Below are 71,604 nucleotides of genomic sequence, written 5' to 3'. Positions count from 1 at the left end.
CTGAGCAACTGAGATTCACTGTGTGCTTCTTGGGAGCCCCCTGCCAGAAACACTTCCCATTTTACAGGGCTTTTTCTTCCCTTCCTAGTGTTCTGAACTGTCTTTGTTCAGGAACCTCAGAGGAGCCTGGTGCTAAGAATGCTTTCTGTGCTCCCTGGGAGCAGAGAAGAGCCTGCTCCCAGCAGCTCTGCCTGGCAGGACCTTCCCTGCTGCAGCATAAGGCAGTAGCTGCGGAGCAGCTGCCTTGTGCCCACGTAACACTTCTCTTCTTGGTGTATATTCCTTCTAGGAAGTAAAGTGATCTGCCTTTTATTTCACCCCTCATCCTCCAGAATTTCCCATTGGCTGAAAGGTCTGAAGAGCATCTTGGATAGCATAACCATACTCCCTAATGCAGCTCTGACGGTTCTGGGCCATACAGCATCCCATCATTGGAAGTCTCCTTTTGATTGCTCTAATCCTCATTGGGCAAATGGTGTGCATTTTTGAAGAAACAGCTACAACAAATGAGCAGCTTTGGTAAGATGGGTAAGTCAACACTTACCCACTGTGCTTGTTTTCAGTCTGAGGCAGCTGGTCTCAAAACAGCTTCCTTGATTACCAGGCCATTGCCCACAGCCATAAGTTGCTTGCAGTCATGCCTTAGCAAGGTTACTTTGCACACATGGTTATTGCGACAACTATGTCATTTCTCCAACTTTCTGATGTGATTGGCTTTCATGAAGTGTTCTCAAGCATGATAAAAACCAGAATAAATGGTGCAGGATTTAAGGTTACCCAGGGTCCATTTCCTTCACTTCCCCCATCCACAGGTAATGCTATAATGTGATGGAAAGTACAGTGATAACAGCAGGATGGAAAAGCATTTGGCTCAGCAAACGAGGACAAACCCAACTGAAGCAGCCATGAGAGAAGAGGAGGACCACCCACCCAACCAAAAAAAACCTGCTTACCTTCAGAAGGCCTCAGATAGGCAGAGATCTCCAGCAAGATACCCTCACCTCCACTGCCAAACCTTAAATGAGGTCTGGGAAGGGGTGGATCCTGGCTCCATGTCTTCTGGTCACTCAGGCACATTGCATGCACCTGAGCTCCTCTGGGTTGGCCCTGCCTTCCCACCAGGTGCTCAATCGCTGCTTCAGGACATGACTTAGCATTTCCACTACAACAGCTAACACCAGACCACCCTCTCCCCCCAGACTTCCATCCCCAGGAGCACTGATTCTCTTTTTCAGATCTCAGCTATCTGATCTCCCCTGGTTTTCCTCCATTACTAGTTTTCTCTGCTATTTATGTTGTGAAATTTTTGGATAAAAGCTGTCTCTTGAGAGACATCTTGCTTGTAACATATAGCACAAGCAAGATCCTGATCCTGTCTGGGGCTTCTGGGCATTATTATAGCACAAATGGAAAACAGCAATAATGACTGCTCTCAGACATGTGAAGAGAGAAGTCTCATAAATCATCCTATGGCTGAGAACTGCACGGAGGCACTGGGCTTGACATGTATAGCTTACAGGCCTATGCCAGCTTCTAGTAGACACCTGCACTGGTCCTTATGAAGGGAAGAATAAGCTCATGTTTATTGCTTATTTTGTGTGCTGTGCTTGCTTCTGTTTTCCTACCTCCTGTATGCAGACTGCATTCTGGAAATATTAGTGCCAATCCAGATGGATCTGCAAGCTGATGTTGGCCAAGGCTCCATGTGCCACCATGTGCCAATGAATGTCCACTGGACACAGACAATTTCTGATGTTTCTCCCTCTGCTGCTGTGTGACCAGTGACAGATCTGGCCTTCACGAGAACATTTCACGAGAACACGAGAACATCACTGGCATTAACCAGGAAAGAGTTCAGAGATGTAGCTGCTGCCCAGCAGACGCCTCACTTGGTTGCAAAAGCTTCTCCAGAAGCAGTGAGTTTGTTGTGCCTTCCCACACAGTTTATGCACTAGCTCAGGTCACTCATGGCAGTCTAAAAGTCTTCTCAAATTATTCATGGGTTATGTGGAGAGCAAATGCATTGGGCAATGGACTAGATGTTCCCTCCTAACTCAAATGATTCTATGATTCTCTGAGATTCACATGCCCAGGCCCAGCAATCCAGTAAATCAGTCTTGGCTGATTAGAAATGAGATTACGATCAGAATGTTTTCATGACATCCATAAGGGATGTAGGGGAGCCACCAAGGATTTGTCCCCTCAGGATGTTTCTGGAACTAGGAGTCAGCTTCCAAAGTTTTGACAGTTTTGAAGGAAACTAATTCATTGCAGCAGCAAAAATCCTTCAGGAGACACTCACAGGGCTCTAATGTGCATTTAAGTGAGTAATTAAACAGGAGTTAATGCACACCTACACTTCATCAGTAGCCAGTGGAAGAACAGGTAAGGGATTTCAGATCAGAAATACTGCCCAAAGATTTGGAGGCTCGATGTAAAATCCATTTCAGCAGGCTAACTCACTCACTGCTCCTTCCTTAGTTCATTTCTAGATATATGAGCTCATTTTATAGTCTAATCCTCAGCTTTCAATTTTTGCTTGTCCCAGAAGAACAAAGGTCTGTGGTTTGAGACACAGTGTGCTCAAAAGGACTTGAGCTTCCCTGGAAAGGCAGACACATATGCAAAACTTCAAGGATTCACTTCTAATAAGGCATCCTGCTAAGTCTATCAAAACCAGCAGGAGCTTTTCCACTGACTTTAATGGACTTTGGAAAATGCCCTGCATCACAGCAAGGAGCCTTAATCTACTAACATATACCATCTTAAAGCAAGCACCACGCTCTTTCTCAGAGATGAGATATGTGAGCAATTCAGGTGGCCCACAGTGGTCCTTAGCTCGTGGTGCTCGTGGTGGTACTGTACTGGGAGTGCAGACTGGTGGCATTGGGGTAGGAATGCAGCAGGGACTGTGCTATGGCTATGATAACGGGCTGATGCCACGTGGGTGCAAGACAGCTGGGAAAAGAAGCTGCCTGACATCTTCCTCCTGAGCAATTTATTTTGATGAAATCCATCAGCTATGCAAGGTGAAAGTCAACAAATTTCATGCCAGGCTGATGCGCATTTTGGGAAACAGTGACCTGTAGGCCCAGTGTCAGGGCCATGAACAGAAGCAGGTATCTCTGGGGGTAAGGAGCACTGGCAGAGGGTGCAGAGCCCTGTGTGCACTGCACTGGTCTGTGGAGGCTGGGCTGGTTTGTGTGGCTGCAGCTATGATTCATTCATCCGACATGTTCTAGTGCCAAAGCATCGTTTTCATGAGCATTAAAGAACATGAGGAATGTTATGAAACACCCCTCCTTCCTATTTCCTCAGGAATAAACACAAGTAGTCACATAACTCCTGCTGTTCTTTTGTGCCTTCTCATGTCTGAGCTAATAGAAGAGGTCAAACACAGTAGCTGTATACCCTAGGTGTGGACATCCCTCCAGGAGCCAGACATTCAGGGCTATTTATGGACCCTGCTCAGAGGGAGGGGAGGGCAAAGAGGTTTGCTTTCAATGAAAACAGGCAAGGCAACCAGAAATATTCCCTGCAAATTTGAGTGAATACCATCATGGGGGGTTATCAAAAAGGAGGGCTTCTTTTTAGGAACTTTATTAGGCAGGCATTGCAAAATTCCTTGAAGGTGGGGTTTGGAGGATGGAGCAGGGAGAAATACATCTGAATAATTTGTTTGCAAAGTACCTGAGATTCACAGAAATCTCTCCCTAGAGCCCAGCATTCCCAGAGCTCATACTGCTGCCTGGCTATCAAATAAGTAGGAGATGCAAAGAGGAGAGTTTTGGCTTCTGGCATGAGAACAGATGATATTGTTCCCACTTGATGTGAGAATGAAAGGCCCAATCTGTATGAATGACAGAGTGAAAGCGGGGCTCTTAAAACCCTCCTATTAAGAGAAATGTAACTCTCACTTGAGGAGCCCTCCCTTGCTGCCAGCCAGACGTGAAGTGCTCAGATAGGCTGTGCTGCATGGGAAGGATTTGAAAGAGCAGAGAGGAATGCCTGGCATAGCTCATTGCAAGTAGAGAGAGAGGGCTTGAGAGAGAATATGGTGGTGAGAAGGAGAGAGGGCACATCAGGAAAAGGGTCTGTAAAGAGCAGAGGAAGGAGAATTAAGAGGGAAAATACTGTGTTATCTTGTTCTGCTGTGTTGCTGCTGCAAAAACAACCTGCAAAGCTGGAATCTGTGGAGAGGAGGAAGAGGCAAAGTGGTGCTTCAGAATTTATCAGTGTTTCCTTGGGGAGCAACCCCACTTAGGATGCTGACCTACATGCAGCTTTGTTTCCCACATCACTTTTTGGAAAGCAATGGAGTCACTTAAATGTGAGCATTTAGTGCAGCAACCCCCAAGTGCATTGAGATTCTGGGCTGCAAGCTCCCAGGCTGCTGATCCATTTTGGAAAATGGTACCTTAAAGTCATTCTGCAGTTCCACTGAAGCTTAACGTGGAGATGGATAGTTTGGAGGATAACAGCTGAAAACTGCACTTAGAGAATGCTGCGAGTGAAATGAGGGGCCCAGAGTTGTTTGAATATAGAAAAGAAATCTCCTTCATTTTCATGCTCACAAATGAGAACAATTAAACTGCTGCCATTCTTAGGTTGACGTTATTCCCAGGGGTCTCAGTGGCAGCCTCATGGAAATGTCTGCAGACCTCAACAATTCATTAGTGACAGCATAAATTATTAATTTCCTCCAAATGTGTGCCTGCTGAGCGTGCCTGAGGAATTCCTGCCCGCAAACTTTAAATCAAGCAGCAAGGGAGCAGAGCATGGCTCTCCCAGCCGCTGAAGCCCGTTCTTTTTACACTGGTTGTGCACTCAGCTCTGTGTGCTCAGCAGTGAGTTGAGCTGCAGGGATGTGCCGACACACCAGAGGGTTTTCCAGCCATCAGCCCCAGGGGCAGGACCTGCTGCAATCCAGCTGGTTGATGTGCTGGTATAAACTGCGTGAAAATGACAACTCTGGGTTGGCTTTTCTCACCCCTCTAATAGCAGAGGAGGTGCTAAGCCTCTTGTTGTGTCTGAAATACCATCCCTCATCCCAACAGCCTTACATGGGAATTGCACGCCAGCTATTCTCAATTATTTATTTCTGGGCACTGCTCTCTCCTTGTAAATCAAGAAACGATTGGTCTGAAGACTGCGTGTGTGGTCTTTTAAATAGACACACTCAAAAAGAAAAGGTTAAGCACTGAAATACACTTCAGTATCTCAGCTCCTCAAACAACAGCATGGGATAGCCACGGCCCCATGGAGGGGGCCACCAGGACCTGTGTGTCTGGCCCACTTTGTTCCCCCTCCATCATCTCCATTCTACACCCCTTGAACTGGGGAAGCCCAAAGGGCCCAGCCCATGGCCAGAGCATCACCCCAGAGCATCGGGATGTGCCATGGGATTTGAGGGGGTAGGGGGGGGAAGAACAGCCCTGACTCAGCTCTGCAGGTTGTGGCTGAGCAATGAGCATCGCCAGGAGGTGTTCACACTGCAGTTTCTTTGGGGGAGGGAAGGGGTAGGTGCTGAGAGCAAGTGAGTCAGAGGCATGAGTAAATGTGAAACCAGCCAGTGAGCAGAGCTGCACCAATGGAAGCACTTACTCTTTCTCACACTTCAGATACGATTTTTTTAAAACAAAAACTAAATGAACTGAGTATGATATGAACAACAATCAAGCAATTTGCTTACCCACGTGCTTGCTGCCTGTGTCTCACAACTCTATTTTTCTGCAGCTTTGCCCATGGTACTGGTCTGGGTGGGATGAATACGAATAATATTTTAAATGGAAACATGCTTTTTTTGTGTGATGTGGCTGCACTTACATCCCTTGCAGCAAGCAAAGGAGGAGGGAAGAGCTTTTGGAGGGTTTGCAAGAAAAACAGGTGAACAGTTCCAAAATAATAGTGGCACCACCTTCTTCAGTGTTAAAAGGGTGTGTAGATTTCTGCTTAACTGTTTAAGGTCTCTGTGTGCCCTTCTGACCCGGTTCTTAGCTCTCCTCATGTAGAAGTTGACCTGAGCCGTCCCTGCAGTCAGCTCACAGCACAGCACCTCCTCAGGGGTCTCCTTGGGGTGGGAGCATTTGTTGGCACCCTGGGAAAAGGGTAATACGGCACTGAAGGACATGGTCAATGAGCATGGTGGGATAACGGCTGGACCTGATGATCTTAGTGGCTTTTTTCCCCCAAAAATTATTGATTCTATGAAAATGGGCCAAAGGAAATGGGCCACATCTTTCAGTGGTTCTGGACTTCAGATGCGGAGTACTATGTCAAGAGTAAAACACTGTTTCATTCATGAAACTTCTCAAAAGCAAGGCCATGGGCTCTAGAAGCTTAACTCAACCTTGCAGAAACTGGTCACGGTGGGAGCACATGGCAAAATGCTGCACATCGGTATTTGGGTGTAGCTGGAGTTGGGGATTAGCAAAGTTCAGCTCAGTGGCTGACTGCAGGGCATTGGGAATGACTCAGCTCCTGTTCCATCAGAGGCACTCACACCTCATTTCCCTGCCCATCCTGCTGCTGCTGCAGTTACTGAGGGCACAATCAGCCAACTGATGTCAACTGCAGCTGCACGGCCGACCCCCAGCCACAAGGCCATCCCTGATCTTGCACTGACAGACCATGTGCTCTCGATTTTTATCCTAAGCAGGGCATGCAAATGGTCCTGAGGACATCTGTCCATAGCCATGCTCATGGAGAGCACTGCATGCTGGCAGTGCTCCCTCTGGGTGCTGCTGAGCTGTGTGGGCAGGGGGAGAAGACAGACGGGGCTGAGGGTGCTGAAGCTGTCATTCATCCTGCTGCCCTGAGAAACTTCCGTCACACCTCCTGCAGGGTTGCCCAACAGTCCTGTTCAATGCTTGGCTGTCCAAAGAACCAGCACTAATAGGAGAAATGTGGCTTGGTCTTGTTTTGTTTTGGTTTCAGCTGTGCTATTTAAAGAAAGACTGGAAAGCGAGAAGTCTGTTATCTGAGCTGCGGTGGTGCTTGATGAGATGTTTTACTTCTTCCTGCACCCACGTAGTCTCTCTGTCCCCATTTGTTTGCTCCAGTTTGTGTCGACCTCCTTGAGCTTTGGGTCATTCTCAGCTTGGTTAGAAGTGCATCTCACCTGTCCAGGAGGGGTTTCATTGCCTCAGGCTGTGACTCTCCTCTGTCACTACCCAGAAACAACGGCACTGAGCAGTGCATTGCAGGCAGCATTGGGCCTTGCTCTCCCTGTCAACATTTTAATGCTTTTTTTCCTGGTCATGATCAAATAGATGGAGGTCCTGAGGCCAGTAAGTCATTTGCAGGCTACAACCTGTGAAGTTTAAGGCACCGTTCTCTGTCCTTCCAGGCTGCCTTCCAATAGTAAAGTACTGTGTGTAATGACAAGCAGAAGGTAAACCTTTCAGATCCCTGTGCACAGAGCGCTTTCAGTCAGAGCTATAGGGCTTCCAGCAAACGGACTGAGAGCAGAAGGATTGGCCAGTAGCAAACTATTGGCATCCTTCAATGCAGGCAGAGTGTGGTTGCTGCAGTGCACATCTTCATCACCTCTGTGCAGCAATACTCTGGTTCCAAGGGAACTCACGTCCTAGGAGAGCATTTCTAAGCTTTGGAGCTTTCATCCCTTTAACCTCAGGTACTTCAGGAGAAAATAACATCCCCAGCTTCCTTTGTTGAAAGAGAGATGGCAAAGTCTCTCACTTACTTTACCAGCATGGAGAGCAGCACCCCAAGTGAATGAAAAAACAATGAAAATGATCAGCTGCTGTGAGATGGGGAATGTCCTTAAAATCAGACCAGAAATGTCAGTCCTTCTTGCTCAGCTGTCTTTCGAGGTGCTCTAACTGTTGTGTGCCAGGGAACGTGCCTGCTTTCTCCGGTGAAAAGAAAGTCAGAGGAACACAAGGTATGGAAGGCCTCAAGCTGTTGACATACGATGGAAAATGGAAGCAGCACAGATCAACCAGTGACTAATAGGGCACTGTAACCATCTGCACAAGAAGGGTGTATGCACCAACAAAAAAAGGAAAGCAATTAGGGGTATAGTTACGAGAAATAAAGTGACTATTTGGAGGAAAATATAAGCTGAATGTCAGGAAATAATTCCTAGCTGTGAGCTGCACTGGGCTGTGGAACAGAGTTGAAAGAAGAATGGGAACAGTTTCCTGAGCTGTTCAAAGCTGGATCAAACGTTTGAGGTTCAAACCCCCTATGGACCTGGCAATCCACCAGCTGCTCCTGTCTGAGCCTTCAGACTTGCTGTGATTGTTTTTAAAGCACTGTGATGCCAATGTCTACAAATCCCAGCTAAATTTCCACCCAACCTTCGCCATTTCATTTCTTGAAACTCCCAAACAAACCTTCAGTGCATTGAAACAGTGACTGAAAGGTCAGCCTCAAATCGCCGGCACTGATGGAGCTCCTCTGCCATGAGCTCTTCCTATGTATTGAATCCTTCTCTTGAAGTCAAACAAAAAGCAAAACAACTTCAAGTAATTATTTTGTCTTTATTATCCCTGCTGGAAGTCTTTTTTATTTTCTGATTCATTCGTGCCTGTGATTAATGCCACCTTGAGATCTTAAAGTGCCTCTCTGGAAAGACACAGCCTGGCAAGGGTAGCATGCTTGGTGTTCCCCAGCTCTGACAGCACTTTGGAGCTGACCTCATCTTGTCATCCCTTTCTCAATGTCCCTTGCAGTTCTGGCAGCACCATCTGGGCCCAGCAAGCAAAGTGCCACAGGAGCAGGGAAAGAAATGACCTCTTGCCAAACCTGGCATTGTGAAATTCAAAGCTCCAGGGGAAGATAGTAACATAATTGGTAAAAACAAAGGCAGCTCAGAATACGGAGTTTCTGTTGATCTTGAATTCTCTCCAGCCTGTTGAAATAGGCTGAACTTTAGCAGGAAAGAGAGATATGACTCTCAGAAAAACAGTTTGAAGAGACTGATCATCCCTGCCTGGCTCCATGCAGGGGCACTGCTGGGTGGAGGGACAGTGAGAAGCACTGAGAGCTGGTTGTTGAGGGAGAGCACCCATGGCACAGTTTCTTCTACATATGTGTCCAAAGAGCTCAGATCAGGAAAAAACAGAGGAAATATGATTTGTGTGGTGCCTAGGTGCTTGATGCTGGAGATGAAGATCACATACTAGATCTTCTCTTCCATCTCCTCAGGAGTACAGGACTGGCTGGTTTCTAAACTGGCTCCCACCAGCATCCCTCTGGAAGACTGCTCCTCAGTCAGGCAGACTGACAGAAAACCTCTCTGAGCTCTGCCCATCCTGGCCCTGAGTTTCCTGGCTGTACACATCACACAGTATGCTCTCCTTGTTTACTGCCTGAAGTAAACACCAGATGGCTGTGTTCAGTGACTGGACAGAGGGCTTTGTCTCTTTACCTCCAACGTTCGTGTTTTGAATGGCCACAAGTTGACTTTGTCCTCCATTTGCCTGACCCCACACCTTGTATCACCTCTAGAAAGAGCTGGCAAATGCGGCAGCAGCTTGGGTTGGAGAAGGCAGAAACTGGGCCCAGCTGCTATTGAGACTGGACAGAAGATGGCTGTTCTTGGAGCATCCCGAATCCACATGAGACAGTTCCCAGGAATGACACTTGCTTGGGTTGTTTTCTTTTTTTTTTTTTCCCAAGCAGAAGATGTCAAACCATGACAGCTCCCCTGATCACCTATTAACAAAGAGCCTTCCTGAGACATATGCCCACCAGAGAGCAATTTTGGAAGGATTTCTTAAACTATTTTGAAGTACAGATGTGGGAAGGAGAACACAGACTGTTTCCTTGAATGGGAATTCCATCCCAGGCTGCTGAATACAGCCGCTCTAGGGATGTCTGAATTCCTCTGGTGGCTTTGGAGCAGTCGTAAAGGCTGACATGAATTTCCCAATGTTGCCAAAGTGGAGATACAAATCATCAGTGACAAGAGAGTCTCTTGGGACGGTATGTGTGTGCATAAACGCACACAGGGTGCACTGGCAAGTATCCATGATAATTCCCACCACACTCCAGTGAACTTTGCGCTGTTCACCGCACGTCATAGAAAGAGGCAATTAACGTTACTTAACATTTGGCTGTTTTTCCCAGATTAGATGTTGACTTATTTTGTGGCTGCATATATTCTTTGAAAAGGTTAAAGGTTTCCAATCGGCTGGGACAGAAACAGAAACAGATTGCTAAGCCAACACTGAACACAGACCTTCTTCTGACTTCCCAATGCTGCTGTTGTGGTGTCTCACAGTTCTCCTTTTCTTCTATCAGTTATGTTTTTAATGCAGAGTACCCTGTAACTGCAGAGTTAAAACTGATCGTTTCTGATGTTACTGATTTACAGCATTACAAACTTTAATCAAGTTTTTAATAGAAAATGCATACCTTTGAGGTATAAATGTGTCACAGATTTCATAACAAGTTACGTGTGAGAAATGCTAAACTGATGGGGCAAGCATCCTGATGGATGTGACAATGTTGTCCCATTTATGTATACTACTAATTCAGTCAGACAGGTTGGACAGCTACAAAGACTTCAGGTGAAAGCTATTTGCATTTGTAGAATACAGAGCATCTTAAAAGGGAGGAAAAGCTCTGGAAGTCCTTTAGGACTGCTAAATACAAAATATTTAAGAATGCACTGTGCTAAGAGACCAAACACGGGGATCATGCAGCAGTGTGACCAACACTGCTCAGCACCAGCAACCACGCAGCATTGCCAGCGGACACCTGCTGTGCTGAGAGGGATTTCAGTGTCTTGGATCACTCACTCAGAGCTGAGCCTGTGGCTGTGGTGAATTGCTAGTGACAAGCACACAACAGACAGCTGTTCAACACCTTGCGTGCTGGATGCTAAGAGCATCCCCGGCACTCAACAGCCATGCTCAGCACTTGACCCACCTCTGTGCTTCTGCCCATGTCTCTGTGCTGTGCCGTCACCTGCCTGGGCATTGTTTTCTACTATAGCGGGTGAGAGCTATGCTGAGCTCACCAAAGAGCCGAGCCCTTAAAAATAACAGGTTGTTACGCCTAGGTGGCTGTGAACTCTGTCCTCTTTGTGTCTGTAGTGCATCCCATCTTGACAGACAAGAATAAACCGAAAGCCCTTCACAAACACCCTTGCAGAGCAGAGAAAACAGACCTTCATCAGGAAGCAGGCTATCTGTGCAGCAGATCTTGCAGCAGGGCTTCCCCTGGGAGCTGCACAGTGGTTTGGCTGGGGATGGTCTGCCTCTAGCTCACAACCTCACATAAAGAGCACTTCCAACTAGGGATCTTATGTCATGAGTGCTGGCCTGCTCCTCCCTCTTGTCCTAAATCCAGCTAGCATAGGGGTACAATTGCATCAGTTCATTAGTTAGCATAAGGGAATCTGGAGGCAAGGGCTGTGCTCCTTGCTGTGGTTCTCTGGAGGATCACAGAATCATGGAATTACAGATTGGTTTGGACTGGAAAGGACCTCAAAGGAAAGGACCTCATCTAGCTCCATCTGCACTGTCATGGGCAGAGCTGCTGATGAGAACGATTTCAATTTCCTTCTCCCCTCCTTTCTCCCCTGTCCACAACCTTCCCAGTATTGAGTCTGTAACTGAAGCACAGTTCCTGGAAGGGTCTCTCTGGAGTTGTTGAGGGACTGGTGTTCTGGTCTCATGTGGGCACCAGCACGAGAGAAACAGCTGGCTGGACTATCTGTCCAAGTGCTCTATTGCCATGATGTATATCCATTCAAATCACACAGCCCTTTCTGCTGGTGCTCAGAGACATGCAAAAAAATTGCTAGATTTGCAGTCTACTATTTTTGTCTTCAAGATGTTTTTGCATTTTACTTCAATCACTGTGTATTGTGTCCTCAGCAAGATGACAGTTGTTCACTCTTACCAGCTGAACCTCAGTACAGTTTGTGCATGATCTTCAAGGAAGCAGGGAGAAGTTCCTTTTTAATTAAAGTCACAGTGACAAACCTATTTACCAAGGCTGGGCCTGAACAGAGCTTGCTCCTTAGTTATTTTCAGCCTGGAATCCCCTATCATTTTCTATTGTGGTTTTCCAGCCAAAACACTAAGCTTCAACAGTAAGATAAACACAAGCGCGAGCTGGAAAAGATCTACCTAATCTTGTCATCATCTGTTAGCAGTGCAACATGAATGGCTTGACATACGATATTTGTGCACCACATTTTATCCAAAGTGTGGGTTCCTGCGCTTCCAGATGTTGCTTATCAGCTTCCCCGAGGAGTCCCTTGTGAGCACAGGAACACGCTCTGCTCCGAGCCACACCAGGATATGTCTGAAATACTTCAGTTGTCTGTAGTAGCATAACCGGATTTTTATCAATGTAACTGAGACAAGATTCCGTCCAAGATGTTCTAATAAAACCCAGAGTCTGCCCTGGGAACAAAGAGCATGTGATACATTTTTTCCAGCTCACTCAGCACTGAAAAGCTGAAATCAAGATGGTGCTGCTTACAGACTGGTGGAGGTGCTGACATTCCTCGTGCCTTTCCCATTACAGCTCCAGGGCTGCACCAGCCTCCTCACATCCCCCCGTGGAGGCTTTGCAAGGGGTTGAACCGTGGTCCTGATGGACTTCATAGCTGCTTGATGAAATATGCAGCAGGGGCAGGGGGTCAGTGAATAGCAGGGAAATAGCAGGTTTGTTGTATGTACAGACACTCGTAGCCCTGCAATAAATAATGGCTTGCACAGTTGCACGTTACAGCTTCTATTCTGTTATGGCCTTGGCAAGGCCAGTTGTATTTTTTTTTTTATGACCCTGGAGCAACTTATTCAAAAGCAGCGCATTGGTTTATGGTGCTTTACAGCTGATGGTGAATACATCCCCTATTATTTATGTTCTCAGCGAGTCCTTTGCCATGGCTTCCAGATATTTTGTAATTACCTAAGCGGTAATAACCAGTTCAACAGAAGGGAATCTTCATGAAATCTGCACACACAAAACACGTGTCAGGAGCATGGTCAGATTTTACCTGCCAGCAGCAGACCCAGACAAAATAAAACCAACCTACGTGGAAGTGCAGAGTGAAACACACAATAGCACGTAGCTCAGGCAGACATGTCTCTGCCTTCTCTACAAAGGTCACTGAGCATCTCTCTCATCCACAGCACAGATGAAGGCACTTGATGATGATGATGATGATGATGACTCTCTTTGGTGGGCAGTACAGAGAGGTATTTCTTCTTCCTCTGAAGACATAAGCAGCTAGCTCTTCTCTGTTGTGATCCTACACTGTAAGCAAAGCTTGCAGACTGTATTATTTCTGCTGTGTCACCTCTGCTCGTGTCTGTGGTTTGGATGGAACTGCTGGCTTGGGAATTCCTTCAGCTGCCAGTTGCCAGAACAGGGAGTGCCTCTCAGGAAGGGTTCATGCAAGATTTGTTCTGCTGCTGTTGTTTCCCCCCTCCTCCTCAGTTGGTCACAGCTGGAGGCAGGATACTGCTCAAGCTGGATCTTTGCTCTGAGCAGTTCTGCCTTCCTTGGGGTTTCCAAGGAGATGGTAAATTTCCTGTGAGAGGCAACGTGTCTCAGTGAGATCGCGTGGAAGCTTTTGGATGCAGTTTTCCTTTTGAGCTGGGCAATACTGAGGTGGGAAAGTGGGGGGATTTGAAAATGATCCATTCCTAAAGGGCGTGAGGCACTTCTCAAAGCTCTGACTATTTTCCTGCTATAACTATTTTTCAGCTCAGGTTGGACATTAGGAAGAATTTCTTTTCTTGAAAGAGTGGTAATGCACTGGAATGGCTGCCCAAGGAGGTGGGGGAGTCACCACCCCTGGAGGTGTCAAGAAAAGGGTAGGAGTGGCACTGAGGGATGTGATGTCGAGCAGACAGACATGGGTTGGACCTGATGATCTCAGTGGTCTTTCCAGCCTTAATTTTTCTATTATTCTATGAACTATTGCTGAGCTTAAGGAAAGATTTCCCCACCAGCACTCCTGCTCTGAGAACCGAGTACTTTCATCTCAAGAACGGAGAAGGAAGAAGCTGCACAAGTAGCAGCGTGTTTGCAGAAAGCCCCCAGGGCAGGGAGGACAAAAACCTCTGGGATTTGCCTTCAAGTGTGTCACTAGTCAAGGATTCACTTCTACTGGTGCAAAACGTGCTCAGTGGGAATGACGTCCCCATACAGTGGTGGCTTCCATTACAACAGAAATGCTATGAGATGTCTCTCACTCAGCATGTTGTCTTTAGCCCTTCATTGGCTGTGCTGGTGAGTGCCCAGTTAGGAATGCCCTGGGATGTCCACTGAGAGAACCCTGTACAAACTCTCTGGAAGACCTCCAGATAAAGGGAAGCTCAATGGCTTCATAGGGAAGCAAAACCCAACCCAGGACCACAATTCCTGAGCTCCAGGCATGAGCCTTCTCTTATTCCACTGATCTGCAGGAAGTCGTTGGTCAGCCCTCGGTGTCTTCTGTTGTGGGGTATCTTGTACTGTGGGGACACAGTGAGCGGACATCCCGGGGGTGGGCTGGTGGATGCCTGCACAATGCACTGCCTGCAATGGAACTGCCCGTCCCTGTCCTCCGTCTGACCGCTTTGCCGCAGCACACTGTTCCTCTTCTTCCTGGAAAGCGAGCACTGTGGGAGCAGGGCAGGGGAGATGACGGCTTTATTGCTTGAAGCTCTCCAAAGTGCTACATCCTGCTTCGTGTAGTAAAAACTGGTTTGCCCTTTTCCAAAGCTGCTTCATATGCGTTCGGGTTCACAGCAGTTCAGTCTCATCAGGTCGCTGGTGGCCAAGTGCTTACGTGCAGAATTGTTTCAAAGTCAGAACACATGCAGAAATTCAATGGGATGGACGTGCAATCCATCAGGATCAATGTAAATTGTGCTGGCACAGGGGGCAAAAGCACAGGGAGGGAACTGATGTCAGACAGAAGGGGATGGATGGGGAGATGGGAAGGCTCACAGGCTGGGCGAGTGGAGCTACAGAGCGGGGGTGTGCAGCAGGACTGCTTGAGCTCCAGTTTACAGGTGTGTTGCAATGCTGGTAATGCTGATGTTGTGGATAGAGGGTGATGTGGGAAAACACCCAGAAAATAACCAGAATCTACAGGTTTTGTCTCAGGGTGTGAATATGGACATTGCTTGGGTAGATACCCAGGTGATATGGTCATGATTACGAAGCTGAGTGCAGGAATACTTATTGCTGATGGCATAGCCTGCTGACATGGCATTGGCATCATTCAGTGCCAAGACAAACATGTTACATTCTGATGTCAGTTACTGAATTCTAGTTAAGCTCTAAACAAAAACAAAAATAAAAACTTGCCAACCTTTTGGTTTTTTTAAATGGTTTTTCTGCCTTTTCCCCTTTCAGTGCCAAAACCCACTCAATACTGCCCAACCCATATTAAAAAAAATAAAAAAATAAAAAAATAAATTTCTGTTTCATCATTGCAGTATTGAATCTCCAGTATCTACACTCATCTCCACATGTAAAACGTGAAGGAATGTCTGACTGACCCTTCCAGAGTACATTATTCACTGTTACCTCAGACACACAAGTGGCAAAGGAGTGTTCTAGCCCTAATCCCACAGTGACAATCCTCCTAAGCAATCCACTCCGAACTGTTCTCCTGATCCAGTTCTCCCACCTGGGCTGTGTGGTGATAAGCCAGGGGGCTGTGATGATGAATTGACTCATCTGAGGTTTCTCCACGGATCCAAATCACTGCATGACAGATTCCTGAGGTCGGGAGGCTGCAGCTTCATAAAACACAGCCAACACCTCTGCCAAAAGGCCAAATCCTGCTGTCCTCAGACAACGGCAAAGGAAAATAAATGCAATGGCTAATGCCTGGAAGAGTGCATTACCCTGGGTTCAGAGGAGAGTTGCTGCTCTTTTTCTGCTGGGACTAGAGCAGAGCTGAGCTGACACTGCAGCTTCAGAGGCTGCTGGTATTTCCTTTGAGTCATCCTGGTAAAGGGACTGATAAAGCTGGGCCAAGGCTCTGTGCCACATGTGTGCCTTGCTGTCAGTTTGGGAGTGCAGATGTCCCCACTGCAGTGCTACTGGGAGCCAGCCGGGCACGAGTCAAGGCTGGAGCCTCATCCCTCCTTCCTGTTTTTGCAACTGTGCTTCTGTGTGCATTGGGTCCTCTTGGAAAAACTTCGTACAAGAGGTTATGCCAACAGGAGCTGCCTGAAGGAACAGGTCTCACACAGGGACGGGGGCAAGGATATTCCAAGCCCCCACATCCCAAAGCTTTCCAAACTTTCTCAAGCTTCTTCTCAATGCTCCATGTTTCAAGACCAGGTCTGATGAATGTTTTTGACCTCCTTGAACTGTGGGAGGCTAAGCATACCCTGCACATACTTTGGTCTCATCAAAACAGCTCTGAGTGCCACATGTGGATGTTTTCCATCAGCATAGGCATTGCCTCTGCTCCAGGTGCCTGCAGTACGCTAAGCACACAAAGGTCTGCTGCCTGGCAAATTCACCTTTAAGGACTTTTAAAAGACTGTTTAGTGTCCAGTGTCTCAGTTAGCCAGTATGCGCATGCAGAGCACCTTGCTGAAGTTTTCAAGTTTCATTTATGTCCCTAAATCATGCCCCAATTTTGGTGGCATTTCGTCATTTTTATAGTAAGAAACATGCTGCATACTTTGATAAATGCAGTGAGGATGAGTCCATGACATCACTTATTAACAGTGGGTTAACCAGAAGAGACAGAGGGATGCTGGACGAGCAGCAGCTTCCCAGAGGCTCATGGGATGGGGTCATTTCTATCAGTCCCCTCCAACTCACCCTGTGATTCCCCAAAGATCTTCCAAGACAAACAAAATCCTGCTTGCCGAGCCCTTCTCAATCCTCTGACATGAGAACAGTCTTCAGCACAGACAAATTCCTCAAAGCCATTCGTAGAAACTGCTGTCTAATGACACTCTGCTGCCGGCTCCTTACAGATTACTTCAAGATGCTGAGATCCCACATGTCCCTTCCAATCGGTTTTACTTAGGATACTTACTAGAGACAAGCAAAATAAATGTAAACTGATGCAAGCTGATGCACACTGCTGAGGAACATCGCTTATTATATAAAGGTCAGCTGCTGTCAAACTGCTGCTGAACTCCAGGGGTTTCTTTTTTTCTGCACTCCTGGAAATGAGCTGAAAGCACAGGGTGGCATCAGGTGGGAGAGCTGTGGGTGCAGCGTGGGGCTGGAGCTGCACAACAGCCCTGGGCGCTCAGTGTGTGGCTGGGGAAGCTCAGCACCTGCTTGGCAGTAGGATGAAACCTCCTTTATGTTTCTTTAAGGGTGTGCCCAGGATGTTTAGGTATTATGGCTCGAAGGTTCTGTTCTGCTATTGATTTCCTATGTGACCCTGAGCAACTCACTTAACCTTTCCATAGTACAATTTCTCTTGGATCAAAAAGAGAGTAATGATGCTTTTTCGCTGCTTCTGCAGGGATCACTGGGGACAAGGACCTTAAGAGGTGACTTTGGTTCTCAGGGTGTTTCAAGTCATGCCAAACATTTCATTTGGTGCCAAGCAGAGATAGAACTTTATGCTTGCTATGGAGAGGTCACCACAAAACTATGTATCATTTCAAACACTGCCAGAAATTCTCTGTGTATTTATTTCCGCAGCGAGGGGCTCTGTTTACGTCAGCATGTACAAATTTGAAAGAATCTTCAGACATGCTGCACAAGGCTGGGAAGCTTGCAGCAGAGTCCTGGGATGAGGCTGACACTGCCCAGTGTCCTGGCTAAGTGAGCTGTACGAACCCTGAGGTTTTCTGCACGTTCAAACCGTATCCAGACCAGTTTAGAATGTTCAAAACCTAGGAGATATGGTAACAGGCACTGTGCTGATGACGATCTCCTGGCATCAATGGAACATCCATTCAGTACAAGAGTTTGTCATGTATTCCCAGATGTCAGCCTTCAACCAAAGAAAAAGAAAAAAATCACAGAATCACATCTCAGGAGGAAGAATGTCCTCTGAGGACACTTGAGGAAGGATATTAAAGAATGACTATATAGCTGAACAAGCTTCTACATCCATAGATGCTATGAAAACTTATTTTGTGTGCACTGCATGCCTGAAATGGGGAAACAATCTTGTTTCCATTTCCAGTACCTTTAATACGGGCTTTGGACAGAGGAGATCAGTTCTCATACTCTTCATCTACTTGTAAGTCAGACACAATCTTATCACAACCAAGCATCTACAGTGCAGCAGATCTTAATCTTGCTTTGACAAGTAGGACAACAAACCTACTTTTGCCATATAGAGTAGACCTTACCTTAGTGCTCCAGTTTTAGCTTTACTGTGCTTTGTTTCTAAAGCAGGAAGTACCCAATTTTATACATCTATCTTTCATAAAATGAAGCATCGTTCCTGGAAATCAGAATCCATCCAGTTTTGCTTTTACTGCTACAAACAAGAAGTTATATCAGCCCTACTGTAGCTCACTTTTTCTTCTTTAAGTGCTTTCAATTCTCCAGGAGCATTAGGTGAGGATTTGAAAAGTGCTTTCCTTGCATTTTGCAAAACAAAATGCAAGAAGCAATTTCTCAATACAATACAAAGCCACGAGTTCATTTCAGACCTTGCAAATATAAAGTTTTATCACATGCAAAATATAGATTTAATCCTGCTTTCTTAATAAAACAGTTTTGGACTGTGAGCTTTAATACCCTATATGGTCAGAAATGATGATAATTCATTACTAGGAGCACTGCCAGATAATGTCCTAATCGTTCCTGTGTTGTAGCATTCTTTGTCCCTTGAAGATGGAGCTACAGTGCGGAAATCCAAAAGAATGAGTTGATTTTCAGTCCCTCTATCCTGAGGATTTTAGGAGTTTCAAATCCAGATCAGAATTGCACTGTAGGGCCAGGTCGAGCTCTGCTGTGATGTGGAGAGCATAACAGAGGACAACCAGGAGGTCTGTGACAAGAAGCTGTGCTAGGATCCAACACAGAATAACCTTTGCGGAGGCAGAGAGGTCACAACGTTCATACCAAGAATATGAGCCATGAAACAAGCGACCAGAAACCTGAACAGCTCATTATGTTAGGTGTTGACTGGGCATTAATTAATTAACCCAATTATTAGACAACCCCAGCTTGTCAACACTGCAAAAGATTACCTCATGCTACATATTCGTGCTTCATCTCCTGCCGCTGCTTCCGCTGCTGACATCTGCCTTGGCTTAAAGCCCTGGAGAAGCAGCAGACCAATGCTGAGACGAGGGACCAGTGCAGGTGCTGCTCCTTCCTGGCGCAGAGGCGCCGCTGTGAGCACTGCAATGTGATGTACCCAAACACAGCACTGCAGCCTGGCTGCATTGCTTCTGTGCGAGTTCTGCACCTCTTTCAGAGAATTTCATGTCAGTCATGCCCTCAATTTTGGTTTCCCTCTTCAAATCACTGTACAGGAACTCTACATTAACAAGACTAGCGCTCACCCTTGGATGGATCCCTCATTTGCCCTAAATTTGTCTCTTTGGATTCCAGATCCTGACTACTCCAAAACCCATTAGTTCCAATAAAGACCAGTTAGAGCAGCATATCACTCTATTTTGTTCTCCTCTTTCATCCTAAACAACAAAATCAAAAGGGTTTTTAATCAATATCTGACAGCTGTGCTGAATATGGGGTGGAATGATGTGTGGGGAGGAGCAAGCAGACACTGAGGTGTTGCATGTAAATTTAAGTGCAGGCATGTATGTGCTTTGTTACCTACAGGCACTCAGGCATGGAGAATGATGAGATGGAATGACTTTAAGTTGCACCAGAGGAGGTTCAGGTTGCATATTAGGAGGAATTTCTTCTCAGAAAGAGTGGTGATGCATTGGAATGGGCTGCCCGGGGAGCTGGTGCAGCCACTGTCCCTGGAAGTGGTCAAGAACCATGGAGATGAGGGACTGAGGGGCACGGGTAGCAGGCAGCTCCACCAGCAACATCCATCTTCATCTCTTCCTGATCCAGGCAAACCCAGTGCTGAAGAGCCTTCAGCAGAAGAACTGAACAGCCTTCAAATCTGCATATCTGCCCATTATCTGTATCCTTTCCTTGCTGCACCAGACCTTAGTCCCAGCTCATAACCATGCTTTTACAAAGGACACTGACCTACTCAATTCAACCCTTGAAAGATCTACAGTGCCGCCACGCCAAACAAAAAATAAAAACAATATATGAAAAGCAGATTAAAAACAAAAAAAAGAATCCCTCCCTAATCCTTCTTTCTTGGCAGAACTTCAAAACTCACTTTATTGCTTGAAATTAATGTGTAAGCATCTCCAGGCATCCTATTTTGCTCCTAGCCACCAGCATGTTGATTGGGAACCAGTTTGCACTTTGCAGAATGAGAAGCTTTGAGGTTCATGACCCGCAGCCTGAGAGAGGCGTTCAGAGCTGAGGTGGGGTGAGCTGTGGATGATCCAGCCATGCAGTTGCTCCTGGATCCTTTTCTTTACTTGTTTTCCCAGAGCAGAACAAGCAACCACCCTTTGTTGAACTACTGCACAAATGGGAGCTGACAGCAACATCTCAAACCACTGAGGAAGCCCAACTGCCAATAGGCCTTTGGGAAACCCATGACTTATAATTTGCAGCAGTCACTCCATGCTCATTTCTTCTCCCTTAGGTGAAGGATCCAAAGCTAACAATGCTGTGTCCTTATCAACAGAAACATTTGTTGGGGAGAGGTCCAAAAGTGACTGAAGCAAAGCTCAGAATCTTTGAAGTGCTTTGTCCTATTCCCAGATGAAGTATGCTTGTTTCCAGTTAAATCCTTTGAGCTTCAGCAGTGAGTGTATATATGTAGATGTGAGCAAGAAAACAGTAACGGATACAACAATAACAAAAACATAAGGCTCCTTCATTTCTTATTCCAAATCAATAAGCTATGTGGCAGATGGCTAGCCATGCTTGAACTGTGCTTTTAACTCTGATAACACATAAAACACCCCCTGATAGCAGAGACACGACGCTCCAGAGAGGAGCCAACACATTATCAATGAAAAACAGCAGATCTGGATCCACAGGCAACTCAGATAACAAATTCAGGAGTATTCCATTAGTAGGATGGAGGGAACTTGGAAGGATGCATTAAGTACATACAGATTCTTTCAATTGCTAGAGAATGGCATGTGCAATCCAAGGAGGCACCTTCCTCACCTTTGCACAATCTAGAATCAACCTTGAGTTTGCTTTCAGATGCAGAAGATCGGGGTTATTGTAGCTCTGGATGGATTTCTGCTTGAAAAATACAGGCAGAAGCTGAAGGCTGGGATAGCAAGAAGGCTGCGAGAGCTGCCTGCAGGCTGGGGATGGGTGGGAAGATGGTACCACAGGTCCCAGCTGAGATGGACTGACAGAGCTCTTCTTTAAATCTATGATGAAATGACCTCCAAACTGTAGAAATCCCCAAGTGGACCTAATCCCAAAAGAGCTCCAGAACTGTCCTCTGAACTCCCAGTATTGCCTTCAGGTGCAAGAAATCTGGCTCCTGCAGTAGAAGAGAGCTCAGAGTGCTCTGCGCCCAGGAAGAGTCTCCTGACTGAGGAGTTTTCTCCTCTCTGCATGAACACATTTACCACTTAGGAAAGAGACCCACTGCAATTTTTAAAGAGCACTGCAGACCCACAAGTGTTTTACTGGCCCCTGGAGATCAGCAGCAGCTGGAACAGAGCTGAAAGGCAGGAAGCAATTGGCCCTGTTATTGAGGGAAGGGAATTTTCATTTAACAGGGCAGCAGTGCTGGGGGGGGGGGGGTTCTAAGCAAGACCTCGGGCCACAGTCTTTCCACAGCAGTGGCAGTGCCCAGGGCCCCAGGCAGCTCAGTGACACGGGCAGATGGGGCAGAGGTGCAAAGGTGCACAACCACTGCTGCTGTGCTGCCAACCAGCACTGTGCCCCAGGGCTGAGTGCCCCTTTGATGGGTCATCGAGCTTTCAGGGGAAGGTGCTCTCCTCAGGATCATCAGGAAAAGCCAGAACATGTTCCTAGAAGGGAGCTTTCAGGACTGCCAGGATTTTACCTGCAGGATGGATGGCCCTGGTGCCCTCCAGCCTGTGTGCAGTCTGTCGCTGCCCTGGCTGCTGATGCCGGCTCTGAAGTCACCATCCGGAGCAGGAAGCTGGGGATTAGCAGGAACATTTTTCTGTCAAGGGGATAATCACAGGCACATGGCACAGATCAGATAGCCCTCCTGCAAGCCAGAGCTCCTAATGACGGTGTTTCCCCGGTTGCTGTAGAAGGGCTCTTAACGAAGTTCCTGCCCTATTCCATTTCCCAGCACTGAGCATGATGGGCCTCTTCTCCTGAAATCTCCCAAATCTCTGAGCCCTGTGGGGCTCCTCCATCCATGTCCACGCTGACCTGCCCCAGCCCCATATGAAGTGAATGGCCCTGCTCTGCTCCTCTTCGGGTTAGCTCTTTAATTAGTATTTACATAATACTAAGTAATAATAAGCTCGTTCTTCACAAAGAAATAAGGACAACACTAAGCAGCCACCTGCTTTTCATTTTGCTCAGTAAATATATCAGCATAAAGTAGGTGAGTCAAAGATTTTGCAGTAGAGATGCAGAAGACACTGCCTGTAGAAAGAAAACCATCTGAAGGTGGTTGGAGGTCACATGGCAGCATTATATTTGTGAGTCTAATCTATGGAAAGTACAATTTTAAACCTTACTCCAGAATGTGCCTACATTTAAAGGAATCCAGATCTCTGGGGCTCTGCCATAGTCCTGATAATAAACTCAGATGTGTAGGAGAACATCCTGAAGATGGGCATGGGTGAGGTGGTACTTACAGCTCAGTAAGGGCATGGCAGAGCAGTTTCTATGCTCAGTGCACATATGCCTCCCATTTGCCTCTTTGAGGGGTTCAACAAGGCACCTGTTTCTTGACACGGGCTCCCAGGTGAGTGAACTTTGCTTTAGTGGCATCCAAGCATGAAAGAGATAAAGTTTGAATTAAGGAGAAAAAAAAAAAAGGAAAAGATAAAGGCTACAGGAGCTGTTAGAGACAACACAGAATTAAAAGAGAATTGCAAACAGAACACAGGCCTGTAAGGTAACGGAGGTTGTGCTAAGGGACATGGTTTAATGGGGAAATATTGGCGGTAGGTGGATAGTCAGGCATGATGATCTTGGAGGTTTTTGCCAACCCTGGTGATTCTGCAGTTCTATAATTCTATGCCAGAATTCTCCTCTCCCTGGCTGGTGGGAGCTGGGTCTCACAGCACTGGCCCAGACACCTCCATCCCTCTGCCCACAGTGAAGCTCCTGTGAACCAGGGTCTGCTGCTTCTCCCACAAAAGCTGCTGACCTCACTCATAATGATAATAATAAACACAGACTGCAAGGGCTGTTTGGTTAATGAGCTTCAAATTCTTGGGTGAAAAGCAAGGTTTGGTGGCTTGGCTGCAAAGTGAGTGATGGAACCCAGCCCCGCGACCTCCTGGTCCCACACTAGGGCTGGGAGAGAAGGCTGTTTTGCTTGGCACCAGGCATCAGAACTGCTGCCCTGTATGCTCTGGGCTGCATTACCTGCTGCAGTGCTCCATCCTCACCCACCTTAACTGGGAAATGCAGCTGCAGAGGTCACCTGCTAGCAGCTGGATGGATGAGGGTGCTGGGTTGTTTCATGTTAGTTTGGTTTATTTAAAGCCCCCATAATTATTTTTCACACAGCTATATTCATTGTTGTTTATTTTGGACATCAAGCAGGATTTTCCCCTTTCAAAACTGCACCCACTCAAACTAGACAGCTGCCTGAACTAATGCAACAGGAATGAACTGAGGTTTCCAAGGGAAGGGAACATTTCCATCTTATCCACGTCTATCAACAATAGTCACCCTAAAATTCCAAACCTGGAAAGGGACAAAGATTTTTGTGGATGAAAAACAATTATGCTGCTGAGGACAGCTAATGTTGGTACAGCTGATGGATGTGGAAGCACCAGGTCTCCTCTGCACCTCTGCTTCCCCAGAGTTCATAGAACAGCTTGAGTCGGAAGGGGTATTTAAAAGCCATCTGGTCCAACCCCCCTATAACAGAGACACCCACAGCTCCATCAGTGCTCAGGGCCCCTCCAGCCTGACCTCAGGTGTCCGCATGGATGGAGCACTGCCATCTCTCTGGGAAATCTGTACAGTGCCTCACCTCCCTTATCATAAAAACCTATCTAAATCTAAATCTCCCCCATTTAGTTTGGAACCATCTCCCCTCGTCCTATCACAACAGACCTTGCTAAAGAGTCTATCTCTTCCTGAAAGGCTGCTCTCTGGTCTGCCAGAGCCTTCTCTTCTCCAGGCTGAACAGCCCAGGGCTGCTAGAAGCAATGTGGATAGAATCATGGGAGCCTGGAGGAAATCCTCTGCTCACCCCAAGCTCCCTCCGTGGCATTTTTGCCTTCCTTCTCTCTAGTCCTCATACAGGACCTCTACTACCATCCAGCATTCTGGGTCAGCGCGCTCTCTCCATTGCGCCACCTGGGATACCTCCCCTTGTGTTCCACTCCCACCAGAGGCTTACACAAATGATTATGAAACCAAATGACTTTGACCTTTGAAGTAAGGAATCAGCGCCTGGGCAGAGCCCGATTTAAGGCAGAACTATTTACAGACACACCAGGAGCACTGCATTACATTTCTGTTATTCTGGGAGGGGGCAAGGAGCCAGCACACATTACACTCAATTCATACACTGAGATCTTCATCGCGACTCCCAGCTCACCTGCCCCAGCCTTACGCCATGCCCCACAGCATCTCACTGCCATGCATCAGCCAGAGAGGTTTTCTGGAAAAAAACAAATACTTACAGAACTGGATTGGAACTTATCAAACCTCTCTGTGTTGCCGATTGAACTCACACCCCTTTTTATGCTGAGTGTTCTGCTGAGAGCTGGTAGAAGGGGTGAATTTGAGTTTGCCAGGGCTAATTTTAGTAAGAGAAGCTTTGCACCATTTCTCTCAGGGCTGGCTACGTTAAAAAGAGAAGTCAACCACAGATTAAAATAATTCAATTACCATACTACAGCAAATAAAAACACTAGCCAAAGATATAATCTCACATGCTTTTAAAATACACTAACACACAAACACCATTCACAGATAGCATCTCCTAGATGAATGCCACACACAATGGTCTATCTAAAAGCAATTACTTACATTGTTTAAGGAGTGTTTGTTCTGGCATTCCAAAGTGGGCTGGGGTGGGCAAAGAGACTGGGTGGTTGTGGGACATGGTGCCTTTCACTTTCATCTGCTGCTCAGAATTCAGCCTGAGATCATCAGGGAGCAGAAACCACAGTAGGATTAGAAGTGATGGCTTTAAGTTGTGTGAGGGGAAGTTTGGGTTGGATATTAGGGGAAAAAAGAAGTCATCTCTGAAAGACCAGTCAGACATTGGCACAACTGCCCAGGGAGGTGGTGGGGTCACCGTCCCTGGAGGTGCTCAAGAACCGTGGAGATGCAGCACTGAGGGATGCAGTCAGTGAGCACGGGTTGGTGGTTGGGCCTGATGACCTTAGAGGTCTCTTCCAACCTTAATGATTCTGTGATTCTATGGATGCTAGGCAGGATATGAGACGTGGGCTAGGAACGTGCTGCTAACTCCCCCCAGAGCTAAGGGATAGGTTGAACAGGGTTCACATCACATGCTGGGAGCAGGTTGAGGTAAAGAGACAAGAGATGTGACTGTCTTCTTAGTGCTTACTGCCCATCTCATTGCTAGAAAACTGTGTATGTTTGTTGGGGGTTGTAATGTGATGAGAAGCACAGCAACGATAGCAGAGCAGCAAGGTTCCAGGCTACAACAAGTAAGAAATTGCTCAAATGCAACAGCTGTGGGCAAAGAATTAAAGCAGAGAAGCTGCTTACCTTTGGAAGACCTTAAGTGTGTGGAGATCTCCAGCAAGATGCCCTCACCTCCACTGCTAACCCTTAAATGAGGTCTGGGAAGGGGTGGATCCTGGCTCCACCCCTTCTGGTCATTCAGCTGCATTGCATGCACCTGAGCTCCACTGGATTGGCCCTGCCTTCCCACCAGGTGCTCAATCACTGCTTCAGGACATGACTTTGCATTTCCACCACGTTGGTGATCAGCAAAATAAGTATCTTTGTGTGTTCTGGAGATGTTTATGTGCAAGGGTCTGAGTGTGATCATTTCAAGCCAATGCTTTCACTTCCAAGGGATTTCCATGTCCCTGGACCTTGCATAACACAACTACTGCCTTTCTTTCAGGATGTGGATTTTCTTCAATGCTGAGAGCAAAACTCCATGGCAGTTCCCACTGCAATGTCACAGCCTCTATGAAGCAGGAAGACAGAGGCTCTGGTCAGACTGAGGTGTAACAGAGAAATGATACAAGCCTGGGCTTACCCTAAACCACTTCTGCACTGTGATTTTCCTTGTTCCAGCAAGGCACTTGGGGACCATAGAGGTTACAATCCTTAAGAAAAAAAACCTTTTCTGCACCACCTTGTGCAGTCTGCTCTAAAAGAAACGGGCACTAGCGGCCGTGCTGCAGTACACTGACATGCTCAGACTGCAAAGCTCCTGAACAATCCCTCGAAGCTGGGGGAAGCTGCTCTGACCAGCAGCCTCACAAGCTATTTTGGGTTTGATATGCAGCAGATTTGATAAGAAAGCTCTCAGGAAAAAACAAATTTCCTCTTGGACTCAGTAGAACTGGGCACATATTCCGGCACACACAGTTCCCTTTCCTATAAGCTTATGATGTAGCCTTCTAAAATTAGGAATTAGGGGAGAAGCCCTGAGCCCATTGCAAGAAGGGACCATTGCCCCAGGACCAGGACTCACTGGGGGTCTCTGTAGACTCTCATCGATGGGGGATAGATATGAGAAGAAATAGAGTCCTGATAACAGCCTTTTATCTCTATTACTCTGTTTCTGCTGTTGCCCTCACATTATGTTGTTCCACAGCTTGTATTCACCATCAGTGCTGATTTATGGACCAGCAGTTCAGACTTTAGCCCAGAGACAATGAATCTCCAGAGCTTGGCTGTTCCATGTGCCATGCTCCATATTAAGCCCTTGGTTTTCACTGGGATCATTTCTTATATTCAGCCATTTCCTTTCCCTTTGGTCTAGACTTTAAAATCAGGACAAGAACACAAGAACTGTGAATGCCAAGGCCATCAGATGTTACACACGAAGGCAATAGGGAGGCTGCTGTGTATCTGCTGCTGTGCCAGGTGCTTTGTGCCATCCCTGAGCCCCAGCGCTGCAGGCAGTTCCTCTGCTGCTCCTGCCCCTGTGCAGTGCAGGGGTGGGTGTTATCATTCAAGCCCTGATTCCTAATCACGCTTGTTCCTGACTAACAGAAAGGAGATGTTACTGGAGCTGTGACTCAGAGATGGCTCCCCCTCACGGTGTGAGAAGTGGAGAGGAAGAGGAATGGGAGCCAGGAAGCCTCCATGAGGAACCTGCCAAAAGCTCGCTGCCTCTGCCAAGCTGCTGTCTGAGCAGGGGGATTAGGAAGCCAGCAGCCCCTAGAGACCCAGAGTAATGTAAGCAACCCTCACACATGTACACATGGCCACCTGCTTCCATCGGGGGGCTTCCTCCTTCCCAGCCCACTATAAGCACCTGGGGATTGGGCCAAGGGAGCATCCCTTGTCACAGCCCTAAAGAAGATGTGTGTACCTGAAAGCATGGCTGTTCGTTTCCACTTGTGTCACATGGGCTGGTAAAAGTGATTACCTCTTTCTCCCAGCCCTGCCTCTCTCATTGATCCCGCTGGCTGCTCTTCAAATGTCACCCTGCAAGGAAGGAGCACACATCCAATTGTAAAAGGAAAAGATTAACGGGATGACAAAGCAGCAGGGTCAGTGTGGGGTTGTACTACATGAAACAAACAGGGTGCACCTGGCTGTGACACCCTGCAAGCTGAGGTCCCAGAAGGAGGCATTGTGGGGTGGACAGAGCCCCCCAGTGCAATGGGCAGTGCAAGAAATGCAAACCTAACCCTCCTCCCAACCTATACTCTGAGGTTTAGTATTGTTTCTGTTTGAAAAGAAAGCCTGTAGCTACTCAAAAGCACAAGTAAAAGCAGGCACACCACAAAAATAACCCAGACTTTGGGTGATGACATTTATGTGGGGCAAAATCCTGCCTTTAATTTGAAGTTGTGTTCGCTGCTGCAGTGTGAGTCACGGCTGCACAGCGGGGGCTGAAGGCAGCCCGGACTGAGGGCGCACCCCAGCACACTCCATGCAGGTGAGCAGATGGCCAAAGCAAGCAGAGAGCTGCCAAACTGAGGAAGAAAATTCAGCCCTGCTACCTCCACCATTCCCCACAAAGCACGTGAGGCCCAAGCTGCTGTGACTATAACGTAGAAAAAGCCAAAATATTGAGGTAGAAGCTGGGCGTGCTGAGTTCTGCATCCCATGCCATGGTGCTGATACAGAAGGATGGAGGGTCGTTACCAGGACGTGCAGGACAAACAGACAGCTCTGATGTGTTATGCATGTGTTATGAAGCACAGACCTGAGCTCTGACCCTCCCAGACTCTGTATTTTGTCCTAAGCTCCCAAAGCTGCCTCTCCTCCTTTCAAGACAACACTTCTTGCAAGGATGAACATGACATGTCTGTCGTAACAAGGAACCTGATGCTTTTCGAAAGTTGTGATTTAGTGTCACAGCATTTCCTGATGTTAGCCTTACAGGAAGCAGCACAGCAAACTTGCCAGTTACTACCATAAGCTTATCTTGATCATTTCCAGAGTTTTCAGACCAAGTCTTTAAAAAGAGCATTGGACAGCGAGCTGAGCATGACGTGTAGTTCCCACAACCACCACTTCTCCTTCCTGCTCTTCTCTCCCAACACTGCATCTGATCCACCTGCACTTTCCCGGCAGTTTCCTGCTGTGTTTTCCCCACGAGGTGCATGCACTGTGCATGCACAGGAGCCAGGGATGGGTACTGCAGCCTGCAGGTGCTAAGTGAGCCTTCAAGTATGGAACAGATCCCCACCTGGTGTAAAAGTCTGTGAAAGCCAATGGGATGCTGCAGCCTTCCACCAGCCGGTTGCAGTCATATGTTGAATGGATCGTATGGACCTCTTTATTTCAACGACGGGACACTGAAAAGTCGTGGTAATTAACCAAGGTCATTAGTGCTCCCCTGCACTCTTGGCTGCCCCACATGTCCCTCCTTTCCAAAGCCGCTCGTTACAGCAGAGCCCCTGAGCCAGAAGCACGCACCGCTGGAGCTGCCCTTCATCGCGTTTCCCGATCCCAGCTCCTCGCTCAGCCCTTTGTTAACCCACAAATCTCCCCCTGCGTGCAGCCGCTCCTCTATCAACCGCGCGGGCAGAGCGGCTGCGGGCACCCCCAGCTCACGCGCGGTGCCACCTGCGGGACAGCAGCACGAGGCGTCGCGGCCCTTCCATGCACAGCAACGCGCAGACGTGGCGTTCCGGCGACAGCGTTCTCTCTCACGACATTGAAGTTTGTAGGATTTCTCAGCCCTTATTTAGGATATTTGTCTGCTTTGGTGCCAGAGAGCAGCGCAGCAGCCACACAACCCCGTGCCCCGCACTGCCCGGGGGTGTCAGGGGGCGAATGGGGCGTGGGGGGTGGGAACTTTGGGAACCCCGGGGCAGGGCGTAGGGACACCCCGAGAAGGGGAACACACGCGGGGACACCGCGAGGCGGGGAGCACGCGGGGGGCGGGGGTTCGCGGCGCGGGGACAGAGACGGACCGCCGCGTTCCCAGCCGGAGCGCGGAGCGGCGACACGCGTGGGGCGGCTGCCGGGCCGGGGGGGTACGCGGGGGGGTGCGAGGTGCGCGCGAGGCGCGGCGCGGACTGCCATTGGCCGTGCCGGGCTGATGTCACGGCGGGTGTTGCTATAAGCTCGGCGGCGCCGAACGGGCTGGGGACAGTCGGGCGGGTGAGCCGCCGTGGGACGGGTTTGGACGGGTGAGGAGCGAGCGAACTGGAGCGGAGCGCAGCGCACACAGCCCCGCACGGCGGGAGCCCCCGCGCCCAGCCCGCCCGCACCTGCCGTCCCCTATGCGCGGAGCCCGGCGCAGCGCCACGACGCCGGAACGCTGAGCGCAGCCCCCGCTGCCTGCCCGGGGACCTGGCTGGGGGGCCATGGGGGTGGCGGGCACCGAGCTGCCCGGAGGCAACGTCAGCGCCAACCAGAGCGCCGCAGACCCCACGGTGTCGCGGGACGTGTGGGTGGTGGGCATGGGGATCCTCATGTCGCTGATCGTGCTGGTCATCGTCTTCGGCAACGTGTTGGTGATCACCGCCATCGCCCGCTTCCAGCGCCTGCAGACGGTCACCAACTATTTCATCACCTCGCTGGCGTGCGCCGACCTGGTGATGGGCCTGGGCGTGGTGCCCTTTGGTGCCTGCCACATCATCATGGAGATGTGGAAGTTTGGGAACTTCTGGTGCGAGTTCTGGACCTCTCTGGACGTGCTTTGCGTCACGGCCAGCATCGAGACCCTCTGCGTCATCGCTGTGGACCGATACTTTGCCATCACCTCCCCGTTCAAGTACCAGAGCCTGCTGACCAAGAGCAAGGCACGCGTGGTCATCCTGGTGGTGTGGGCGATCTCGGCCCTCACCTCCTTCCTGCCCATCCAGATGCATTGGTACCGGGCAGACCGTGACGAGGCCATCCTCTGCTATGAGAAGGACACGTGCTGTGACTTCTTCACCAACCAAGCCTATGCCATTGCCTCCTCCATCATTTCCTTCTACCTGCCACTTGTGGTCATGGTATTTGTGTACGCCAGGGTCTTCCAGGTGGCCAAGAAGCAGCTGCAGAAGATAGACCGGAGTGAGGGGAGGTTTCACATTCAGAACAAGGAACAGGACCAGAACGGGAAAGCCGGGCACCGCCGTTCCTCCAAGTTCTTCCTGAAGGAACACAAAGCCCTGAAGACCCTGGGCATCATCATGGGCACCTTCACGCTGTGCTGGCTGCCCTTCTTCATCGTCAACATCGTGCACGTCATCCAGGACGACATCATCCCCAAGTACGTGTACATTCTCTTGAACTGGCTGGGCTATGTCAACTCTGCCTTCAACCCCCTGATCTACTGCCGGAGCCCGGACTTCAGGTACGCCTTCCAGGAGCTCCTGTGCCTCCGCAGGTCTGCTCTGAAGATGTATGCCAATGGCTACTCAAACAGCAACGGCAGGAGCGACTACAACGAGGAGGACAACGGCTACCCCCTGGCACCGGATAAAGCCAGTGAGCTGCTCTGCGAGGAGGGCTCCTTCCCTCACCCCGAGGACTTTTTGCACTGCAAAGGTACTGTGCCTAGCGGGTAGCTCTGAGACGCGATGGGCTCTAGCGTGGCACACTGCTCCTAACGATGAGCCTTTCTCTATGGAAATACAAAAGCCTGATAGTTAGAACGATCCTCTCCTAAAGCACACCTAAACCCCAATGGCTGCAAGAAACCTAAAACTCAGCAAACCTCCTGCAAACAGGTGAAAGGCAGCCTCGGGTGGCTCGGGTGGGCTGGCTGCTTGCAGGGGTTAGGAATTTAAGTGCACGACCTTAGGTCCCGTGTGCCGGGGGGAGTGCTGGGGGGGATGGTATTTTAAGGCTGCGCAGAAAGCTCGTCCCAGGAAGAACTTCCTGGCTGTGGCCGGTGTTGAACTACCTCATGAGCTCGGTGCTGGCGGCTGCTGCGGGAGCGCCGTGCTCCTCGGTCTGTGCAGCACCTGCCCCAAAATTCCCCCGAGGGATGCTTAGAGCTCGGTAGGCTGTATCTGATCCTGTTGCTGTCAGTGGGAAAGTTTAAACAACGCCCGAAAAACAAAACAAAACAAACAAACAAAAAATCCAAAAACAAACAGAAAAAAAGACCACAACAGCCACGAATGCGTCTTTTGTCAAGTGCTATAGGACTTTCCGCTGAAATAAGGATAGAAATAAACGGAGTCTTTACCCAGAATGTGACACTGTGACTGTGGGACTCAGGAATGTGGTACTGGGAAGCCGAGCGATACGCTGCTGCAGACGCAGCCCGTCCTTCTGTCGAGACCGCAGCCGAAGCTCTGTGGCCGCCCGGTTTGTTTAAGTTCGGTTCCCAGCTGGCAGCCCGAGGAGGTGGGCAGGGAGGGTTTTATTTTCTGTCGCTGAGGGCTGACAGTCCGGCAGCGCAGCCCTGGCCGCGGGACGGCTCTAGGCTGGTTGGTTGGTTTGTTTGTGAAGGGTTTTTTTCCCTCCCTTGCAGCGGGTTTGCATTGCGTTCCCGCAGCACTTGGCGGCGGGCGCACGGTCTGTCACGGCGGCAGACGCGGGCGGGCAGGTGGGGACGGACGCACGGACGGACGGACGGACGGAGGGGTGGCCGTGCTGCTCGGCGCTGCTCGGAGCCCTCGCTGGAAGAAAGCAGCGATCGCGGGGCGGAAATGGAGCTCCCCCCACGCTTTCTTCCGCAGCTGCAATTTGAAAGAGGGGAGCCGAGGAGGATGTGAAAGTGCGGTGTGTTCAGAAGCACGTGGGAAAGATGGGGGAGGGACGGCCCCGCGCCCCGTGGGAGCTCTTCTCCCTGCCTGCACTCGGGGGGTTTTGTTGGCACCGTTGCTAGGAGGCGGCTCGCACCCACCTGGGCTGCTCTGTGGGGAGGAGGTTCTGCCTGCCCGCAGCTCCCGCAGCCCCTTCACCGCGGCTCCTTTTGCTGCCCTCGCGGTTACGGCCAGGGCGCGCTGGTCGGGATCAGCTCGTAAGGACAGCGCTGGCGCTGCAAGGTTCAGGGCGGCTGCAGACTCATCCTTGAGCTCGCAGCATTCCACGTGATAAAGCCGCACCCGGTTTTGTGGGGAAGGGTTTGGAAATCCTCGTGCTCCCTTCTGCCTTCCCCCAGGTATCCCAATTCAGTCTAGGAGGACAGGCAGCCCTTAGCCCTGTCCTAGCCCTGAGCTGGGTGCTGACTCGGCTCCGTTTGCAGCCTCTGCAGCTTGGTGCGTGCTACAGAGCGGCAGAGAATGTGTCCAGCAGAGCTCTGTGTCACTGCCAGCTTTGCTGCCCGTGCCCATCCGCACCTTCCTTGGTGCTGTCAGCAGTGCCCAAGCACTCCCCAGGTCATTGGGTTCAGCTTTTATATTACAGCGTGAGCAAACGAGAAGGGTGTGATGGCACAGAGCAGTGTGTGGCTGCGGGGAGCAGGAGGCCAGGTTGAAAAAACATTTTCTCCTCAGATAAACATTAACAGGCTGTCCTGGCAGGGGAGACCTGGTGTGGGGTCAGGTGCTTTCAGCTTCCTACTGTAAAGGGCTGAAAGGCAAGGGGCCCTGTGCTGTAGGGCTGGTGTCAGTGCCCCATGTAGGTTAGAGATGCACCGCATTGGAGATGCACTTCAGCTCAGTATGGGTCCTGATTATCACAAAGCAAGAAGTGAAAATTAGCCTCTTGGTTGAAGCGATTGATTTTTACTGTGCCATTAATCCTGCCTAGGCTGGTGCTAGCAGGAGTGCGAGGTGAGGGGGTGTCCCACGGTGATGGCTCTTGGTGGAGGGGCAGGAGAAATCCAGCATCCACATCTCAGTTGCTGTGTGCATTTTTTATTATTATTAACTACTATTTGCATTTCAACAGCATGTGCTGTGGATGAGGATTTTATTGTCCAAATAATCGCTCTGCTTGCTTGGCTGGCTGTACTCATACTTCAGATGTTGGTGCCGTTTGCAGCCAGAGCTGAGCCATGAGCAATGGGTGACTGCAGCACTGCTGCAGTGTGCAGAACACAGAGATGTGGAAGGGACAGGGGATGTCTGTCTGTCTGATGACCTCTGCAGTACAGTGCTAAGGTGCAGTGTTAGGAAACCTCAAGCTTACCCATGTCTGAGTGTTGAAAAGCTGATTTCTTTCCTCTAAGACACCACTAGTAAAACTGGTGAGGCTAACTGCTCAGTTCTGGAAGCAGCTGGAACTAAAAGAGATAAATATCAGAGTAGTAAAAGTTGTGTCACCAATGAAGTCAAACTTGATTAACCCTTCCTGTTTCATGAGGAAAAAAAAAAGCTGAATAAAGGAATCCCTTTGCCTATTGAAATGCATTGTAATGAAAAGAATTTAGAGATGTATGCTAGGGACTCAGAAATGGAGCATTAAGTCAGGACGCAGTAGCTGCTACAGTGATTTTAGGGTCAGGAGAAACCCAGCACGCACATTTCAGGATTAACACTAGCAGAGGGCTGGCTCGGGTTAAGTACATCTGATAAAACACAGCAGTAACTTCATTAGAGGACAAGCACTGTGATGAAATGCTGGGTTCTTATTGCAGGCTGCTTGCTATGCTGCAGCCACGATGTGCATAGAGCAAGGGCAGGATGGTGCGAGCACGAAGGGTGGGTGTGAGCTGGAGCTTGGCATGCCTGTACCTTCATGCTTTCAGTCACTTCAGCCAAGGAGGTTGTTACTGTTTTTGATGCCTTAGTTGAGATGAGAGGCATGATTGCAGCTTTTGTGCTGTCACAAAGTACCGTTCTTACTGCGGGTCCCTTCGTTATTGCTGTAGCTTCATCCCCTAAAACGGGCAGAGTATCACAAGCTGCTGCCTTATGTCAGTCCTTTGCTTCTTGGGATCAATTCTGGAGACGTTCTGCTTTCTGGGAAGCCCAGGCCTTGAAACCCAGCCTCGCTCACTGTGGCTCTGGGGAGCTGTGGAGCAGCAGATCCCCCCTGCAGCGCCAATGTGTTTGTCTGGGTGTCACTGATGCACAGTGTGCCCCTCTGTGTATCTCTGTGGGGGCTGGCCCAGAGCCTGTGGCTATTTCTTTGGAGCCCTGGTTAAAGACAGAGCTGAGCAGTGGGTACAGCAGGGAGGACGGCAGAGACTGAAGTTACCAAACCCTCCTGAATGCCTGACAGCAGGCCAGGGCTCAGCGCAGAGAGGAGAGCCTCGTGTCTCCAAGCAGCACACAGCGTGCTGTGTTTTTCTAAGGGTTTGTTTATGTATTTATTTACTATAAGGAACATGTTTTTGCAGCAGAGGGAGAGCATTTACAGGGCTGGCTGCAAGCACACCACAGGCTGCAAGCTCTCCCAGCATCTCTTGCCCTTCTGATATTACAACACTGCTGCCAGAAACTCCAAACACCACTCTGCCTGAGGGAAAGGCTTCTTCCCCTCTGTTCACCAGCCCTCTGCATCCAAGTGTTTGTGTTCACTGGTACGATGAGCCCATTTCCCAAGAAGATGAGTTTATGCTCATTCCTCTGGCAGGAGGGAGGACATCCTGCCTCGCATGTTCCCTTCTGTGCTGTCTATCAGCAAACACTAAGTGCCATCCCATCACAACAGCAGGGGAACAGAGGTTCTCTGACCAGCCATGGCTGTGTCCCTGAGCAGGGAGGGTGGAAATGGGGAGCTGTCACCTCAGCCACCCATGCAGGAACATCCAGCACCAGGAGCACCCTGTTCCTCAGCTGAGCCGCAGTGTTTGCTGACTTGTAAGAGCCGTGTGCCATGTTTTGAAATCATTAGCCCTAACCTTTCTTCTTGGGTTTGTAGAGAACATCTTGCAATTGACACACAGCCCAGGCTGTGGACACACAGTCATTTGGCAGCTGGGGTAGCTACACCCTTACGCAGACATTCCTCCAGTGACAGCTGCAGGGACACTCAAGGGAACATGTAGGTGCTGCTCGTGATATTATGGAGCAGGGCAGCAACACTGTGCCCGCTGAGAGATGTTCCTTGTGCCCGCACTGCAGCTGGTGGTACCGGCAGAGCTGGGGCACAGCCGCAGAACAAAGTGCAGCAGCTCAACTGGGAATGCAGAGCTCCTGTGGTTGTGGTAGTGCATCCCAGGACCGGGCAGAGCTGTGCACGCTGGAACTGAGTTTACACACAGCTTGGAAGAAAGTTGTCTCGCCTGCTAAGTGTGGTGAAATCTGTCTGTAGGAGCTGGACCTAACCCTGTCCCTGAAATACATTCTTGTGGAAAACAAAGTGGATTTGCTGCTTCTCCATGCATACAGTTTGAGTTTTTCTCCTGTTTTCTCACCCTATCAATGGCAGGAACCTTTTCAGTGCAATATTACCAGTGCCAGCAAGAGTGGGTTGGGAAATATTTTCTTGTTTACTGTCCTTGGTAAGGCCATTTTTGCACAAGTGCATATATATTTAGATATATGTATGTATATGTGTGTATATACCTTGATTATCTATATACAGTGATATATAGATCTGTATATAAATAAGGAAATGTAAAGGTGTTTTGTTGTGCTAGCTAGATGAAGACATGTATGTTCAAAAATTAAAGTATTTATTGCAGGTCCTAATGGTTGACATTGTGTTTAAATAAAGAATATTTATGGTATGCTTGTAGTCAAGTGTCCTTGCTTCAGACTGTCCTGCTGGCTGCGTCTCCCACATACTCTCCAAGTGAGTAAATTCTTGGGCTTGTTGGAAACTAACCCAGCACCGGAGGAGCCCGGAGCATGTAGAGTGGCAGAGCTCCATTCATTTATGCTGCACGTTGAGCTCGCCTCCCCTGGAAGCACTGAGGACGCTGCAGGTGCTCAGCACCCCCTATAAAGGGCTTCTCTGCTTTCCATCTCCAGGGCTTATAGGAACAGGGGTTTTTGGGAACTCACCTGCTGCTCTGCCTGTTTGGACGCCAAACAGCTGCAGTCATGTGTGCCTCCTGCGTGGTGGGGATGGAGAAGGGCCGGGGACAGCTGAGCTTTAATCCTTTGTTGCTGATCTCCAGTGCCAGCGTTCCCTGGGAGCGGGAAGAAACAAATGTCTGTAGGGATGGGAAAGTGAAATGCAGGAAAGTCATGCAAGGGTCTACAGATCCTGATGCTGTGCTGCTGTGTGCCGAGCAAGGTCTCGCTGTGCCTCTATCCTAACGTGGTTGGGCTGGGCTTGAAGCAGCTGTGAGGATTTGAACCACATGGCTGGAGTGGGGGGATAGCAGCACAGTGTGATGGATCTTTTCTGTTTGTCTCAAGTTGCTTTGTCTCCCTTCAGGGCTGGAAAATCTTCTGGGGGGTCTTTGGACAAATATCTCAGCCTCTTCTGTTACCAGGTGTGCATCCCTGTTGTGCTGCTGCTCTTACTGCGTTAGGAGGGGTAAAGGAAGAGCATGGCTCATGTTAAACAAGATCCCAGCCCAGCGTGTGCAGTGACACGCAATTTGCATTCCTTATGCCACTCAAACCACAGTGAAAGCATTGGCAGCAAAGGCCAATGTGTGTTCTGTGTGTTTCAAGGCTTCTCTCCAACACAGAAGCAGGTCTCACTGTGCAGCTTGGATGGGAAGGGACCACACTGAGCTCTTACAAAATACAGTGGATGCACAAATTACAGTAATTTATGATTCTGTAACTTTGTGCTTTCAAGGGCTGGAGGGTTCCAGCTGGGAACAGGTGCCATTGCTGACTGCAGGGATCCTGGAGAGGTGGGAACCCCATCTGCCATCCACTGTTCCTTTCTAACAGGACCTTCAGACCGGAGAACATCTCTCCCTATGTCCCTCCTTGTCCTTGGTACTTAGAGGTGCCCAGAGCCCAGTACCCACTTCAGGGCTGCAATGAGGCTCCCACAGCCCTGCCTGGCTCTGGTCCGTTGCGATGCCAAAGGAATGGCATTAGGAAACCATTGCAGTGGCTACCAGAGCAACCTGTGTTCTTGCCACATGGCTTCCTTGCAGCCTGCACTGCCTGCAGCCCCACTCATGCCCTGCTGGGCAGCTGGGGGGGCTCAGGCTCCACCACTGAGCTCCACAGCATCAACCCCATCCTGAGAAACACATAAACAGCAACAGGGCTTCAGCAAAACCCCTGCCAAGTCCTTTTTCTCTCATGTAAATATTTTTTTCCTCTTAAGTGTATGTGAGTGTGAAAAATCCCTTCTTAATCTTTTCTCTTTCTGGATGAAAGAAATGTTTGTTCATCCTTGGGTGGGGATGGCCCTCTGCTTGAGATTCAGACATTTTGCAACCATCAGCTCAAGCCAAACTGATGCTGCTGAGAGCATTTCTTATCTCTCCCAAATCCATGCTGGTCTTCCTGCCTCAGCCAGGTTGCATCCGAGCAAAAGGTGCCCACCATGATGGATGCGTTGGATGAAGGTCCCATGGACTGCAGTTAGTCTGGGCAGTCTTAAAGAAGCCTTCAAAAAACCTGTACACAATATCCATGGGGCTGCAGCGTCCCCATTGCTGGACCCCGTGTTTTAGTGGGCTTATGGAAATGAATGGCAGGTTTTTTTCCTGAGAAAAGATAATATTCTTGAGGTCTGACCCTAGAATCACACTGCTCAGTGAGGGACACTTCACCTTCTGATAAATGCATGAGAAGGTTGCCACATGCTGCCACATTGCAGCAGAGATCTTGGGTACCTGATATGACTGTGCACCTGGTAATGGGATGGAAGAAATGTGCAGCAGCATATGGGAGTGCGTTGTCACCATCCTTACCCAGGTTGTCCTGCTGGGGTACCAGCTGCCAGCCCTGCCCATGGCACTCCACTGGTGTCCTACCAAGTCTGCAAAGCTCTGCTGCTTCTGGTGCTCCAGCAGGAAACTATCTGCTCAGTGGTTGGTTAGTTGTGTGTGAGAATGATGCTGAGATAAATCCTTATCAGCCTTGCTTGTAGGTCATGGTAACATCGCGTTGTGACCAAGATACCATAGTGATACTGAGCCTCCATGTGAGTCTGGGCTCTTTCTGGGCTCAAGAGTTTGGTACAGAGCTGCTGGGTGGGAAGGATGTACAATGACAGTGATCTGGAGATCTTTTTGTTCTCTGCCTGAGAATTTCAATTTTTCATATTGGGAGATGAAAAATAGTGATAAAATTCTTTGGAAAAGCCAACCTTTCAGCATGGGTTTGAACAACTGCAGCTTACTGATGGCCTCTGTCTGTAAGGAGGTTTTCATCTCCCTGCCAACAGATTCATAAATACTTAGAAGTTAGTGAAGTAAACTAGAAAGATTTTCATGAGGATGGAGGCAGCCAAAGAACAGAGGCAAAATGAAAGGTAGTCCAGAGAGAGTGTAAAATAGTGATGAAGAAACAAATGGAGATGAGAAATGGTCCCTGGGAGGGAAAATGACTCAAACAGCAAACTTGGGCGGAAAACAGGAAGCTGAATTCAATGTGGTAAAGGAGGGAGAAGCTGGAAAGGGAGTGCAGAAGTAGAGATGGAGTTGGGAACTGCTGCGAGAGCAGGACCTGAATGCCAGTGCAGGCAGCCTGACTGCTGCCCCTTTCCTCCTGTGTCAGTGTTTTCTCCTCATCCTTCAGCAGGAAGGAGGTGGCAAGCAGGGAGGGGGGTGCCTATAGTGGTACAGCAGTGCTGGGAGCTGTGCAGGAGAAAGAATGGCCATTAGAGAGGCAGTGCATGCACAGATTGTTCCCAGTGCTGGGGGAGTTATCCAAGGCAAGTGGCCAAAGCCTAATTTATGTTCGTGGAGCAGGGAAGGTGAGTGTTGTTTTATTTTTAAAGCCCTTTTCCTCCACCTTGTGCCGTGCCACCTTCTGCGGTGAGGTTCCAGTTCCAGGAAGAGAAGGGGAAAACAGCCCTGTTCAAACTCATACATTGTGATTTAGCCCATAAATGGCATTTTACCCATAAGTGGACCAAGTTAGCCCAGGCCCTGGGTGTCCGTCCATCACCCTGTCACTCGGCCAGTTTCAGGGTCACAAGGCAGCAGGATCAAGCCAGCCCCATGCCACATCCCAGCCCAGGCTGACACTGGAGAAGGCCCAGGGCACACTACAGTCATGCCATGCTGCTCAGGAAAGCCAGGGATTTTGTCACAGAAGGAAAGTCCTACTGCAAACTTGAGATGCTCCACAAGCAGCTGGTTTGTTCGTTGACAGCACAGAGCCCTTCAGTGTGAGAAAAGGTGGCCCAAACCTGACCCTGGGTTATCTGGCCCCACCAGAGCCCTGGGACAAGCTGTGCAAGTGTTGGTACGGATGTGGGTGCACATGATCGAGAGATAACCAAATAGAAGAGTTGCATTCAGGACCTTGCTCTCATTTTTACTGCAGTGACTTTCGTGTGAGTCACCACAGTGGCATACTATCACAGCTCACAGGCAGCACAAAATCCTCAGGTTTCAGATAAGCACGCATATGGACAAACTTGATGTAAAATTACGCCGGGTAGGCACTGCTCTGCTTTGTGTCTCCTGGGAGCAGCAGGGAGGGCTGAACTCAGGGGCTCTGCCCTGCAGCAGGTGGGGTTTCCCAGCTCCATAGCTCAGCTGTGATGCTGGTGGTGCCCAGCACTGTCACTGTGCTCTGGGCTGCTCCCAGCTTCCTTCTTCTGCTTGTGCTTTCATGCCTGCATCTGCTTCTTATTGCTGGAGCTGCACCTCTGGCAGCCCTGCAGCAGACCCCAAAATGCCTATGTTGGAGCCTGCGTGGCTGATGGGTCACAATGTGTTACCTGTGCTGTGCTAGCAACGAGCTTTGTCTGCTGCATCCAAGCATAAAACCTCTGAACACAGGAACAATCTTTGCTCTCTTTGAAATGCCTCTCCATGCTCTCTCAATGTGCCTGAGAGGTTTTTCTGAGATACAAGCAGGTGGTCAGTCTGTGGGAAGGGAATAGACCCTGTTACAGTCCCACAGCCAGGGCACAGAGCCTTCTCCTGCAGGCTGTTGTGGCTCCTCAGCTCTGCCCAGGCCTGCAGGGACAAAGAAAAGGTAATCAAGGGGAGAAGGATTTCATATTATGGATGTCCCAGCAACTGTCAATGTCCAAGCCTTTATCAGTCCCAGCAGACTCCTGCTGGAGTCAAGTGAAGAAGGTATCAGTCCCACCTCACATTTTTTTAAGAAGGAGATCTTGTGGAAAGGTTGAAATGCTTGTGGGCATCCTCCAAAAGAGCAGAGCTCAAAGGACTGAGGAAGAAGTTCCTGCCAAATACATTGCATTTTGAATAGAGGCAGTGAACAGAACAGAACAGAACAGAACAGAACAGAACAGAACAGAACAGAATAGAATAGAATAGAATAGAATAGAATAGAATAGAATAGAATAGAATAGAATAGAATAGAATAGAATAGAATAGAATAGTTGGGGAGAGCAGCATCTTGGTTTGGAAACAGGGCAGACATGCTTACGTAGTACCTGCTTGTTCTCTGGATGACATCAGCAGTTGGTTTTGTGGGATTTTTTTGTTGTTATTTGTTTTGTTTTGTTTTTAACTTCTGATGTCCATGAGTGCTGAAAGAATGATAAGATGGCATTAAAAAAGCAGTTGAAATGTGTTCTCTCCTGGGATCCTTCATCTGTAGATAGAGGGAAAGAGGTGCCCAGAGAACACCAGTGCTGGGCAACAGATGAGGAAAGCCTGTAATCCATTTCCAGAGTTACAGTGTCTACCTTAACCTTTCAGGTTGGATATTAGGAAAACCTTCTCCAGAAGAGTGATCAAGCACTGGCATGGGCTGCCCAGGGAGGTGATGGTGTCACCATCCCTGGAGGTGTTCAAGACTGTGGAGATGTGGCACTGAGAGTTGTTGTTTAGTGGGCAGTACTGGTGGTAGATGGATGGTTAAGGATCTTTTCCAACCTCTGTGATTCTATGATTCTGTGACTCTTATACGCCTTCTTTATTTCCCTTGTTTTCCATCCATCCCCTTCTGCAGTAGGGGCCCTTGAGCCCTGCTATGTAGTTCTTTCCTGAAGCATCTTTTTCTTCTTCTTCCTTGTAGAAGACACAAAGTCAAGGCTATGTGTTTGGAAAGTCCCCCCTCAGTCCTTGGCTCAAGGCAAGTTTATATAAAACAAAACATTCATGACTTCCTCTTGGTCCCCATGTTCCTTCCCGAGCTGCAGCCATGTGCAGGGCAGTGGTTTCCTCTAACGTGAGCAGTGAGCTCGCTTCCTCCTCAGAAGCTGCTCTGCTGCCTGCCAAGGCACGATCACTGTGAGTAGTGAGCATGTCTGCCAGGTACAGAGACAGACTGGGCCAGCCACCTGCTGCCCAGCCTGGTGATGGCCATGGTGTTGTGTAGGAGATGCAGGTTTCCCTGGAGGAGAGCTGGAGGCATCAGAATAGCACCAGGGATGCTACTTGGGCTCTGCAACAGCATCACTCTCAGAGTTCAACTGCTCATCGCTGCTTTTTGTTTGTCATTTTGGGGTGTCCTTGTGATGCACGTTGTGCCAGCTAGCAGCTGTGGTTAGGGAAGGATGGGGTACCATAGCCTGTCTCTCCTGCTGTGTCCATTGGGCACGCTTGTCAGCATGGCAAATGGGTTTGCATTGCTACAGCCATGCCATATCAGCCTCAGTTTGCTGAGATAGCTTTGCCTTTAGCAGCTCAGGAAGGTGTGCAGGGAGCCCTGTGGCTGCACCTTACCCTAAGGATGTCACACTCGCTGCAGGTTTTCAGCCTCCAGCATCCTTGCCATCAGTCTGTTACTGAAACACAGCAAGGCAGCAGTGTTGAGATGTTTGTTTGGGCTTTGTGCACAATGCCCCAAGACCTCAATCTTCTCTGAAGCACAAAAGCTTTTATGTGAGGTGCTTGTTGAGTCGCAGGAAGAAATAGCTGAAAATATCACCATGTTCTGAAATGGCAAACATCTGCGATTCAGGCACTAGATTAGAGGCTGAGCCACAGTGACTCACTGCAAATTGCCGTGCCTTGAAATGGAGCCTGCCCTGGAAGGGCAAATCCTCTGCAAGGGTGTTTGGAGAGAAGATGCACGGTGTTCTATCTAACCTGAAGCAGGCTGAGGCCAGGGCAGTCCTGAAGAACAGGATGCAGCCCTGTGCACCAGGAGGGCAGTCATCACAAGGGGGGCTGTAGGAAGTCATTAGCTGTTATGTTTGTCAGAGAGTTTTGCATGCTTGTGCCCAAATTAAAAGTGACTGCATCCCCCACAAAAACGTACCATTTTCATTAACCCCGAGTACTCGTTAATGTTTCCTCCCCCTATTTCCTTCCTTCAGGTTACCAAAACGGTGATGTTTGCAGAGAACTTTCCTCCTTCCCCTTCTTGTGTGGTGATTCATTCAGGGATGCCACATTCCTCCGTGGGTGATACAGAAGTCAGAGCCAAGGAGGCAATTGCATCACATTGCATCACTGATTCAAATGGGGACAGAGGAGTCGGTGGATGCTAATGGGTGCTTCTCTGTGCAGATGCTAACTATAGCACCGACAAAACCAGGTCCAAGTAATGGCCTGAGGAAATCCCCGCTGATTTTAGCCAGGAGTTCAAATTACTGGTTGTTACCATCAAACAATTAATAGAAACTAGACCTATTAGGTCATCTCAAAGCAAACATCTAATTTTCACTAGATCTACAACAGGTATCGTGAATCCTGTCCTAACTGCTCAGTCTTGTATGAACTTTATAGGACTCCCATTTGCAATGGTATCATACCAGTGTTATTCATGAACTACAGAGCAACAACACATGGAGCTGTGGGTGTCCCAGTTCTCGGCAGGGCAGCAGGTTGGACTAGATGACCTTTCAAGGTCCCTTCCAACTCAAACTATTTTATGATTCTTTGATTCTATTCTCTTGTGCATTTCTAGAGGATTCCTCTGTGTAAATATATGCATGGGTATATTGTGCTCACCCTTCAGATCTTCATGCTGTTTGCCTGGTGCAGGACAGTAGGTGCCCACCTGTCTGGAGAAAAGGCTGGGCTGGTGTTTGAGGTGAGGTGAACAGAGCTGAGTACATGTATGCATCTCACTCTGTGTGTCTTCCTTACCTGGAGGCTGTCTTCATTTGACTTGCAGTAGTTTATGAAAAGTTCTACAGGAGTTCCATGCGGGCACCGTCTGGTTGGAGTTCCATGCCAGAGAAACCACTCTTTCTTTGCACATCACTGGTTCTTCAGTGGCCATTTCAGCCCAATGAAACTCCTGGAAACTCCAGTGCTCATGAACCCCACTCTTTCCTCCTGCTGTCACAGCAAGCCCTCATAACTCAGGGTGAGGTGTGGAGGAACACAGCGACCTCATGCAGCTGCTGGTGAGTCTCCAATAGGAAGCTGGAGGCCTTCAGATTTCATCACTTCAGCACTGTCATAGCTATGTAACCTATTTAAAATACAGCAAACCTGAAAGCCCTTCCATATCAGACCATCAGAGGGCTGTAGCTGAGCTGCCTGAACCCTCGTAAATAAATACCAGGACTGTCATTCCTGCAGAAGTCTTGGGACCAGCCATTTTTAAATGGGCTCTCGGGTTACAGCTGGGCTTCACAGCACAGCCTGCAGTTGCTTCAGGGTCATGGTGCTGTGAGGTAAGATTTGGCCCTTCCTAAAGAGGAGGGAAATTACAATAAACAAACCGCTGAAAATAGAACCTGGTGTCCCTTTAGCATTCTGCCCTTGCCATTTCTGCATGTTCCTGGGGAGGTCTTGCTGGGCTTTTCCTCTCCTTTCATTAACTTCTTCAGGGGTTGTCTTGCTTCCATCTCCCTGTGTGGAGACCAGGACAGGTCTTGTTGTTGGGTTGTGTGCCAGCGAGAACTGTGTTGGAAAGCAGTAGATTCAGAACACTCAGCCCTGCTGGCTGGAAATCCAGATGAAAACAGATACAGCTGCTGATACTGGATGATGGGCATGAGCACTGGAGGGATGGGCGCATCCACCAAGTGCAGCAGGTCACCAGGATTGGAACCATCAGATCACCAACAAGCCGAGCTCCACCTCACATGGAAAGCTTTCCATATCTCCATGGCAGATGCCAACCGTGTGCTCATTTGCTTAAGATATTTTTTGCCAGCACGTATTTAGAAAAACCCCTGAGGGCTGCAATGGAGCAATCAGCACCAAACTGCCAGGCTCTGGGAGAACAGTCATTCTTGCTAGGTATGTATTTACCCATGCGCAGGGCCTGCTCCACCCTGGATCCCTGACCATGGCCTTCATGCTGTTTGCCAGCCCACTGCAGGACTGTGCTGTGCCTGATGTGATGCCGCTGGCCATGTCCAGCAATGCATAGTGGGAGCTCAACCATGGTGGGGCTCAGTGTTTTCTGCAAGTAAAGACTGGGAGTGTTTATCAGCCCTGGCACAGACCTCTCTGCTCCGCCCTTTGATGTGCATGTGAGCAGGATGAGGGAAAAAGAATCCGACTTCTTTTCATCGAGCCACATCCACTCACATGGGGAGTGGATGTGAACGATTTCCCAAAGCAATTTTGAGCCGCTTTTGAGAAAGTTACTGGAGATCTGTTGCACAAGAGAGAAATAAAGGACAGCTCACACTCTGTCCCTCTCCCTGCCCATGCATATCTCACGTGTTCCTCACTGATGTGAGGGGATGAGAGCTGCTGGACTTCCTCCAAAACAACAGATACCCACGATTGATTGCCACTTCGAGGTGTTTGTGTGACCCCAGTGCACACAGGCAGCAATGCACCTGTTTGCTCTAAGGTTTCTCTTCTGTGTGTTGAAAAACAGCACTCCTTTTTACTATGTTACATATCGTAAGGAGGGGAAAGGGAGCAGAGCTGTCTGGTGCTGCTCATGGAAGCTCAGGGCAGAGCTGCTCTGTGCTGTACCAATGCAGGATGGGGATGTGTGCAGCTGCCTGGGCTGATCCCACCTTCACCATCTCCATACCCTCGTGTGCCCTGTGGGACAGCTGTGACAGACGGTGATGCTGTTTGTGTTCCCTTTGTGCTATTTGCGCACTCTGCTGACACAGAGGGAAGGGGCTGGCTGCTTTTCTCCGTGCTGAATCACTTACAGTTACGTAAATGCCTTCTCCCCAGGCATTCAGATGCCGTGCGAGTTCCCCAGCACCCGCCTTAAGAAAACGTCTAAGCCTTGTGACTTCTCTTTCTTCCTTCCCCTTTCATTTACTTTCCCCTTTCCTTGCTGCCCGCTCCCTGCAGAGCCCTGCAGCTCCGTCCTGTTGGCAGCAGCCACACGTTGCCAGGTCAAATGTCTTCACAACTTCAGATTCTAAAAAAGAACCCCTGACCTTTCCGAGCCTTGCAGTCCCTCCTGAGCACAGAGGGCACTTCCTTCCCCACCAATGCATTAATGTCTCACCTCTCTCTTTTTACTTTGATTCTCATACATGAGGGAAACTTCTCTTTCACACTTTTGATGTGGCCAAAAACAGCTTGAGATGAACAGACCTGATCTGGGTAGTCCCTGAGCTGCCCCCAGCAGCCCACATCCCTTCATGGTTTGTGAGATCACGTGGCAGAATATCAACAGAGCAGAGAGCGGTGACTTCCTCCTTCCTTCCCGAATAGGGGTGCTTTAAAGTGCATCACCAAAATCACATCTAGGAACTGCTGCTTGTCTGTGTCATGCTGGGCATTCATACCAAACCCAGAGCTGTGTAACGCAATGGGCTGATCATAACCCCTCAGGAGAAACTTTCCTCCACAGTCACCCCTCATGGGCCCTTTCCTCTGCCACATCCCAATCTCAAGAAATTAAAGTGATGAATATTGCATAGTTTGGGGTAATGTCTTCTTCTAAGGAGAGAGAGGGAACAAACTTGAATAAAGAATTTTATGTGTAGGTGAAATGGCATCCGCTGTGTCTCTGTGTGAGCCTAAACTAGTCTTTGTGTTACCTCATTAGTCACGTTAGTCATAAACTTCTCAGAGATCACCAGAGATGTCAGAGCTGTGCAGAGAGCCAGCTGGAGATTGGAGATTTGGGAACCAGAGTCACAAGTGTCCCTGACCTGCACACTGACCTCCATGGGATCCTGGCCCCTCCTCTGGGTGGGAGAGACACAGCTTTCCCAGCTAAGGACAGGTGAAATGTAGCAGTCTGAAAGCAAGGGAAATGCTTGAGTGCAGATGTAGGCAGCAGCTACCTCCCTTCTGGCTGCACAACCAGGTAGGAGGAAACCCAATGGCTGCGGGTTCCTGTTGTAAAGAGCCAAGGGCTGCAGCTCAGCAGGGCTCAGCTGCAGTTGGTGGAAGTGTCACCTCTCTGCCCACTGCCCTGGGCTAGCACAGGGTTCATAGACTGCCTGAGGATGAAGGACTTGGCATGAAGGTTGCAAACCATTTCCCACATCTGGGGACATTCCACCTGTGGATCAGATCTTCTCCATGCTGGTGCATCACGTGAGAATGCCTGAGAGAGGGACGACTGCAGTGCTGCATGTGGGAGGGAGGAGAAGCCATCCCCATGCCTCATGCTCTCTGCTTCTTACCCCAAGGAACCACAGGTGCATCACAAAAGCTCACAGAGCAGAACTTACAGGAGTGTTTGCAAAGGGGTCACGGCATTACCTAGTTTTGACTGTCCTGAATGCCACCTGTGTCTTCATCCCTTCTTCAAGTCTGAAAACCGTCCTGGAAATGTGCAGTTCAATGAGGCAGAACTTTAATCACAACAACCTGTGTAGCTCTGACTGCCAAATTCCTCAGAAAGGAGAGATTTCTGTGCTCTGAGAGACCTTAGGACAACTGGTTTGGGTGCTTGCCAGTGAATCAGAAGCAAAGACCCAGACCTTCTCCTTCCCCATGCCTCTCTCTCTCCATATGACTTGCTGATAGTGTATTGGATTCAGAGTCTGGCTCAGTCTCTCATTACCAGGAATAATATTCTAGGAATGGGAAAAGAGCTCCCAAAGAGCTGAAAAAACCCTCCATGTGTGTCTGCCTGTGCTATAAGGCAGCGCAGGGCAATGTCTCCACTTTCCTGATGTGATAGAAAACAGCACTCGGTGTGTTACCAGAGAGCCGCCCCGTGACGCTGTGGGATTTCTAAAGTAAAACTTATATCTCACTGCCTCCTGACTTCAGGTTATTTTGCACAAAACAATTAAACAGACCAATCAAAATGCATTTACAAGATCTGCCAGAGACCCTTGGAGTATTTGAGCCTCTGGGTTTAATTTCTGTCTTAATGGTTGCCTTGATGGTAGCCCACCTCTGTGTCCTGGGGCTGGCAGCCATAAACATCCCTGGGCCAGTCCAGAAGAATGAGCCTTGAGCAATGGCCATCCTTAGTGGGACCTCACCTTGTCAAACCTGAGAAACAGCCCTGCTGTGCCCTGAGCAGAGCATCTCTGCCCTCAGCTTAGCAACTTGCTCTACAGCTTGCTTCTTACAGCATAGCAGGAAAATAGAGAACTTCTGAGTTAGTGGGGAAAACAAGTTAGTAGTAAAGTCAATGGTGGGGTTTCTATTTCATCTGTTGGTGGCCCTGTTGCACGAGTGACACTTCAGTGAAGGGTCCTTACTGTTGTAATTCATTGGGAACCTCAAGAGTACTTAAGGAAACTTCCCCTGGAGTGACCCTTCACACCAGCATGGCACATAATGTGCTTGACAGCCCTGCCAGCTCAGCATGCTACCCAGAGGGAAGGGAAATTAGGACTTAGTCTGCGTCCTTCACAGCTGGCTGGCAAGAAAGTGGTGTCTCTTCATGTATGTCTTTTTTTGTTACACGAGTCTGGCATACAGCAGTGTATTTCACAGCATCACAGAATTGTTGGGGCTGGCAGAGACCTCTGGAGATCATGCAGTCCAATCCCCTGCTAAAGCAGGATCAGGAAGAGCTGGTTGCTCAGAGCTGTGCCCTTGGCATGGGGTGGGAGGGGAGCTGAGGTCTCATCCCAGCACATTTCTTCAATGAGGCGCTGAGTGCAGAGCAGATGGAGGAGTGAGAGTGCTGTTTGAGTATTCGGTTCCTATGGGGAGCAGGACTTTCTGTTCATTGTAAGTTGTTTGATTTAAGTCCATATTTGTTTAAACCTCAGAGGAAACTGGGTGTAAGCCCAGCTTAAGGACAAGTATATGTTGGCATCACCCCAAAGAGAGGAAATTACGGTGTGCCACAAACCAAGACGAAAGCATTCCCTGCATTATCTGGCACGCAAGGCCTTGGTTATAAAAGCACACTTATCTCTATCATGACTTCAGGCTTGCAGAATATCAAAAGGATGTGTTTTGTGGCTTTTTTTTTTTTCTTGCATCATTATGAAATCGCCTTTCTGCACCTCAGGAGCACACTGAGATCCCAGATGCATGGAATTTACACTTGGCCAGAATGGGAACACATTCAGCCCTACACAGCAGCGAGGTGCTGAGCATTACCAGGTCAGTGTGGGCTGAGTGCCTGCCCGTGGTGGTGTTGCACTGAGCCTTGTAGCAGTGGTTCCAGCAGTGAAGAATCATTTGCCTCACCTGATGTGTGCGTGCAATACTGTGTTTCAGAGTCAGCCTCTCCCATTAATGCTTCTGAAAATGTCTTCTCTTTGTATAATCCTCCTTCTTGCCCTAATGATGGTTTGTGTCACGGTTGCAACATTTGAGTGAAGTCTGACAGTGGTGTGGAGTTGGACGCACATGCTGCAGCACATAGAACAAACATATATAGGAAACTATAGGGAAGAAAACCCCTACTTGCCAAAAAATGAACATCCCAGGAAAACATTGCTCCCAGCTCCCAGCTCTCTGACAGTCAGGAGTTCCTGCTGGGGGACTGCAAGGTTTTAGAGTTCAGTTTAATAGTTTCAAAGAGAATTGCTGCTCTGTTGGGAACTGCCTTCAATCTGCTCAGTGACTGCAAAGCAAATAATCTCCTTCCAACTGCCCCAAAAATCAAAAAAGAGGCAAACAGAGCTCCTCAGAAAAGCTGGAGCAAGCAAACGAGAGAGAAATAACACAGCTTTAAAATCCTGTTGCTTTTCAGCTGTTCCACATTCTGGCTGCTTTCCAGAGTTACTTTAATGATTGACCAAAAAAAGGGAGTCCTTCAAATGTAAAGTTTGATGTGGGCATTTTCTAAAGTTTCTCACTAAAGTAACTGAAGCTCCAGGTCTGGGTTTTAGTGACAGACTGCCATTGGCATCAGGCAAAGAGCCAGTGACCTCCCCAGAGAGCCTGGAAGATTTGGGTGCCATCTCTGCGGTGGGAGATTTGTGTTCTACAACAAGGCTTACAGGACAACGAGGACTGAGAGTACACTGACAACAACCAAAAAGTGGAGATGTGAAGTTAAATCAGTGCTAAGGACTGAGGCTGATTGGGAAGTTGTATTGACGCTTGGTTGTGTTGGCTGCTGGATCCCTGCTGCCCCAGGAGAGCTCATGGGGAATGAGTACAAAACAAGCACAGACCAGTGCAGGGGAGAATGATAGTGACCAAATACTTGTGAGTAATAATGAATCCTGAGCGGACAGATTCACTATGAAATGTTCAGAGCCACTGCTAGGTGTTCCTAAAGCTGCCACTTGTATCTGGGAGTTGTGAGTGAACTCTGTGCTGGGAAGATGCTGCATCAGAGCCCTGCAGTGAAACAAAGACAAGTGGTATCACCATGCATCACCTGGGGCATCGTCTTGTGCAGTCAAGTACAGAGACCTCTCAGATCATCGCATCCAACCATCCATCACTAGTATTTCCCACTAAACCAGGTCTCTCAGTACAACAACTAATCGTTTCCTGAACACCTCCAGCATGTGAAGTGGTGATGTCCAGCTGGCTGTTTGCAAGTTGCACGCGCTTGGCCTGTGCCCACCTCCATGCAGCCATTGCTCTGTGGGATGCAGGTGGTCCGCTCTCTCCTGATGTCTGATCTGTGAGCACATCCAAACTTCCCAATAGTCAATAGCAGAGACCGCACGGCTTCTTCGGGCGACTTCTGTTTTGAAAGTGATGTTTTGACTTGTGAACCTGGAGGAATTCAGGGCAGAGGAAATGTTGGAAGAGGTTGGGAGCGCTGTGCTCCCTCTGCGTTACCCGAAGCAGCAAATAGCAAGCGTTCCAGGGCAACATCTGATTTTCTGCTTTTACGAGGCAGATGTTTAGGAGAAGTGACCTGCTGTTTATTTTAATTGCCATCTTCCAAACCTCCCTTCTATGTACGCGCACACATTCAGAGGCCATAAATAAGGATTCTTTAGGGTATGCAGTTATTTGGGTAGCTAGCCCTGTCTTCTGTCAGTGCCTGGCCAGGGATATGTCTGCAAATCTAGTTCCCCTTATGTATCAGTTTTACAGTGATGTAAATCAGCGAGGTTTAATTCCATTCTCAGCAACACTGGCATAAATCTGAAGTCACTCCACTGACGTCAGCACTGCAATTGCAGTGTAAAGGAAAGCTAGACCCTCTTGGCTTCAGAATGTTGCTGCTGATATAGACCAGACCCAGAGCAATAGTAGTGGGGCTCAGCATGTCCCAGCACTATGGAATTGAACCATGGTTTGCTCTGTATACAGCAATAGAGACAAACTCTGCTGATTTCACTGGCATTCTGTTGGTGAAGATGAACCGTATCTTCTCCACAGCTTGGGTTGAGCCTGGGTAGGAACCCTCTTGGCCCAGGTTGTCCTGCCCTCCTTGTTCTTGATAACTGACCCAAGGGGACCATTGGCTGGAAGCTGCAGAGTTTACCAGTCCTGACACAAAACTCTGGTTGTTACCATAGGAACCTGAGCTTGAAAGCAAAGATCATCCAATGGGGAAGCAGAAAGAGGGCATCAAGCTTCTGCATCCTATCAAAACTAATCAGCTTGGCTTGGATTTGGAATACCAGACAGTCACTAATTACAATAATAATTTTAGAAATATCTAGATATCAAGAAAGATTGATTTCTTTTGGATTCTGGGCAAGAATCCAGTCAGGATATGTGGGGCTGGGCTGAGGAGGAGGGCAGTTATCCCTGCTGCAAGGCACAGAGCCCTTCCCATGGGGAAAGGAGGCACTTATATCACAGTGGCTGTGGAATGCAGAAAGCCTCGCTGTGCTCCATGGGCGTCTTTCCTGGATGTAGATATGCAACTTGTTCAGAGAACTTCCTCTTCCTTTCCAGATGAACTCTGTATCAGTGGCTTTGCCCTCGGAGCTGACAGCTTGGTTCAGGTTTCCTGGTAAGCTTACAAGCTCCATCTATAGGATAGTCGAAGAAGAGTCCCTCGGCTTCAAGCTGTTGAAAAGGGCAGAGAAGCTTCCCTAGTTCTGTTCTGGAAAAACTCATACCATATCGCAGGTCATCTCTGATTTCCTCGTTGTGACTTCATATTTAGGTATAGTTCCCTTCCCTGCCAGCCCTTGGTCCCATACTGAGCGACTGTGGGGCTGCTGTCTGTGGAAATCAGAGAATCATTAAGACCTCTCAGACCATCAGGTCCAATCCCAACCCGTCCCACCATGCCCACTGGCCACGTCCCTCAGTGCCACATCTCCGCAGCTCCTGAGCACCTCCAGGAAGGTGACCCCACCACCTCATTGGCAGCTGTGCCAGTGCCTGACCACTTCCTGAGAGTATTTTTCTAACATCAACCTGAACCTCCTCTGAAATCACTGGAGTTGTGGAACTGCTGTTATTCCACATGGGAAATCTCAGGGATTTTCTAAAGACATTTGGAAGATTTCTGGGTCCCAACTGTGGCACCCTTAGTCTCTGATAGCCCACAGCAGCCTGTATGCAAAGCTCAATGGTAGCAATTATACAAACCATCTAATTGCAGTTGATTTAGCAAATTGGTTTCTTCTCACCTGGATGTTTAATGATTGCCAGCCTCAGCTCACACTTCACTGCACTAACTGTACCAGCAGAAGTCATTGCAGCTTACACAGCTTTTTTACAAATAGGAAACATGTAAAGTGAAAGACTTTTGTTCCTTCTCTGGTGCAAAGCAACAAATTGCCATTAAGAAATTCTCCAGAGCTCGATTTTCTGCTCAGGGCATAACTGTGCCCTCTTAAGTACTATACCCTAACATGTCTGGTTGTGCATCTCTTAAACAACATGGCAGGGCAGATGGAGCATGAATATTTTTTCACAGATGCTGGCAACTGATACTACTGCAAAGCAACCCTCTCACACTGAAACTTCAGCTCTCATTTGCACAAGGAGCGCAGCTTCAGTTTGGACACCCAGAGTTCTTCTGAGAGGCGCTGTGTTCCCAGAGAACAGAAATGTTTTCTCTTCCTTCCTCCAGATCCATTCTGTTTGTCACTGCTGTTTTTCTCCCTACATCTGCACAGACCACAGTCTTCAATGTGTACTTGTTAAAATATCACATTAAAATATCACTTTCCAATAAACAAAAGCACAGGCATATCTAGTACTTGTTCCTTTATCTCAAGATTAATTTCCCATTTTTCCATCTAACACGTCAGTCATTCAGGTATCTCTGCCATCAAGAAAAGGGTCTGTTCCTTCCTTTTTGTAGATATAAAACCAGAAGGAAATACATTCTCATCTTCTGGCCAACAGGTCTAAGTGTGCATGTAGAGATGCATCTGTTTATTCTAATTATTTCATGCAAAAAAGCACTCTTTTGCTTTTTAGTAGGAAAATCTGCATAAACCTGATACATTTTTTCTTTCTCTCTTGCACAGAGATCCCTGGGTGTCCAGGAATGGTGGAGAGCTGAAGGCTGACCTCCCTTCCTCCCTACCCTGAGCTCATGAGGGCTCTGAAGAGATGGAGTAGAAGCACAGCCCTGCTTCTCTGAGCCCAGGGTTGCTTGGGAAGTGATTGCCTTGGCAAACGTCTTCATCTCAGCCCATAGCCCATCGTGCATCACCTGAAAGAGAAGCTGATGAAGGGATTCAGAGGACCAGGAAGGGCTCTGCCAGCACATCAAGCACTGGAGAGCACAGACAGGGGATTAGCACTGAGAGGCACTCTGCAGGAGCCACTGCATAGGAAACCAGCTCTGGGAAGATGCTAGAAGAGCCCTGTGAGCTGAAGAAGGTGAATGGCCAAATGACCACAGAAGTACTGTGGGGTTTTCCTGGCACAGCATCCTTGGCAAGAGCTTGCAGAACACAGGGTAGCAGGACCACATGGCTGCATGCAGTGGCTGCACTAAAGGAGCCCCAGCAAGGTCCTGTCTCGTGCTTCCTGGGGCTTCAGGTGAAACAGGAACCTGACCAAGACAGGGAGGAGGAGCACAGGAGATTGTTTTGGTTTATACTGTGCTAATTTCTGCTTCTGGTATCTGCTCTGTCTACCTCTTTTTCTCTTTAGCCCTACACGTACTGGATATGGGACAGCCCCACACAACAAGCAGGAGGTTTGCACAGGGCAAACCCTGTTCAGTGCAGCATGCTGCTGTCAGATGGGGCTGACACCGAACAGTGCAAACATAACCTGGCTTTCATTCACTCCTTATCCCAACAGATCTGGAACTGCAAAGCCTGGACTTCGGACAGGAGAAAGGCTTGAGCCTGGCAATCTTTGCAAGCAGTCACATGCTAGCATGACCAGCCACTTTTGGGAGCCAAGTTTTAACACCCGAGAGCCAAAATCACATAGAGCATCTGGCTCTGTGCTTTAGCTGTTGAAATGAGTGTGCTGCACATTTAGCTCCTGTTTGTGGAATTTTAAGAACTCAGCAGAAAAAGGAACAGAGACACAGGGAGCAACATAGGCTCAGGCAGGGAATCGTAGGATAAAATGGTTCAAAATCATAGGGAAACTTGCAACTTCATTGCAGATGGCATCCCAGGCACAGACTGGTGCGCCCAGCTGGCAGGCTGCAGCTCTCTGGTCACTGAGCATCTCTTGCAGGCCCAGGCACAGCATGCCAGCACCGACCCAAGGCAGGAGCCACATCCCTGAGCTGCTGTGCCAGACTTCCACCTGCAGAGCCCTTCCCCTTCTGAAGTCGTATTTATTTATTTATTGATGCCCTTACTGCTTGATGCAGTGCTGCTAACAGGCGAGGACACAGAGGCAGCATTTGCCGTGCCCTGCGAGATGGGAGCAGACAGACGGACAGACGGACACTTGCCCTCCCCTTGGGACTGGCTGTGGAGCTGCACAAAGCAGCCTGCCCAGGGGTGCGGGGCTCACCAAGGGCACGCAGTGGGTCTTGCACATGCAGGGACAATTGGGTTTTGTGCGGGTGAGGCATGGCAGCGGGAAATGCCTTGGTCAGGGCAGACCCAGGCATGCACATGGGCTGTGGGAGCATATATCTGTGGGGCAGGAGGAAAGCTGCCAGTAAAACAGGAATGTATCGCCTGGGGTGAGCACAACTTTTGGTCTTTGGAGAATTAAGAACAGGCAGGATGGACTCTGTTGTGAAAGACAGCAGGACAGCTGTATGGGATCTCTGCGGAGCTCTTCCAGTCAGATTTCCTGCATGCAGCTGAGGCTGTGCAGCGCACATCTCTCCTCACTCTTCCTCCATGCCCAGATCCTGCCTTCCCAGCTGCAATGTTGCAATCTCCCCATCTGTTCCATGCTGGTGGAGCAGCTGTGTCCCTGAGTGTTGGGCTCTGCCCTGCTGCTCCCACTGCTCCTGGCCCTGCACCCTGCCTCGTGCCCTCCTTTCCCTGCCCCATCCCCACCAAGGCTTTGTCCCAAACTGTGCGGCTGCTGCACGGAAACATCTCCCAACCCAAACCTGTTTCCTCAGAAGATTCCTAACTCCAGTCACATATTATGTACTGAAAGCACTGCCCTTGGGATTAGCATTCAGGTTAGAGACACGCGTGGGATCTCAGTAGGTCTTTTTCTCACAAAGCCTCTCTCTCATGTGCAGTTTGCAATAAGAGAAATGGATACACTTGCTCCGATAATCCACCAGCGTGGCCCAAAGCAGTGACTTGCTGATTGCTGAGTGCTTCCTTGAAGAGTTGTTGGAGATGGAAGAGACAAATTATAAATCCATCTGCCTATGGACCTTCAGGCTTGTTCCATGAATTACATTACAGCCTATTTTTAAACATCCTAACACCAGGGTTATTGTGCTTTCATTTGGGAGACTGCTCTGTAGTCCAAGTCAAGAGCTGCTATTAGCATTGCACCTGCACTTCCTCCTGAAATCTTCATTCCATTATTCCCAGTGATGCTCTGCAAACACCCGCTGCTCACTGCTCACTGGCTGAGCTCTGCCCCCTGAGCAGTGCTCCTCCTCCCTCCTCCAAGGAGCTCCCAGGCTGCTGCTGCTGCTCTGTCCTTCCTGCGGCTCAGCGTGGTATGAGCCCACTTGTCATTAATTGGTGGAGAGGGAGTTGTCAGAGACCTGCACCCACAAGCAGAGCAGCCAGGACCCATAGCAGTATGGAGCTGTCCTGCACCTCCTTGCACAGCACTTGTGGCGCAGGAGAGGGGCAAAGGCTGTGATTTGTCCATACCAATGTCAGCAGTGAGCAGCTCCCATCCCACGGGCAGTAAATGCTGGAGAGAGCACACAGCAGCCTCTTCATCTCTGCAGAACCCTCAGTGCTGGGGGAGCGCGTGTACCGCACTCTGCTGGAGCACTATTGTGATCGTGAGAGCTCTGTTCTCACTGAACAAATTGTTCCTACCAATAAAGAATGAAAAGCTGTCCTCTTCCCACTCTCTTTTATTGCACTATTCATCGAGCTGTGCTGGAGGAAGGGACCGCGCTGGGCTGGGGGGGCTGAAATTTGCAATACAATGGACAGGTCATGGGGAGGAAAATCACAGCATGAAGTGCACTGCAGCTGGGGCTCTAGGGGGAGTTTGCTGATGCGAGGCAGGTTGCAATATCTCCTGGGGATGGGGCTGTGGCACACGGCTAGAGGGGAGCAGAGTGACCGTCGGTACCAATTCTGCAGCTGCTATGGCACAGAGCAGAACAGGTCAAGGAAACCTAGAAGGAGAGAACAAGGCAGATGAAAGGGGATGCTGAGACTCCCGGGGGTTTCACAGGATGATAATAAAGGAATCTGGGGCCTCCCATTCACTTGGCAGTGCGTGGTCCCAAGGGCCCATGCTGCGCCCACCCATCAGATCAGTGATACAGCAGCAGGCTCCTTAATTCCTCCTCTCCATTGCTGGCTGTTCTCTCCTGGTGATGCAGGGCAGGGTGGCAGTGACAACACTGCAGCTTTTAGGAAGCAATTGCCAGGAGAAGCTTTTGGTCTCAGTGTGTGGAAAGAATCAAAATAACACATTTCAACAGAATTCATGGTTAGACAATTAATCATCCCAATTTAAAACATTGGAGGGCCTGAATGAATAAAGATGCTGGAGGCTGTGGCTGTGCTCTGTGTCTAGCAGTGAGTGTGAAGCTTTAGGCAGTATCTGCACTGCAGGTCCACACAGATCCAGAAAGCAGAGTGCGTTCTCCCCATTTTCCAGGCTTTGCATCATAATTTACTGAGCTCTGGGGTCACTCTGGCAGGGTTGGGACTGAATAAATTGCGAGCCTTGTTTTCCACAGAACACAACTCCACTGCCTCCAGACATCTCATGATGTGTCCAAATAACTCTCCGAAGTTCCTAAAGCTTTAAAGCAATCCTGAGAAAAGAGCCACAGAGAGATTATTGCGGCACATCGCTGCAATAAACCTTCTCTTCATCCTTTCATGGTTAGAGGTATGAACATGAATTATGGCAGCTTAAGCTTCTCAAGAGCAGCATGCACAATTGTTTTCTCAAACTGCTGGTAAAGAGCCCTGTTAAGCTGCGATGTCAGCGCTCGCAGACGCTGCAGCCTGAATGGGGCTGCTTTAGGAGGTGCCTTAATCCTTCCAGGAATTGAACGATGCCTTTCTGCCCACTCCAGGCTGTGGGTTGCTCCTTGCTCCCTTCCAGTTTGCTCTTTCAAGGCTTTGACACCATCACTTCTTGCAGCAGATGAGAGCCTTGAAGCTTGCAAATGTAAACCTGTTGATAAAAGCTTTGCATTCAGTAACTTTGTGTGCGCAGTTTACCTTCACTTGAATTGTTATGGGAGAACTTAGAAATCACAGCCCACTCCGTTTTGATCTCCATAGGATCTGATGAAGGCTCACCCCTCAGCTGCACGGTCCTGGTGTGCCAGGACTGGTTTTGGGGGAGGGATGGTATTTGTCTGCTTTCCTTTTTGTGTGTCTGTCAGTGAAATTCATAATGAAAATGTGGATCTGCACAGACTGGGCTGTGATCTGACAGCAGGGAACAAAAAGCAGGAAGATGGGGTGGTACTGAAATGGAAATGATGGTAATTAAAACACAAAAAATAATCGCTAAATGTTTCTGGGCATTACAGCCACCAGGGCTGATTTATCAAAGCTGCTTCTCTAAAGACTGCTGTGACTTAAAACTGGAGTAGAAAAGTGTCTAATGCGATTATTTACCATTAACTATTTTGCTGCCAAGCCTGACTGCGAGGGAATGCCAATGGGTTTTGTTTGTGGGTAAACCCTCATTCATTGCCCACTCTATCCAATGGGAGGGCTGGAGACATTATGGGAAAGTTGTTTTTTTTTTCCTTTAAGTGAATATTTGCGTATTTGAAAGATCATTTCAGACGTTTTTTTCTCTAAAGAAACAAACCACAGCTCCATCAGGACGCCAAGCAGGGTGCACCCAACCTGCATCATCCCGCTTCCTTCTACACTCTTTCCTTTGGGGCAGATTTTAAAAGAACAAGGAAAGGTGAGGGGAAGAAAGACAGCAGCCTCAGCACCGCCTGGATGAGTGCATCCAGAGACAAAGCAAAGAGGAAATTAAATATTTCAGTTTTCTTTTATCATCAAAAACGAAGGGAGGTGAATGTGTCAACAAAATGAAGGCTGCTGTGTTGCAGAGATCCTTGGAAGAAGTGTATCAAGAAGTGTATCACAAATGTAATTTTTGAGAAAAAGAGATGGTTTTGATGGAATTGGACTCTTTCATCCCCAAATTTGTGGTGATCTGTAGCTAAATGAACCTCCAGCTCTCTGTCCTGCGGCTGTGGGTGAGCACTTCTCTGTGTTGGTTCCATGCAGACATGGAGTGGTTTCCCAAAGCTTGCTTTCAGCTGTAGGCTCTCTGCAGGCACAGATTACGTTGATTCTTGATGGATTTCATTGTGTGCTCCCTGGTGCTTTAACCCATATGTGGATTATTTTTCCTGGGCAATGTTGGAGGCGCAGCTGCGAGTTTGCAGTGAAGAAGAGGGCAAACCTGGGCCACTCTTCTAAACTTGGGCAAGCTGGGCACACACATCACACCCCAGCTTTGTGCTAACAGCCCAAGGCCGTGGGACGCAGCACCCACACGGCCCAGCACAGCACCTGTTGCTGTTGCAGCCATGCACAGCGGGAGCTCAGTGCTATTTCTGGGCCGTGCTGGAGGGCAGGAAGGGCTGGTGTGCCCCATAAGCAGGGGAGTGAGCTGGTTATGAAGAAAGGGGCTTAGCAGCCATGCAAACACAGGAGGGGGTAGCAAGGCTGTCCTGCACCCCCTCTGCGTGGATGGAGCAGGGCAAGGAGCTTGGGACACATCAAGCAACAGCAGCTGGGACAGTGATGGCAATTCTGCATCAAGCCAAAAGGTGCAGGGCTGAGCTCCCTGAGCATCAGTATGGGAAGCATCCTACACCAGGGTAGGACAGAGACATGGCCCCCAGATAGACACAAAAGAGGGGAGCAGGGAAGGAGGGTGTTTAGGGTCAGGGAACTTGCCTGAAAAGGGACAGACTATGCAGACTGTCTGCATAGTCCAAGGAATCCAGCAAAGGAAATTTTGGGAGTGGTTTTTCTTGTTGATGGGATCCAGATTGTGTGATGGCACCCAGAGCTGCCAGGAGAGCTCCAAAGCTGACATAAAGACACACCAGCAGGGCAAGTCCCTGGAGAGCTTTCAATAAGCATTGTTTTCATCCCACTGCATCTTCTGCCACCTGAAGCCCTCATCCTGTCTGAGGCCTCAGAAAGCGTGGTCTTCATAAAGAATAGTGGCCAGCACAACCCCAGAGCCTCATAGCTGTGAACTGGTGCAGTGGTGGTGGTTCAATAGGAGCTGATGTGTTTTTCTGCAAGATGCCACTGCCAATATCATGGGAAAGATTTCAGCAGATGTAGAGCTGGGACTTGCAACTTCAGCATGCAAACCCAGCATACTTCAGAGGAACAAAAGAACAAATGGCCCCAGAATAGAAATGAAAGCCCATTTCATTAGTTCATAATTCCCAGTGTTTATTTAAGCATCAATTCTTGGGGCGGTTGTGCATGCATAGAGCTGATTAGCAATTACAGAATGTACCAGAGCATTGCCACAGCACAGCTGGGGGCTGCAGAGCCAACTGGGTGACACCATGTGAACCTCAGGGCAACGTCTTTGTGATGACTTTTAATAGGAAACCACTTGACTGGGTAGTTTTGAAGGAAGAAAACATGTTTCTAAAGTCTGTTAGCTCAGCACTCTCTTGCTGCCTGGTGGAGCAACTGCCTGAGTTGCACCCAGGAGCTTCCTTCCTTCTCTTCTTCTCACATAGGGATGTATTTCCTTAAAGCCCAACCTCCATTTCGTCACAGCAGCAGGAGCCTTACAACTTAACACTGATCTCTGTCATCTTTTATATGGTTGATGAGAAGAAACAGTCTCCATCCATCTATAACACGTCTCCCAGGGACATTTCATATTCCCCTCTTATGACAACTTAGCCAATTCTGCTCCTGAGCTCCACACATTCATCCTAAATGCTGATGAAAGCCTGTCCTGGTTAATCGTAGCCATCGGGAGGTGGAGGTCCCAGATTGAACCAGACAAGGGTATCAGAGAGCAATGCAAGAGGGGCTTTCCTCCTCCAGCACTGCTTTCTGCAGCCATCCCACTGCCAGTGCACCAGCCAGCCGTGTGTATTCTATTGGCTGCCCTGAAAGAATTGTGATCACCATAAAGTACAACATAGCTCTCTTGGTTTGAACCCTGCTCTATTATTAACTTGGCTGAAGAACAGGAAAACTTTGTGCACTCAACCAGGGCTTGCTTTCTGTATTCTCCATCTTCCTGTGGGACATCAGGTGCCACCATCAGAGGCACTGGCCTCAACACAGTAGAGGCGTCAAGTCCTCCTCTCCTACAAGCTGTATCTTCCTTGTTCAGAGAGGACCCTGGGCAGCAGCACTGGAGTGTTTCCTATCTCCCATTGGGCAGAAATTCAGAGGGTAAGAGCCCATGCCAAGGAGATTTGTGTGCCCAGAGCTCTCAGATGTTTGGTGAGTCCTCCTGGCTTAATGCCTTCTGCTGCTGGCTATGCTAATTCTACATGGGGGACATGGGCATTTCCAGAAAGTCCAGTAAAAGAACAGTCTCATCACTATTCATTCCTTCAGTGCTGTTTCTCTTGGACCCGCATGTACTGACAGGGTATTCACATGGGTGAAAGCCAGGGTCCAGCTCCCTGCTGCTGCCCAACATGCCAAGCTTCCTCCTTCTGAGCTGAGCAGTCAGCAGCAGTGAGAAAATTAGGTAGGTTTAATTAATCAGAAACAGGAAAAAAGATAAATAAAAGTAGCATCTCTTGGGAAGGATAGAAAAAGGAATTTACACTGTTGGTTACAGAGCTGCTCCTGGGAGCCAAGGGATGTCTGTAACAGCAGGAAAATGGGAAGGAAGGCCTGAGAAGAAAGGCTTGCAGACGGGCTGGGATGTGGAGATGAAACAGTGAATAGAGTATGTAAGTAATACGCCTACTCCTGCAGGAACCCAGGCTGTTAATTGGATTGACGATCCATTTGATCTTACATACACATCTCCTGGCTGATTCATGCTGAGACATACTTCTGATCTTTTGAATACTCAACTTTTTGGTGAGAAGTAGAAAGGGAGCCGTTTTCTTTCAGCAACTGAGTAAAAAAGTAATGCTGTAGTACTCCTCATTTTCTTCATCACAGTGAGTCAGCATCTGACTAATGAACGCAGTCAATAGCTGAGTAATTTAACCTGGTGAGAGCATGACCCTGCCACAGCAAGACCATCTCCTGCAAATAGTAGTGTTAGGCACTGACAGATAAACAGAGATTCTGCCAGGCTGAAGGGATTACTTTCCATAGCAGCAATTCATCAGCCACAGCGTTTCCCAGGATCTTCTGGAACAGCAAAGCTCTGTTGTGGGGACTTCAGCCCAACTGCAGAGAAGAGCCCCGTAGGTGAACTGGCTACTGGTTGGGGTGGGCTGTCACATCCAAAAAGGGTTTCACCCCCATTTCCACAGGTGTAAACCCGGCATCACTCCATGCCTATAATACCAAAGCATAAGCAGGCCTTCCAGTAGTCCTCAAACCTCTGCTTTTTCCTTGAAACCTCCCCTGCAACCTCACTTAACCCAGTCCCCAGCTCTGGGGGACCCTTCTCACGGTGGTATTATCAGACAGCAGAAAAAGGAACCTGACTCACAGGGCCTGCACTGCACCCGAATTTATCCGCAGGCTTGTTAGCAGGGAATGCAGGTTCACGTCAGGGCTGTTTTTCCATCCCCTTTTGGGGGTTAATCTCTCCAGGGCAGCAGCTGCTGGAGGAGTCCGTGGCTCTGTCCTGCTGCAGGCAGATGTCTGTCTGATGACAGAAATGCCCTTCAGGCCTGCCCGTGTGCTCCATCTCATGCTGAGCCGGCCCTGCTGTGCACAGCCCAGGTGGGGACACGGAGCTGGTGCACACACGTGGAAGGGACACCCAAAGCCCTGCACGTGAACAAAGTTTCGGCTCCACCTATACAGATGTCTCCATTCCTTTCCCCTCTCCACAATTTTAAAGATAAAGTGAGGAGAAACAATAGGAGAGCTGAGTGGGAAATTTCCTTTTAGCTCTGGATATAAAGTGTTGAAAAGTAGCATTTCCCCCACTCAAGTACAGGGGTGAGTTTGGGTGGCAGATACACCTCTGTCTTAGTGAGTGCTGCAGCCTTTAGCAACACAAAGTGCTCCTGCTGACACAACAGGATTTGTAAGCAGGGGAATCATTTACTGCATCAGGAGCAGAGCTCCAGATCGTTCAGCTCCTGTTAACAAAATCACATCAAAGCAGGTGATCAGTCCCTACAATGAAGCCTCACTGAGAGTCCTCCTCCGCAGACAGGACAGAGCTCTCTGAGCAGAAGCACCAGGAAGAACTCAACCTTGAAGCAACACTGCTGTCTCTTACAGCTCAGACCATCCCAGCTAAGCAACAGCAGAAGCAAGCACAGGGTCTGCCAGAGCCCTTTACACCTTCATGCCTTCCCACCAGCCCTACCAGCAGCCACTCAGCACAGGTGGGTCTTTAAATTCTCTGCAGCTGGACTTGCCCCATAGCTCTGGGTTTGTGGGTATAGAGTGGAGGAAATCTGAGAGCTGGGGTTTTTTAATGAGTGGGTCAGCAGGTTAGTGAAGGTGCTAAGAGAAGGTTTCTTTTAAGTGGGTGTACTCTGTAATCCAGCTCAGAGAAAAAGGCTTAAACTGCTAGAGGTGTAGAGAGAAGCTGCTTTGAGAAGGTAGGGCTTGCCTTTGTTTCAGGCACATCAGGAACTGAAAACATTGGAGGGGCATATCTACTGCTCATGGCTGTGGGATCCCAACTCTGTGGCTGATGTACCCTATCTTCTAGAGAATGGGAGCTTGGGAGGTAAAAGCATTACAGCAGGAGAAACTGGAGGAATCCCAAACAACTGAATTCTGTGCTGGCACCAGCGAAGAGGATCTGTACTGGTGAGCAGTATGGGGTCTCCCTTTAGCAATGGGCTCCTCATCAGGAGCCAGGAGCAGCTGCTGGGTGCCCTGGCTGCCTGCTCTTCTGCAGGTGCCTCTAAGGAGAGCTGAGAACCGGGCTCAGCACACTGTGCTAGGTGTGGGGCTGAGCCTGCTGGAAGGGCTCTGTCAGTCAGCAACTGAGTTGTGCCTGCATGAATGACCACAGTCTGAAGCTCTCTATCTGCAACTGCTTGTGATTTTGAACATCTGTCCATAGCAAATAAAACTCTGCGGAGTGTTTTCCCTGTATCACCTTTGAGAAAAAAAAGAACAGATTGAGGCTGAAGCAGCCGTGATGGACGCTGAAAGCAGAAGGTGGGTGGGTGCTACGCCCAACCCCAGCCCATGGCAGTGCTGTACCCATACTTTGGGCTGACTGAGCTGGTGAGGCAACTCCCAAAGGAAACGCTTCTTCCTTTGCTTGTTTCTTGCATTCACTGTTTCTTCTCACCTTGTGGCTTTAAGATAAGTAAATGGAACACATCTCACCTTTGATCCTGTGATGGCCAGGAGGAGCACTTACCTATAAAGCTTGTCATTGGAGAGCTGGCTATGTGACAGAGACTTCCCCAGCCCTGGCAAGCAGGGTTTGCAGAGAGAAGCATTTGGTGATGAAGCCTTTGAAGAGGGTTTGTTCCACATGGAAGTCACAGAAGGAACATTCCTGAGGCGGTGAGATTCCTCCTGCTTTTGCATATAGAGCACTTAATATGTTTATTTTGTCTCCTGTATTAAAACACTCTGTCCCTCCCTTATTTATCTTCTCCTCCAGGCTGTTCTGGATCAAGCCAAGTGTGCTCTGGCTGCAAGCTCTGTTACCACAGCCCTGCAGGGACAGGGACAGGCTGTGCTGGAGCCCAAATGGCCATGTGGAGGTGCCTGAGGTCAGCTCAGGTCATGCTGAGAGGGAACTGAAGCCTATGACAGCAATTAGAAAGAGAAAAGATTAGGTATTTGCAGAAATAGCCCTCATTGAATCCTGGTGTCATGGTCAGAGCTGGAGTTGTCAGTGACAAGGGGGCTCAGAAAGTCACTTTCTCATCTGGACTTCCCACTGAAAAACAGGCTTTCCATGTGCACTGCTCCAGCAGACCTCATCTGATACAACATGAGCTCAGCATGGAAGGGAGGGAGGCCTCTGGCTCCTGAAATAGCCCTGACAGGTGCCCTTAATATCCTGGCTCCAGCATGACAGCGCTGAACAGGCCACTAAGGAGCCTGAAATGGATTTTGAGTCACCGAGTCAAAGCAGATGTAACCCCAGACCTCTGGGTCACTTGTATTTATCCATCTCCTATCAGGAGTGGAGGCTTGGGCAGAAACACAGATGTGCCCATGAGTACACAGCTCTGCTGCTGCGTGTAGCGCTGGGCTGCTGTGCGTTCTGTCCTCAGCTGGAGTGTCACTGACCCTCCCCAGTGGGCAGCACAGAGCTCCCGGTGGGCTGTCTTCTGCTGCTGCTTGGTGCTGCTTTGTCAGATCACTGATTTCTTACTGGAACTTTGATTTCCCTTCCTTTCAAACTGCTACTAACAACTGCTAGCTTACTGGTTTCATTGCTGTGTCCTCTGCTTGTTTTTTGTCTTGCTATTACTGATTGAGTACTCTCAAACAAGAGGAAAAACAAATTCAATGACAGCTCTATTTGCAGTGTAACTCTGTGCTGGTTCTCCAGTAGCACTTCCCCACGGTTGTGCAGCAATTGCATCTTGGTGCGTGGAGCTTATTCCTCCTTCAGATCCAATTCCATGCATTGTCAATGGAGGATGGCATTTGGATGGACAGTGGAAACACAAAGGTAAAACTGCACTGTAGGCTGTGCTGGGGTTTTAAGGTTGTCCTTTTAGGGAGAACATTAAGTAAACTTCTTTTGGTGCTTTTGTCTTTTGATTTTCTCTTTAAAGGCATGGAACATTCTCCAGGACTGGCACCAGATGTTGTGGTTGTTTGTTCCAGCTGACAAAAGCTGGGACATAAATGTCAGTGTCTCTTTTCTAACGATCCTGAAAAATACAGAGGGCTTTGGGCACCTCTGGCCCCAGTGCTGCTGGGGTTTGCTGAACCTGGAGGGGTGTGGGCATGGATTTGTTGTAGGGTGGCATCACCCAGAGCTGGTACCCCCTGCACCCACTGTCCCTGCATTGCAGGTGGCTGGCGGGGGGAGGACTGAGGTGGCAGTGGGTGTTGCAACACAGCATCCATCTAATTCAGCAACACAACGTGAATCCTTCGGAGGGAAGCTTTTAATAAAAGGTGAGAGGGTAATTCTTCATTTGCAAAATGACACGATGTTCCACAAAGATGAGGGGGAGGGGGGGAAAAAAAAGCAATATAACTGAAAACAACACACCCAACCTCAAAACAGTAAATCCAATCAAGCTTTCTTGTTAAACGCAAGCTTTGAAGAACATTGTATTTAATCATTAACAGTGCTGGATCAATATGAATAATCTGAAGCTACTCCGAGCAGCGGGGGCAGGTCATCTTTACAAAGAGATGAATATTGATGTGGTTGCTCTGAGTGCTGCACAGCCCCATGGCACAGTGGCAGAGGACCAGGGCCACTGGGGCAGAGCCTGCAGGCCAAATACATGGGGAATATGCACTGCACGTGCATAGCGGGCTGTTCTCTGCTGTATGAAGACCTGGACTGTGCTGTGGTGCAGGAGAGCCCAAAGCACGGGCTGGTTCCCATTCCTTTTCCCGCTGCTGATGGAGGCATTGCCTGCACGCTGCCATCCAGGACCAAGTGATGTCTCTTCCTTCCTTCAGCTAACTTTCCATTGCAAAATGTAAGACCCGGGGCATCAGGCTGATGCTCTCTGCCTGGAATCACTGTAGGCAGAGCAGGGGCAGGCAGTTGCTGCTCTGTGATTCACAGAATCCTTCAACAAGTGGCTGCTGAAGTTGTAGTTCCATTTGCTGTCCTATTTTTTCTCTTTTTTTTTTTTTGGCCTGGCCATTTGACAGCAGATATTCATTAGAACAGTTTGTATTTGGACATTTTTGAGAGGCCTGTTGCCTTTGGCTGTGAGTTGCCAATCTGTTTTTTATAACAAATTCTCATGAATTTCCCCCGGATGGAAATGAACATAGGAGCTGGAGGAGGGGGGAAGGTTTCCAATTTCTGGGAGCGCTTTGCAAGCAACTCAATTAAACAGGCGGCGGTGTTCAGTTAATAACGGATTTTGTCAGAGTTCAGCCAATTAATCTCAAAGGAAAATGAGCCATTTTTGCAATGCAGCCACTCTAGCACCCTTGTCCATAAAGCTCTTCTGCTGCTCCGCTGTGCCTCACTGCTTGGGCATGTGACACTGGGGGTGTTCACAGCGATGGCAGGGCCCCAAATATTGCTGTCACCAACCCGCAGCCTGCCGCCTTCTTGTCAACGTGCAGGAGGCTGCTCTCCTTTCAAGGCTCTCGTGGCCTTCCAAGAGTTTTCTCCTTGATTCCCTTTCCTCTGCGCAGTTCCTTCCCCTCAAAAGAGAGGAAAACAAACCCATGTTGCCTGATGAAGAGAAAAATTAAAGGAAAAAAATCCCACTCTTCATTACCTTGTGTGTATATGAAGAACGAAACAAACAAAACGTGCTGGTCTCTTTTGAAGGATTGAAATGGACTCACTTTCTATGCTGGTTTATGATATTTCCATAGTTTTCAAAATGTTTTACTGCTGCCGTCCAAATTAACCAGCTTGTTCCAGCATGAGAAGTCATCTTTGGATTCAAAGAACATTTCCTGCTATTTGTCTTTGAAAGTGGTATCGGAAATGACAAAGAAAGTTCCTTTGGAGAAATCGTTGACATAAAGAGATTGACGACTCGGAGCCAGTGATCTCATCATATGTCTTCTGTGAAAATAGAGCGTTTTGATGGCTTTTCTCCAATTTGCAGTACTTAGCAGCAGTATCGATCCGAGAGGACAAAAAGTAAGAGCAGTGTAAATGATAATCAGGAGCTATTTGAAATGAAGCTTTTCTTGCTTTCTCGCAGCTGAGGACAGAGAGAGAATGCAGCAATCAAAGCGTGTCTCCGTAACAGCTTACAGGTTTATAGCATAGAAGTAACAAAAGGAGAACGTTTACAAACTGCGTTTTGCTGATTGCTGAGGGAGGTTTGAAGACTCGTGTCACAGCAGCAGCAGGAGCTCCAATGCATCCCATACACACAGCCCATAGCAGTGCAGTCAGCAACACGTGAGTCCCTCTGCAGAGCAGCTCATCCCTGAGACATGGGCACTGGGTGCTCCGTGCTGTCCTGCACACAGTGCAGAGAAAATGCAAAGAGAACTGAAAACAAACCAACCATGTCCGCCTCACCTGCATGTGGCACCTGCACCCCAGGCTGGTGAGGTTGGTGAGAAATGGGGCATGAGAAATTATACTTGCTGGTTAAATAAGTGGCTGTTTTTGTGCTCAGCTCCTGTTCGTTGTCTGCGTTCTCGCAGGGAAATGAAGAGCTGTGTTTATACCAAATGGGGTTATTGAAGTATCAGAAAGCACAAATCAATTTGCAAATGAAATTATGTAATACCCCAGGAATCAAAACTGACAAACATAGAGATTTGCTGCTAAATGAATTGCAAGCTAAGATAAAAGGCAGACCATACAATTAGCCAGGTTAATACACTCCTTCGACTCAGGAGCTGCTTCCAGCTCATTGGCACGCTGCTCCACTTCAGAACTAAATAAGCAGCAGAGGGGTTTTGAAATCAATATTGTAGCATGAGCGGCAAAGCAAACTGCAGAAGGCATGTTGCCCTGGGGGATTATTCCTGCCTTCATACGTTGCCCTACAGCTCCTGTGGGTGTACACCCTGCCCCTGGCTGCAGGAGGACAGAGCTGGTGCCCAAAGCTCTGGAAGAAAAACATGCAAGGGACCAAAGCCCATTCCCAGACAGGCTCTGTACAAGGACGTGACCACTGTGAGGATGCAGCAGCCCCTCAGCAGAGCCCACCCAGTGCCAGGATGGCACGTCTTGTCTTCTCTTGGATCATGTGTGCATTATTCAGAAGAATCATTTCTGGCCGCAGAACGTTGCCTAAGCTGATAACCAAAGGAATGAAAAGATGGAGGGATTAGGAAGTGCAGCAAGATAAATTCAGGCTAAAAGCAAGGTGCTGATAATAAAAAGAAAACTGAGCAAGCTTCCTAGGAATGCAGGTGTGCTTCTTACCACTGTGAAGCCAAGCCTGGCTGTCACTGCAGGGCAGGCTTGCTGCTCTCCTGCTGCCCTTACACACCTGGTGCATGAAACACATGGGGGAGCATGGGCAGGAGGCTGTGTAGCCATTGGGACAGCATCTTCCAGCCTTCAAGTCCATTAACCTCCATCTTTCACCTCCTTCTCCAATAGGAACAGTCATTTTTTGTCTGAGGAACATGTTCTTTGAAAAATAAGATCCAACTGGGACACATCTGGGTCCATAGACAGCACAGATCAGGCAGTGCAGGCCATGCATCAGGCCGTGCTCATACTGAGTGACTGGAACAAGCTGCCCAACATGGGCTCTCAAAACAGGCAGCACCTTGGGCTTCACTCTCCGATCTCATTTGACATTTTCACACGTTTTGTAGCACTGCTCTGACTGGTGCCGCTTGCTCTTCTGTCATCTAATTAACTAATGAGACATATGATGAAGCCATGACATGCACAAGGAATGACAGGGCCACCGAGCGCTGCAGCGTGATGTTCCCTGCGGCGCCCAGCAGAGCAGCAGAAGTAGGGCAGGCTTGCAGAGATAAGGCACTAATGGATATTGAAGTATGAGCACTTCTCAGAGTGAAGAAAACCAGAGCCCCAAAAGAGACTCAAGGAGCTTTAAATTTGCTGCAGGAGGAAACTGCTGCTTCCACTGGGAGCCAGCCCTGGCTGGGCAGTGTGATGGGAGCTTCCCAAAGTCAATAGAGCCCTTGGATCTGAAGGACGTGCTGCAATAACTCCCTTGGAATGTTTCAGTTTTGAGTCAATAAAGCTGTTATATCTAAATTGAGTTATAGGTATCTGATGTTACTCTATTCGGTTTTCATTGCCTTTTGCTTAGGAAACTAAATACCATGATGCATAATAATAATTAAAGATTGGCAGATGAGCAGGAAATCAATCCGTGTCTCCTGGGCAGATATTAACTCTCATCCACTTTTTTGTTTGTTTGTTCCTTTTCACAAACATGCAGCCACACTGCCTTACCCACACTGAATTAGCAGAGCTCACTGACGGATGCCCTCACTGATGGAGCATGGCTGGAACTGCTGCTCCCTGAAAAAGCTTCCAGCATCCCCTGTGACCCCTCTGCAAATGAAGTTTGCAGAACAGACTCTCCTCTCTTTCAGAAGCTCTCTCAGTACACAGATGACACTTGCAGCTCTTACAGCCAGAGTGAGTGACATGCCTGAGAAAATAAAAAGCCTCTGCTCACCTGGTTTGCAGGGGCAGATTAAAGAAACCTAACCTGTTTTCTTTGAAAGAGGAGACAGGTGGGTAACTTGATTACAGCCTACAAATGCCGTCTCAGAAAAAGCTTTGTGTTGATGAGAGGGGCTTCAGTGAGTAACTGAAAACACAGGTAGATCCAGAACCTGAAAACTGAAATCAGGCAACTTCAGAGTGGGAAGCAGGGTGAGTAATTAAACAGCAGAATGGCATTCGTGGGGATAAGCGATTCACCATAATAGCAGGATGGATGTCTTTCCAAAAGATGGCTGTGACTGAAGCAGGAGACTTGTGCCAAAAGGGAAACACATGCAATTATTTCAGGGATTGTAACTAAGCATTAACCTTGATAAAAACATGAATAATGAGAAAAGATTTGGGATTTCTAAAGGCACTGTGAGGAGCACACGAGCACTTCCACAAGGCTGGGCTAGGGGGTCACCTGTAGGTGACTTCCTGGGGCTGGGCACTGGAGCACTGCCCACCACAACCCTTCAAGGAGAGGCAGGAGCAGATTTTTGGTTTGGATAAAAGCACCATGAGATGTCCAGTGATCGCAGCTTCATCCAAGGGATGCCTGCTGGCTTCCAAAGTCAACAGCCTTCCTGCCAACAAAATTGCCAGATGTCCATTCAGAAATCGTTTGGATTTTTAAGTGTGTAAGAGACATTTTTGCCTAAGTGTCTCTTCATCTGTGTTCTTCCTGCATGAAAACACAACAGATAGGTAAGATCAAGAGATTTCCAATCCAAGAAGAGCACTGGAAGCACAGTCGGATATGGCAGCCAAAAAGTAGTTATGAGACAATATGCAAGGCAGGATTGGAAAGAATCTGAGAACAAACCACCGTAAACAACAGCCTGCAGGGGCTCACGGCTACTAGTTGATCATGATGGCCATTGCAGGGGAGAAATGCTCCTGCTTCTTGAGAACTGCCAAGGAGGTTTGAGAGGAGAAGATGCGGATCCCAAACTTTAGGTAGTGTCAAAGGAAAACAGAGCTGGTAGAGAAGTGCCACATGCCAGAATTTGTCCTGCCACCCTCAAAGACTGGAGCTTCTGCAGTACAGAATACCTTGCAGCATAGATAGATGATGGATGACAGCCTCAGAGGTCAGTGAGATGAGTCCAAAGGCAATGATGCTCTCACTGAGTTTGGCTGTGTTGTCACCAAGAGGAACACACAGTGTCCCTGCAGGTGTCTTGCACTTCAGTAATGTTCCAGCACAGCCTGCCCACCTGTGAATGGGTTGGGGGAGAGCCTGGGAGACTTTTTAGCAAAACACAGCCCTGACACACAGGAGGTATTTGGGAACTCTTGCAAATCCTTTCTAAATCATTAAATTTTTTAAACCTGATTAATATTATACTAATACTTTGAGATCAAGCATGACTTAAATCTTGGGCAGCAATGGGGGAAGGTCATGCTGCAAGTGGAAAACCAGCTGCAAGGAGCTGGAGGTGCCTCAAGCAGAATTAAACTTGAGCACCATCAGTGCCGCAGCATTGCTCCCTGTGTGTCCATGTGTTCGTTTATGGTCCCAATGCCACTGTCAGAGCAGGTGCAAAGGAAAAGAAGAAAAAGAAACAAAATTAAAGTAGCCCTCCATAACAATCCACTCATAACCAAAGCCCCTGTGTGTGCTGGTTAAGTAAGAATTTATTCTTCCTTTCTCCAGAACCTCTCTGGTGCTCGGGGGCTAATTGCTTTGTGTTCATCCCAGTTCCTGGACTGCATCCCAGCAGGCTCTGTGGCAGCCAAATCCTGATCTGTTTTTCCCCTCTACTCCTTGCAGTGTGACAGGACTTGTTGGCGCTCGCGTGGTTTCCTACAGTTGTCTCCAT

General features: G+C 48.7%; 1 protein-coding gene across 1 annotated transcript; it reads left to right on the top strand.

Moving 5' to 3' along the window:
• Nucleotides 1-30,110: 30,110 nt before the first annotated feature.
• On the top strand, nt 30,111-53,303 carry ADRB2 (adrenoceptor beta 2; the record flags this gene model as incomplete). The annotated part of the gene is made up of 2 exons (XM_079542603.1): nt 30,111-31,284; nt 53,269-53,303. 2 exons carry the CDS (start codon nt 30,111-30,113, stop codon nt 53,301-53,303), a joined length of 1,209 nt encoding a protein of 402 aa, XP_079398729.1.
• Nucleotides 53,304-71,604: the final 18,301 nt, after the last annotated feature.

The sequence above is a fragment of the Tetrao urogallus genome, assembly GCF_951394365.1.
Source record: "Tetrao urogallus genome assembly, chromosome: 14".
Lineage (NCBI taxonomy): Eukaryota > Metazoa > Chordata > Aves > Galliformes > Phasianidae > Tetrao > Tetrao urogallus.
The sequence above is the reverse complement of the archived record's forward strand: the minus strand, read 5'-3'. Positions and strand labels throughout refer to the sequence as shown.